The sequence below is a fragment of the Centrocercus urophasianus genome, unplaced genomic scaffold (assembly GCF_019232065.1).
Source record: "Centrocercus urophasianus isolate 14NV4802_14NV808 unplaced genomic scaffold, USGS_Curo_1.0 seq_13, whole genome shotgun sequence".
NCBI classification, from domain to species: domain Eukaryota; kingdom Metazoa; phylum Chordata; class Aves; order Galliformes; family Phasianidae; genus Centrocercus; species Centrocercus urophasianus.
In genome coordinates this window covers 28,227,550-28,299,638 of record NW_024884475.1, presented here as the reverse complement: position 1 = coordinate 28,299,638, position 72,089 = coordinate 28,227,550, and positions in this window count along the sequence as shown.

The window sequence follows — 72,089 nt, the reverse complement described above, 5'->3', positions numbered from 1 at the left end:
GTATCTTAAGTCTCAAAAGACATAAAGGCATGCTTATTCCTTGAGTTCTTGAGCTATTTAAGTGAAAGAAAGGTAACTCTTACACTGGGGCTAGGCTTAGTTGCTTAGCCCAAACAGAGGTATTTCTCAGTAATGACTATGATCTTAAAGGCTATAAGATAAAATCAGTGATGAAGTGGATACTACAGTTACTTTCTTAACACAAAAGTAGTGGTTATTCCCACTAGATTGGTGAAAACTCTCAGCTTTCATTTTATGCTCTCAAACTGTTCTACCTCTTCCTTTAAACCATACCATATGTTGCCATGCAATGAATAGCACATTTTTACACTCTGACATTCCTTCTAGAATGGACACTGACCTGGCATCCAAATCATCGTGTAATGAAAAATGTAGATTACACTAGATTATACTACATGATACTCTGAAAGCATAACCACAGTAAAGAAGAAAATATTCATTTGTTACTCTTCTCCTCATAAAGAAAAAAAAAAAAAAAAAGAATTTGCAGGGGGAATATAGTTAGAAACACTTTGAAATAGCTGTCTTTGATGTTATGGGTTTTTCTGAGGTCAAAAGACAGTCTTTCCTAATTTATCTGGAACTTGGGTGAAGAATAGGAAGCAACTGAGCAAGTTTGAAAACAAATGACTGATTAAAAGTATAATTTGCTTAACTGGCACATGCACTTCTGCACTTTCTTGATTTTCCCCTAAATGAAGTTTTAACATATATGGTGTATGATAACGTAGAGACATTGTATAGTCTCCTCCTTACAGATCTTAAAAAGATGTCTGGACACAATCCTGGACAATCTGCTTTAGGTGACCCTGTTTTGAGTAGGATACTTGAAGCCAGATGCAGTCTACTGTTCTGTGGTTCTGAAAAAGAAGTTCTTTGTTTCTTCAAGGAAAATTTACTGTGCCCTATGGAATCTAAGGGTTGAATCCACTTTTGTGAGTGATGTCTTTTTCTTCATGTCATGCTGTATTTTACTTGTATCTGTAGCCCTTTCAGAAAGAAACAGGCCTGCTTTTCTGTGTTTTCATTTACGAAAGTCAGTATAAAGAATAATAGATAAAATTTGCTCTTACAGTTTATACTTGTACTGTGTATAGCTTTAACTATAGGGAACTAGTTTATTATAAATTATTTACAGTCCTTGAGTGCATATGATCATATTTGCTAAAACAACTTTCAGAATACATAAATGCAGACAAAAAAAAATAAAAGCTTCAAAAATAACTCAAGAAACATTTTTTAAAGTGGATCTATGGGTGGGTCTGAGGGCATAAGGAGTATTTTACTAGGTTTTAAAAATGACACACTCAATCCAAAATTAAATTTTCAGAACCCTAAAATCAAGCCAATTTAGGAAGAAATAAATGTAGTTTAAATGATTGGAAAATAACATTAAAAAAGACAAAATCTAGAAACTAGAAAATTTGAAAATTTTAACTGGCACATTCAGTCATGAACTTGATCCAAGATAAATGAGGATTCATATAGATCAATAGAGATTCTATTAATCTTAAAAGACCAGAGAATGGGAGTAAAGCTAATGCGTGATTGCACTAAAAATACTTGCTTGTCAGCCATATTCTCTGTAGATTATGAACATTCATTACTCACTTAATTAAGAATATACTGTTCATTCTTTCGTCTTCTCATCATTAAGTAAAGCATGGAGTTTGGAATATCTCGCTTTGTTTGGCTTTGTTTGTCTGGAGGAACTTTTTGGAGACATACTTTTTCCATTTGTTTCACAAATGTGGAAGAGTGTGTTACGTAGAAAATTTTCCCATGTCAAATCCTGAGCATGTCATAGTATTTAGAAAATTCTGCTTTCTAGAGGTATATTGAAAATGAGTATTATCACAGATTATGTTTGTCTGATATCCATTCTAAACAATGTAACAGACTGGTGAGAGTGGGCTTGAGGCATGAATATCAAAGCAAGTTGGCATGGGTTTATCAGAAAAGGAACGCATAAAAGTAAATTTGAACTTCAGGTTTGATTGATAAACATAATAGTGTTTTAGTGTACTTGGAGTTTTGTACTGCTTCATGCAATATGATATTTTAATTTAATGTAATTAATTTAACATGACATTTTGAAGGTGAGGGAATGACTGCCTGTTAGGGAGCATTACAAAGAAGGATCTAGGTGACCCTGGAGGCCAACAGATTAACTATGTGTCAATGGTGTGCCCTTGTGGCCAAGATGCCAATGCCATCCAGACTGCATTAAAAGTATATAGACAGCAGGCCAAGCAGGAAACTTCCAGAGAGAGTCCAGCAAGGGACTACAAAGTTGTTGAGGGTCTGGATCATCTGCTTGTGAGCTATCATACAAAAACTCCTTTTGTCTCAAAGATTGCTGTAAGATTCAAGGACATAGGGGTGTAAGAAAGAATGAAGTTAAGAGGAATGTCTCAACACCTGTTGCATTCCAGACTACTCCTGAAATGGGACAGCTCAGCCTTCTGTGGGGATCCTGGCTTCTCTGTTGTTCATAGGCCTGCACTGGACTGCCTTACCCATGCTGGATGTGTGATCACTATAGACAACCCGTCCGAAAAGAATCAGACACTTTATATAAAGACTTTGCAAAAACATTAGTAGTTTTTTTTTTGTTTTTTTTTTTCCCCTTTCTTCATGATGTATGGTTTTCTCCTGCCCAAAGAAACTTCCCTGCAATTTTCCAGCCAAGAGAATCTGGACCCCACAATGCAGGTGCTGACTGGACTCATGGAACATTATGGCATTGCTTTGGTGACCATTTCTGCATTACTACAATGAATTCTAGCTTTTATTTTCTACCTTTCTACTATTTTTTTTTGTCTCTCTCTCCAAAATCCCCAAGTCTAACTAACCAAGAATTTTATAACAAACTGGTTAGGCAAATATTTGACTCCATTTCTTAATCACATTGAGTGTACAATATTATGAATCATCTTGCCTCAATTAACTGGAGTGAGACACTCCCTTACGAAGAAAGGTGGAGAGACATGGAACTGTTCAGCCTTGGAGAAGAGAAGATTGAGAGAAAATCTTATCAGTGCTTATAAATGTGTAATGGGCCAGAGTCTGGAAACAGCGGCCTAGAGTGTTTGTGGAGTCTTTCTCTGAGATAGTCAAAACCCACCTAGATACTTTCCTATGTAATGTTGTGGGGAACCTGCCTTAGTAGGGTGGTTGGACCACATGAGATCTCAAGGTCCCCTCCATCCCCTACAATTCTGTGATTCTGTGTGATTCTGTGTGACTCTGTGATTTTGCATAATTTTGTGAATCTGTGATTAGTTAAGAAATGGAGTGCATATTAAATAAACTTAAAATTTGAAATGGGAAATCATAATCAAATGAAATTTGTGCACTTATAGGAGGGCACTGAGATTAGATCTTGACTATTAATTATTCAAAACTTCCACTAAAAAAGTAGTCCCAAGAAAAAAAATAGTACAATATTATAATGAGAAGTCATTATTGATTGCCAGAAGATTGCAAAAAAGTATAAAATAAGGAAGCAGATGGCCATTTATATAAAATAAACAACTTTGTGGGGATACGAGAAGACAGAGCATTTTTCAAAAGGCAGATGTGAAGCCTTGTGCATGAGAACAAAATTCTTAATTGAAGGGTGCGTCCAGTATTTTTGAGAGCAGTGACTTCAGAAGAAACTTAGTGACTAATCAGCTATTCATGATTTTTTACTTTGATATGCTGATAAATTAATTATTGCATTAATTCAGATGATAATATCTTATAGCAGATGGTATGTACTTGGCATTGACATTTACTGCTGGATCTTGGTGTTCAGTTCAGATTTCTGCGTTTAAGGATACGGAAATACTTTTGGAATTCAAAGAAGAAGAGTGAAACTGATCAAAGGATTGTGAATTTTGCCTGATTTAATATGCCTTTATTGAACAACACAGGAAACACAGTTTCTTTTTCTGATTGGGGAAAAAAAGGTAGTGGATGATTTTTTTTTTTACAGATTGGGAATACTGACATAGAAAACAGAGCCAAGGATCTTAGTGTAACAAATTATAGCAAGGTCAACAGGCTCAAAATTGTCTGATTTAAAGTGAGGCATTTTCACTCTTTCCTCCTCTAGCAAATGGAGAATATTTTATCTCTGAAAAAATTTAAAGAGAAGTTTCAATTTTTTTTTGTAAATCTCTAGCACAAGACAGGGTAGGTTTTTTATTTTTCAGAAAGTTATGCATTAGTTGGATTGAATTTGTTTCAGAAATGTCTCCTGACATGTGTTCTCTGTGACTACAAGCTGGATGGTAACAGTGATCATTTCTTTCAATGAATAAAAGCACTGATCCAAATGTGACAGCAAAATGCTGCTGTAATATAGTCAAATCATCATTTGAGCCTGATCTGAAGGGAAAAAAAGCAGATCAAATGAACAAAGAAATCAACAGCCAAGTAGTAGATTCGTCTTCAAGAAGAGACGACCATAATAGTCTTGGTCACATTTGCATATGATAAGTCATATTTTATAATTATTGCAGTAAAATTTGATTTCATGTAGATGGCAGTCAAAAAGCACCAGCAGTAACTTAGTAATATGCAGAGATGTCTGAGAGTTGAAGGAAACGATGTAAAAGAACATTAAATAGTTTACATAGCTGGTCTGTAATGAAGACAACTGAAAAAAAAAAACAAACAAAAAACCTCAGAAAAACTAAAAATTAAAAATTAAGCTACATATCCTATCTATATTCTATTTCATTCAAAAACTGAATATATACCTCCTCCAATAAAACAGACAATTGCATATATTATTGATAAAGAATTTCTATTCCCACAGTGCTTTAATGAACAATTTCTGCCAGTATTTCTACTCATGAATTATTAGGACAATGTCTCAGAAACATCTCACTTTAATAAGACTAGTACGGAAGGAAGAATGCAGAAAATATGATGAGAAAAACATTTCTTCTTAATCTGTAGAAATAATTGTTAAGTCTGAGAGTTTTTTGATCCTAGAATAAAGGATTTCTTTACTAATATCATTAATGCTATAACTATGCTAATGCACTGGCATGCTATCCCATCTCGCACTTAATTTTTTCTTGATGTCAAATAAATCTTGTCTATACAATTTTTTAAATATCTAGAATTATGATAACAATAATCTTACATAGGTGCACTCAATAAATTTGCATGAGTCACTGAATCAAAAATAATTATATTAATGTAGTATTAGCTAATTAGAAACAAATTTAAACTAGAAACTAAATTATAAGGCTAAATTTTACTAAGTAATATATTAACAAATATATTGTCTGCTTTTCTGACCTTACAATTCACTGAATCAAGTGTATCCATAAACTAAAATTTAGAATTTTACTCTCAGAATGGAGATAAAAGTAAGATTCTAATATTATAGCATATTTGCGGACATAAAGCTTTACATCAAGTAGTGACCAGAAGCCATAATATTCCATGGTTAAAGTCTGCAGACAAGATTGGGTTCCACTATCACTTAGTAAGAAAATCTAAATGCCCAAATAAAGTCCCCAACAACTGAAATAAATAAATAAATAAATAAATAAACAAACAAATTAAAGCAAGCAAGCAAACAAACAATAAAAAGCAAACAAGCAAAAAAAAAAAAAAAATCCAGCATGAATAAGACAACAGAGTTATCAGAATTCACATTCCTGAAAATATGAATCACTCAAACCTTTACTACTGTTTGAATCTGGTCCTGTGATGTAGATATTGAAGCTGTATATGAATACAATAATTCTGATAGTATGTCATACGATTTGCAATAGCTGTCATTAATGAATTAATTGCAGTGATGTACAAAGTTATGAATTCCAATTTCATTCTAAAAATAATCATTTGAAAAAAGTCCTTCCGAATATAAGTAACTTTTCCATTTTGTTTTTAAATGCTTTGTGTACTGTTGCAAATTTGTAATGATCTAAAATACTAAAATGTCCTGACTATATTTATTCCTTGTTCATCATTCCAAAGAAAAATATCTATCAGTTTAAAATGTGTGCTAATTTATGGTACTTTAGGTTGAAAATCATGCTACATGCAAGGATATCAACTTAATAGTACTACCCTCCATTTACTTCATCAATAGAACACAGATGAAAGATTTTTTTTCCCCCCTTAATTAGAAATCTTTTCTATCACTGAAACTTAGTGGCTGAAATAATGTTGACTGTTCTTAGGCAAAATAATTCTCTATAAATATGTGTGTACATACTTCTGTAATTTAGTTCATTCTGGTTTCTATGTCTGCTACTTCTTCTTTAGTCCCTGATTCTGTAGAACAGCAATTCTACAACCTCTCTTGTCCTGAAAGAAAATTTATCTAAAAGAAAAGGAAAGAAAGACAATTTTAAAAGGTCAAATAAATAATGCCTTTCAAAACAATCAGTTTTGAGCTCTGAAGATATTTATCCACCATGATATGAATGTTCCATATAGAGTGTTACACTCTGTTTTATATATAAGAATAACTAAATAAACTTACTACAAACCAAATGTGTACTTGTGTGAATATATAATTCAGGTGGTCAGGAATTCTGTATTCACATGATAAAATAAACTCTTCTGAGGACCAAAGAGAGAGAGACTCAGTACTTACCAACAAGTTCAGCAAACATTATTGGCATTTTTTTCTAATAAGTGTCAATTTGCAATCAGGGAAGTATTTGCCTTGCTAATTTTTCATCTTTGCATTTCTGAACAGTTACAGATTTCAAGTATTTTTCTCTTTTCTGTTGGCACACAGAATAGAATTCTTTTCCTTCTGTGTGAAAGGGAAAGTTGGTAAGCAAAGGATTGTTTGGTCTTGCTGTCAAGATGTGAAGAACTTGACATGACTAAATGACAGAAACAAAATAGCAGTTCTGAGACACATATTAAAGACTTAAAACACTTATTTTCAGTTGCAAGAAAAGCAATTAAATCAGACCACAGCTTTTGTAGCTGGAGAGCTTGAAGAAAGGAAAGAATGAGAACACTTGCAAGAAAAGTACATTTTATCTGCTGCATACAAGACAGACACAAACCCTTACTGAGCCTTATCCTTTATACTTCATTGCACTGACTCTGGGAATGTCATTTTTGCTATCGAATAATGTTCAACATATGCACATTTTAAATCACGTTATTAAATGTTAAACTTAAAAGTGGCTCTTCAGGTAAGGAAACTTGATGTTGGTCTTTCTGTTTAAGCCAAAAGAAAAGAACTACAGTGATGACTATAGGACTATTTTTCCTGGCTGTTTTCTGCAATGTTTAATGGCTTAGGGAACAAATTCTGCTGCATTCCTTTTGGGTCAGAAAGACCTTTTTCTGTGTAAGTAGCCCAGATGGTGTTCAAATGTGATTTCCCCTGCTGAACACATTTACAGGAGGTAAAAACACAGGTCCCCACAGAGGACACCTCAGCAAGATAGCCTTTCTATCTTTTCTAAGAATTCTATGAATTCTAGGAGTTTTTTTTTCTGCTGAATGTAGATTTTGATATGTTCTTTCTTATATATACTTCAAGGTATCGGATTCTACTGAAGGAGTAAGGAAGACTCAGGCACACAGTACAATAATATCTAGCTCCTCTAAAAGGAGCAAAAATCTTTGGCAATTTTTAAGTGGGATTGGGGCCCATATAATTAAAATTGCAGGCATTAGAACATTCCTTACACTTAGCCCATGAAATACCTAAACTCCATGTACACCTCAGTTTTTAAGTCTTTATTGCAGCACCCAAGTAAAAGAGGATGCTGGACTAAATTTTTCTGAAACAAGGGAAGGAGTTAAACTTCAGTTTTCAAATCCTGAGTTGTGGCCTATAGCAAACTGTACACCAAGAAAAAATTTTCCTGGTAGTTTCAGCATGACAAGTCATTTTCAGACAGTTATATGGCACTGCTACAGTCATGCAGCTGAGAAATTCCATTCACAATATGAATGGATTTTTCTGATTTCCCAGAATTCCAAAATTTTCTCATTTCCAAAGTCTTTGCTACTCAAATATTTGTACAAATATGAAATAGTGAGTTTCTTTCTTTTCAGTGTATTAAAGGCACTCTACTGGCTAAATGTACCTGTTTGTACACTCACTCTCTCAGGAACAGATGAAAAGTAAGCTTTCTAATTTTGTTTGTATATTTTTCATTTCTATAAAACAATCAGGATAAGTCGATGTTAAAGTATGTAGTAGGTGCTACTGTTGTGTGCCGTATGGTGCAGGAAAGATGAAACCTCTGAAAAATTTCAAGTTGCATTTTTGCAAAGTAATTGAGTGATTTATACTACAACAAAATGAAATCATGTGTAAACCAAATGTAAAATAAGCAGGAAAATACCAAGACATTATTTTCTATTTCTGCTTTAAAATGCTAAGCACAAAAAAAATGTACTGTATTAGCAGTTACAAATATTCCCTGTTCTGCAATTTCATACTTGATGCACTTTTGCTCACCTTGTTATATATACTGTTATTAGCATTCCATCTTTGTTGCAGGTATATAATCATATTAATTCAACCAGGACTAGTGTACAGGTATGTGAGTATATGAGGTAATGGGGTAATGCATATATCAAACTCTACATTGAGAAATGTAATTGCAATACATATACATAGAAGGCTTTTTTTTTTTTTTTTTTTTTTTTTTTCCATTTGTGAATTAAGAAAAACACTGTGGAATGTCAAAATGTACTGATTTACCCCTCATTTTAAGAATATAGAGTTTAGAGTTTAGGGTACACTCATAACTATCTCTATGGTCAAAAGAGGACAGTACAGAAAGCCAAATATGCCCTTCAGATTATAGTCATTACAACAAATAAACGTCAAGTTTGCAGACAACAGTACGTGTGTGTGTGTGTACATGCAAACACGTGTGTGTATGTGCCTACATGTGTGCATGCATATGTGCTAGTTCAAAAGGCAGTGGAAGGAAAATTATTGAACTTTGGCACGACATGCAGTCAGGATTGAACACAAACCTGGAATTTTGAGAGTACTCCCACATTTCAGAGTTCCATAGAACTCTGGATTCTGCCTATTTTAATCTCATATTTTCTCACTTTCTATCCCCTTCCCAGTAGGGTATTCTGAAATTATATTTCTTTTAAGAGAACCACCCTGGGACTTCTTGTTGAGACACTGTGGAATGCTGTTTAGAAGAAACTAATAGTGAGAGCAGCAGAAACATTTCTTTACTAACTGTCTTAATACTGGGAGTACTAAACACAAAACATTGGCATACATACAATTATTTTGTTCAGTAAGTTCTTACATATGTCTCAGTACAGATTTTCAGTCCAATGCAAACAGACTGCAATGTTCTTCCTGTCAAAATAAAATGTTAAACACTTTCTTTGTGTGTCTTAGGGTGAATGTATAGTTCTTATGTGAGTTTGGAAATATCTTATAGTAATAACAACAGAGATCTTAAAAGAATATTAATGCCATCTTATATTTAGTTCAAAATTTTTCATCAGCATTTTGCAATTCTTTCTCTGACTTTGTGCACAATATAAAGAAAATACTAGTTTAAGAAGCTGAGTAATGGCTGTGATTGTCTTTGTTTAAACTAATTTTTTTAGAAATTATTTTTAAAGTATGTTTTTAGATGCTTTGCCTAGTGTTCAGAAATATTAAACAGCATGTACATTCTTGTAAGTTTCTATAAAATTCATGTTTGCTTTCAGAGAAAATAAAACTTAGAATATCTGTGTGCAAAACTGTGCTGTTTTAGTCTTACATATATATAGCAAAAATTGCTACTCTTTAGCATGTTTCTTTTTTAAATTTTTCTTCTAGGCTCTATGTTTTCTTATGTTCAAAGAGAAGCAGTCAAGAAAATACCATCCAAAACCAAGCTAGTTTGCCACAGGCTAGCTTTTCACAGTTTTTTCACACAATGTAAAAATGACCTTCCTCTGCAGAGTCATACAATGGTGAAGTTTTACTCAAAAATAGTTGAATAAAAAATGAAAGAACAAAAATTACATGTTCTAAAGAAAGAGAAAATTATATGCATTGTTTCTTGCAAGCACAAAATTAGTCCTGTAGGAAGGCCACCTGCGCTGGTAAACTATTTCAGCTTCATAGCTTCTTTTGTTTGACAATATTCATTATTTGTGAATCTCTATTGGGTATCAATAAACTCTATCCATAAAATAAGTAATTTGCACATATCTATTATCTCAATACCGAACTGCTTTTCTATGCTTCTCTGTATCATCTCAGTAACAGAGACTGACTATAAAGCAAAATAGGTTATTTCAGCAAAATATATAAATTTATGAGCATTCGGAGATTGCTGATGTTTTCGTAAATGTCCAAACACCTGTTAACATGGATAATTTAGATATGGATAAATATCCAAATGCTACTAATTCATATCAGAATGATGAAGCATAGACTACAGTCCAAATTAAGTCCCACTGAAGTTTTTGGGTTCATAATTGAATTTGCAAGCAATGCATGTGCATGTCAGTTTGATAGGAGGGATCAGGTTTAAAATATCATAGTTGTTACAGATGTAGCTACGATACCCAGAAACTTACTAATAATTAGGTAGAATTTCCCTGATGGAAAATAATATAATGTGAATATTAAAAATAATTTTTATCAACAACATTAATAGAGAGAGAAGCCTGGAAGCCAAAGTTTTTCATTCATATTAGTCACACTTTTCTGATTTTCACCAGTAAAATATTAGTTTCATTAAATAATTTTATTTGTTGTCAAGTGCTTAACTTATAAACATACACTCTTGTGATTAAAGTTATGTATTTAAGTGCTTTACTTGACCACATTTTTAACGCTAGCCTAATGTTCCCCTGTGAGTCTTCAGGCCCAAAATATTTTCTACAACTTTTGCAGTACCACTTTGTGTTCTACTGCTACAAACTGGACTGAGTCTCATTCCATAGAACTGCATATATCTTTCAAAGTGCAGAGTTTTATATATTTTTAAAGAGTGAGAGTTGTTTTAATTTAAACAAGACATAGTAAGAAATGATGAACTATGGAAAGATCTGATGAAAAGCCTTACCCTCATTCTAGTCTCCCTGGCATACTACAAAAAGTTATTTTTTAACAGCTTTCTTTGTTTGGTTTGCTTTGCTTTGCGGATGTGGCTGATTTCAGAATGACTGAAATTCAAACAGCAGGCAAATGTAAATTTCTTATGCTGATGATGTTTCCTTTTACTTGAGTGTTTCATTTAGGTTGAGAAAATTATATATTAGTTACTTTTGAGATCTTGTGAATCATAATCTAAATGAAATGTGTAGTGTAAATAGTATATATATTTGTAGACAGCTTACAGAAAGTTTGGATTTATTTTACAATCTGGATCAAATTTCAGAACAGTATTAGTTCTGTCTTAAATGTGAATTTCTCACATTCTTTGCTATTCTTGACGTGATTGCATAGCAAGATGAGAAGTTAGGCTCAAAATCAAATGTTCTCTCCCTCTTTTTTTTAGTGGTTCATTTACGCACAGGAAAATTTGAGAGTAGGAACAATGACTTCTAATGTATTCTTTTGTCAATGAATTCAGGATGATTTATGAAAGACTTTGTACCATTCGTCTACATGTCATGTTAAACCACCATATTCTCTTAGTGAGTACAAAATTGAGAATTATGGAGCATAATTCACATCAGAAGTTTTAAAACAAACAAATAAATAAATAAAAATCCAGCATTTTGTCTAATAGATGGAACTTATAAAAGTGATTGTGTGGAGTATAAATCCCTAAGCAATTAATATTTTAATCACTGCATTAGAGATTTAAGAATTTCTAGTGTCTTGCCAGGAAGTTGTAAATGTGAAAATTTGTGTCACAAATTTTATATATATCTCTGCTACCTAACCTACAACTGTGTGGTTCTTTCTTGGCTTTAATCTTTTTTTTTCTTCCATGTCAATCTGACATGATATTATATGTATTTTTGGTTGCATACTATCCACTGATTTTTTATGTAGAAAAAAGTATTTTACTGCTTCCTCTGCTATAGCTATGAACAGAGGCATATCACCAAGTCTACACTTTCTTTAAATTTCAATATTTTTTTTTCTCCTTGCCTGTTTAGCTCATTAATCAGACTGGATTATTTGATATTCTAAATAAATTGTGAACATAACTCCCTCCTGCTTAAGAATTTTCCATGTTTCATATTCATAATGCTGCAATACAGAACTGTTCATTTTGACAGCTATAATACAGCCTTTGATGTATTTATACTGTAGTGGCTAGTTACATCTATATTTACCAAATCACTATAACGAATTACATAGAAGCTACAAAGGTAATGTTAATTTTGCATGCAAGCGGATACTCCTATGAGAAGTGACATTTTCTTCTCATGACGAGCAAAATGTTAATACATGATGAATATGCAAAAGATTTTGAGTAATAAGAAGACATATGTATACAGTCAAACTCTCAGATAGTGATAAAACAAATATATTTCACAAGCAATTTGATTACAGGAGAAGGATCTTTGCACTTGGTGTCACTCAATCAGCATATCCAATTTAAATGTAGTCATAACTGTGATCATTAAGAAATTTTTTCTCCTTCCTGGTCATTGACAAACTTTAGACTATACCTCAAAATCCATGTAGATGCTTTATAGAACCTGAAAAATTAGTCAAAAATAAATTAACTGACCATGTACTGCATGACTGAAGTGTATAATGCAAAGGCAGAAATAATTTTCACATATAAAATACAATACTGTCAAATATAAGGTAGTACTGCAAGTAAAGAAATGACTGAAAATACTGTGATGCACTATCCATGTTGTGGTAAGTATTATTGCTTTGGACAGAAAAAGGTGTGGAAGAGAGACATGGGTAGTCAGAGCTATTTACACTTTTCTCAATTGTTTGATGACTTTTTTTCCTCAGTCCTTAGCATGAGTCTTCAGCAAGAATTTGGAAGTGAAGGGAAAAGTGATCTTAAGAATCAGTTGTATAACAAAAACTGTACCATAGACAACTAGGAATTATTTATAGTGATACATGCCAAGAATGAGACTTAAGACAACTTATTTGGTTAACTGGAGATCACAGCAGTATTAACAACAGTGAATCAGCAGAAAAGATTTTTAATTGCCCTCAGACATTAAAAAGAATAAATATGTAGCATCAGATCTATCTGTAACTTGACGTACTTCATTTATTTACTGTCTGAGGGAAACTGTATAGATGCATCCTCAAGCATACTAGTAAGTAGATTCTACAGTTTAACCTCCTGCTGCTTATCCCTATGTAGAGATATATGTCAGAAGAAAATTGCATATTGTCATGTCTATTTGCTTATGTTAAATGAAGAGACATACAGATATAGATAACAGGAAGTAAAATAGAAATTAGAGAATTGAATTACAGGAAAATGACCTCAGACATTTAGGAGTAACAGGGAACTGGGAACTAAACTGCTCACAAATTCAAGTGTTGCTTGCCCAAAGTGTGACTGAAAACTGATTTCCCTCTAACAGCAGAAGTTATTCATCTCCATTTGTATGGCAGCATTATAGATAAGGAAGTAAAGACAGAGGAGAGAGAAGCACATAAAAACTGCATTATTACTAAGGAGTAATACGTCAGTATTACATCACTAGGAGAACACACTGGGAAAGTCAGAAAAATAAGTTGTTGGGCAGTATAGCAATCTTACCTCTGAATTAAAAATGGAATTCATAAGGACCTACTAGAAATACTTTCCTTTGAGATTCTCAGCAAGAAGTAATTTCTTTTTTACCAGCTAGTATCTTTTGATTAGTAACAACTTACCACTGAGACATTCCAAACATGCCATGATAACATTAGGGATTCTGCCTGATAAGAGTTTACGCAATATTTATTTCTCTCCATTGACCCCCCAGATTATGAAAATTAAATAGATATCCATTGGTAAAATTTGTTCATTGAGCATAATAAATTTGTGTTGCAATTATAATCAGACAGCATGGGGAAAATAGCCGTTATTGCATCAGTAATCTCTGTTCAATTTTTTAGTCTATCATGACAAAAAGACAAAAAACATTCAAGAAAAGATTGAACTAATAAAACCAACTCCCAAACTCTTGAAAAGTAACTCAGTAATGATAATGAAGAAAGTAGGCTAGGAACTTTACAGTTGGCAACACTCAATATTTAATAAAAGTTTCAGTTACACAGTGTCAACCTGGGAACATGTTATTATAAAACTTATATTAATATTTGAATATTTGACTGATATTATTATAGCATATTCAGTAAATAGAAAAGTTAGCTAGTGGTGACAAAAGCTGTACTTGAGGGAAGATTTAAAAATGAAATATAGAAGCACGGTACTGTAATCATTTGTCTTTACGCGTGAAAAACTAATTTTAGAGTTTCAAGTGCTCCGAGGCTACATGAAACTCAAACTATATACTTTATGATAAACCATCAAATCTTTGAGTAGCAAAACCCAAGTAGAAAACTAAAATGGCTCAAATAAGAGATATAGTTATTCAAGAAGTATGCTGAAGTTCATGGCAGCAAGAGTCAATTTTCAGAACTTTATTGTTACCATAAGCCAGAGAAATTTAGAAGAGCTGTCAAGTTATTCAAGCTCTATGCGTGATGGAAGACTTGTACATTGCAGTGCTGTGATGATGGCAGAGCAGATGAGGATTTTATGGCAATTCAGAGCTTTCTCCTGAGATGTCTTAGGCTTGATTGTAGCAGTAGTTTTGACAGAATTGCTCACAGAAGGTTGATTTCTGCTCACTGAATATTGGTCAAATCGCTACGATAGCTTGCATGCTGTCAGAAGAATGCAAGCAGTGATGGAAGTCTAAAGACAATAATAAGCTGGTACTGTTAAACAAAACTGAGCTTTAATTGCTATTAAACTATTAAGTTACTGTTAGACAAAACTGAACTTCAGTTTCATGCAAAGTATAGTGTTGCATTGAATCACTTCTAGAGTATTTCTTCTGAAAAAATTTCACTAAGTATTGGAACCAATGTTACTAATTGGAAGATAAATTTCTTTTCAGATGGAAAAGGACATAAAATGAAACATTGTAAGTCACATACAGTTAACATTCTTATCCTATAAAATAGGAAGAGAACAAACTGAAAACAACGAGAAGTCATGCATGGTCTCTTATTACTGATATTTTGAACAGTAAGGAAGCACAGGAGCTACAAGCCTCACAAACACATTTCTCATATTCAGATTCAGCTAATCTTGTTAATTTTCCCCACTGAATTTGGAGATAATTTTTAAAAAAATCTACTAGTTTTTATAGCAAAGTGTAATATAAAAAGAAAATTGTGCAAATTTATCAGCACATTTAATCAAGATTTCAATCACTTTTCGCCAAGTAAATACATTTTATGCAAACTTTGAAGAGTTTTTAATAAGGTGAAATAAATTCTGTGATGGATAAAGTTCACCTAAATTACTTTCTTACTAGAGACTTTTAAAAGCTTCCAGAAGTAAAAATCAACAATGTAGATAAATTAGCAAAGTAATCTACATGTTCTGTTATAAATTTGACTATCAAAAATGAAGTTATGTAAATTGACTATCAGACAAAGGAAAAGAACAGCAAACTCACTGTTTAAACTTCTGTTTTCCAAAAAATATGTCTGGTGCAAGAGAAGAGCAGAAGTGCCCTGCCCCTCTTTCTGCAGAGCATAGGCCAGGAGTGGTTTACAAACCCTATTCACACAGAATGTGGTTATGAAGATAGTGCCTTGGAAGTAGATACCAGATCAACATCCAGAACTCCACTTTTACGGAAGTTCACAGACCTATACCTTACCCTGTCTTCTAGTCTACCCAGTATTAAGGGTTTTGACTGAAAGAGCAAATACCAGAGAGAAAGCTTGTGACACGCATCTCTGTAGTATAAATACTCCTGAATTAAGAATATTCAGGCTGAGATGTATGTATGGAAAAAGATCAATGCTGCAGTCTTATTTAAGCAAAATACATACAACATCTGAAGAAATATTAAATGCAAACTGCCAATTTCTCTGTTGTTCTCAAAGACTGCATGATTAATAGAAACCAACACCTCTTTTAACCTTGCACCATAGACACACACACATATATATAATCATAAAATCATAGAAACATTGAGGTTGGAAAAGACCACCTAGAGATGGTCTAGCCCAGTCATTGACCTATCACCACCATACCCTCTAATATATGTCCTATGTGCCATACTTACCCTTTCCTCAAACACCTTCAGGGTGCTTCAGCTCCCTCACCATACTGGAAAATTAGAGGTCAATATTTCAAGATATTTGCTTAAATAAGCAATGTCTCTATAACTACAGTGTATTCTATTCAGATACAGAAGCTTATTTCTAAAATCTGTGATAAGAGATAAACGCATCATCAATAGAAAAACATGCCATAGAAGAAAAAATAAAGCATTTTATACGTCTAAATAAGGTGCAAAAATGAGTGATGAACACTAAATATAATAAATTAGAATGAGTATTAAATACGATTAATAACAATAAGATTTACCATTAAATATATTATACACATTAAATGAGCTTGTAAAATCACTGATAAAAGAAGCATATAGTTTAGACAAAATTACAAATCGCTGGAAATCTAACTATACTTGTAATATGATCAGTTGAAGAAGTAATGCAAAGAGAACTTTTTTGTCTATATGCCTAGAAAGTTTTTCTGAGACTTACCTATTTAGGGTATTGTTTGCATAGGAAAAAAACCTGCTTTTATTACAGCATAAAATGTGAGACTAATATTTTTACAGGGGCACTTGCGTTGTCTTGTTTTCTGGCTTTGGTTACAAAAAGGGCATAAAAAAATTCTTGACTCTTGAACTACAAAAGAATTTCATTGTTCCCATACTGAATTCCAGAGAATTAAAACATGTATCAAAGGTAGGTGGAAGGAAATCTAGATTAAGGTTTGATTTTATCAAGCAACATTTTTCCTTTTGTCTTGTTTAGTATATGCTACATTTAGTCAAAATATTCCCTTGAAAATACTCATTCAAGTAACATTTCAGAATATTTCTTGTTAAATATGTTAAATGGGAAATTGAAATGCAGAATGTGAAAAAACTGCAGGCTTAATTCTGAAATCAAACTTCAAGGAAATTAAGAGATGTTATGAAAATTAAGGAGAACTTGACAGACAACTCAAATTTCATGTCACAGTAATAGCACAAAAGACTAGGTACATCATTTACCAAGCTGTTAGAAGTTTAATGCGGTGCATCCTGCCATCCCATCATAATATTTATGACATCCAGGTAGACTAGGATCTATGTAATGCAAATAAATGACTTCTACACCTATCTGTTAGGAAGTCAAGTGTAAAAGGACATTTAAAAAGTCTGCAGCACCAGCATATGTATGCATACTTCTGTCAAACCTAGAATTATTAATCTCACTGAAAAAGCATTGATTTTGAGATAAATCAATAAGGTAAAATCTCATTGATTTTAATTGGAGAAATAGAAAACACTTTGCTTACACATTTGGTGATGTATTACAGTAAATTAATTCATCATGAATGAAACTTACAAGTATGATTTGCAAGCTACTGAATACATACTGAAACTTTTCTGTCATCTAAATTAAAAACATTTTGTTATAAAATAGTAAATGAATATCCTAATAGTTTATGTTATTTTATAAACAACATATATGTATATGAGATGATTATACATGTAGATACATGACTGATTACGAAAATCTTTCCTTGACTCTCATACTGATCAAAGTGACTGGTATAATGTGTATCTGATCTACCAAATCTAAAATATTTCTAGCCATCATATGGAAAAAAGTAAAGATTAATCAGTGGATAAACAGGAAATTCTAGAATTATTTATTACAGTATGGGTTTGAGTCTAGAGAAATTTCATCTCCTATATATTTTTTAAATGAGATTTTAATAACTGGTTTGGAAAATTACATTCCAGGGTGTTGTATACTGGTTTATTATTTTTAATTCTTGTTTATATAGCACATAAAATGCTCCAGAAGTTTAAAATTGATCACAACTATAGCTGGGAACAAACAATGGAGTTTAGCTATTACATAGATTCTTAGCTTAATGTAAATAGTGTGAAAAAGAAAATTTATGGGGGGAACATGCTAAACCTCCTTGTGCCTTTTCTAAATACTTCATGTGATGAAAAATAACCCTGAAAAAAAAACCTAAAAAGCAGGAATTTGATGAATGTTCTTGAAAGGAGTTTTACTTACTGTTAGTGAAGTTGCACTGCTTTTGTATTACAGATTCCACAACTCCATATGCAAGATTATTTCTCTAGGAAAAAGGGCAAAAGCTGTGATACAGTGCTGCTTCCCTCTACACTTAAATTATTTAAAGAAAAAAAGTGAAATAAATTTTTCTGTTTTTCAAAGCCAACTATGGTTTGTCTTTGATACCATCCGGTAAACTCTTGTCTCAGAAAATGCGTAGACACTCCCGATTATCCATGGTATTTTGTCTCATATGAGCCTTTTCTTTGCCGATTGCTTTGCTGAGGAAAAAGTACTTTTTATAGGCATGTGTAACATGATTACAAGGAAAAAATAAACTGAATTGAATATCAGAGTAAGACACTACAAAAACAAGTTGATTTTATTCAAAAGATCCATTTTCTTGAAACTGACTAGGTTTACAAGGGGAAAATGTCAAAAGAAAACTTTAAAGTGGCCTTTATATAATTTAGAAAATCATTCCAACAGTACCACAGTGAGCAGAGTTAAATGTCTTCCATTATAAACTCCCATTTTCAAGATTTTATAACTTAGCTGCAAAATTCATTCTGGACTGGAACTTGAAATAAAAGTTCTCACAATGCAAAAGTTCTCACATTTTTGATATGCTTATGCAGGAAATACTGTTCAAAGTGAACTTCCAATGTACTAAAATTATTCTAAGTCTTCCTTTTTATAAAATGATCTGAAGACCAATTCACAGGTAAATAAGAAAAATAACTGAAAATTAAAAATTATGTTTTCAGGAAGAGATACATAAAAACTCAGAACTTTCAATTTATGCATTAATTTTCAGATAGTACAAGAAGGATCAGAATTTTGTTACTGTTATTGATGTCCTATAACTCAAATATAGTATTGTCTCATATTTTCTCTAGAACAAATTATTGGTTAGGACTGTGAATCTGAGATTGAAAATAAAAAGAAGGTAAGAGAGGAAAAATAACAAAATATGTAATCCACACTGAAAAGATTCGTTAAGTATTTCTTCAAGGAACTCCTTATTCACTGTTTCACTGTAATTGTCCTACTCATTAGGCTTGCTAACAGCACAAGTTGAATCTGTTTCCTTCTTTCAATAATTGCAATTTGGCTGATGAAATGTGACACTGAGTGACATGGTTAATGGACATGGTGGTGATGAGTTGATGGTTGGACTAGGTATTCTTAATGTTCTTTTCCAGCCTTGATGATTCTATGACTCTTATCTCTGCTTTATGCTGAGTGGCAATTGCAACCTGCCCTTTAGGTCTTGGATTCCATTGTGTCTCGACTGCAATGACTACCATGTATGTAGATTCAACAAGCCAAGTGTTATGAAATTCAACAAGGCCAAGTGCCAGGTCCTGCACTTTGCCCACAACCCCATGCAGCGCTATAGGCTTGGGGCTAAATGGCTGGATAACTGTGAAGAGGAAAGGGACCTGGGGGTGTTGGTTGATGCTCGGCTGAACATGAGCCAACAGTGTGCCCAAGTAGCCAAGAGGGCCAACGGCATCCTGACCTGCATTAGAAATAGTGTGGCCAGCAGGAGCAGGCAGGTGATCATCCCCCTCTACTCAGCACTGGTGAGGCTGCACCTCGAGTATTGTGTTCAGTTTTGGGCCCTACACTACAAGAAAGACATTGAGGCCCTAGAACATGTCCAGAGAAGGACAACGAAACTGGTGAGGGGTCTGGAGCACAAGTCTTATGAGGAGTGGCTGAGGGACCTGGGATTGTTCAGTCTGGAGAAGAGGAGGCTCAGGGGAGACCTCACTGCACTCTACAATGTCCTGAAGGGAGGTTGTGGTGAAGAGGGATTTGGCCTCTTCTCCCAGGCAATGAGCAGGACACAGGGTAATGGCCGCAAGTTGTGCCAGAGGAAATTTAGATTAGACATAAGGAAAATCTTTTTTCTCTCTGAGAGTGGTCAGGCACTGGAATGACCTGCCCAGGGAGGTGGTGGAGTTGCCGTCCCTGGAGGTTTTCAAGGCATCTGGATGAGGAGCTATGAGATGGGGTTTAATGCTTGTGGTAGCAATGGAAATGGGAGGATGGTTGGGCTAGATGATCTTGTAGGTCCTTTCCAACCTTGTGATTCTATTATTCTATGATTCTATGTGAATCCTGTTATCACCTAGCAAGTCTTGCTGTATCTGGACATCTGCAGTTTTCTCATGTAAAAATGCTGATCCTAAAGATCTATAAAAATCAGACACCCATCTTAAAAAATATGGAGAGAGAAATTAAAAAAAAAAAAATTGGAAAAAGTTATTCAAATGCAACCTGCAGTCAATCTAACCTAGAAGTGAAATTACTTAATCTTATTCTCCCATATTACTACATTGTCTCTTTCTCAATGAACACGTGTTTCAGAATTTTTGTTCTGTGTTTGATGAGTCTTACATTCTCCCTCTAGGAATCTGTTTTTATTGGAAGTGAAATGAGTAACTAGGAACTCTGACATGGTCCTTTACGTTTGGAATTTGGATTGATAAAAAGCTGTTTGAAAACACTGAAAAGCCAGTGTTACCTTGAGCTTGCAGAAAATTTGATGATTCTAGAAACTGTCTGGAATAGGATACGATGGGATAGGATGGGATAGGATGGGATAGGATGGGGTAGAAAAGAACAAAAAATCAGTTGAAAGGGATTTTTGGAGATCATCTAACTGCCTGACCCTTTCAGAACTAACAAAATGTTAAGATATTTAAATATCTTTTGAACATTGACAGACATGAGGCAACAACCATCTCTCCAGGAAGCCTGTTCCATCGTTTGACTACACTCATGGTACAGAAATTATTCCTAATGTCCATTCTGAACCTCCTCTTTTGTTGATCCATCTTTTTGCCATCAATCCTTAGGACCTGAGCTTGGCACCTCCTTGTGGCCCTAGAATCAAGTCCTGGGTACTACACTAGTGACTGACTGCCAGCCAGACTACTGCCAGTCTTGTTCTCAAATCAAAGAAGGTCATGCCCTAATAACACTTTCCAGGAAACAACCAGAAAGATTTCAAGAACAGCAGATAGAATTTGCCACCTACCCATGTGGGTGAGATAGATTTAGATTGTTACCCTGTCTAATGGTTGATACAGCAAACAGGATAATTGCCTGCTTACAGGACTCTTAGTTGCAGAATGGGGTAGAAATGTCCTTTAATATTCAAAATATTGAGACGTCATTACGTTTAACCAGAAGCTTCAAAATATAATTTAAGAAAACTCATTACTGCATTGTTTACATTGTAAGGACACGTGAGAAACTTGTTCATATAAAATTAATTCAAATTAAAGATGTCTAACCAAAACCTAGAAAATCTTAGAATCATAAAATCCTTAGAGTTGGAATGGAACCTTGAAGGTCTAGTCCAACTCTCCTGCAATGACCAGGGACATCCAAAGACAGATCAGGTTGCTCAGAGCCTGGTTCAGCCTGGCCTTGAAAGTTTCCAGAGATGGGGCATCCATCACATCTCTGAAAGACCTGTTCCAGTGTCTCACCACTCTCACTATAAATACTTTTTGCCTTATATCTAACAATCTTAATTAAGAATTATAGTTCATAGTCTACATATATTTCTAATCATAATTACTATTTCATGTCTTTTACATTTTATAGCTATTCTGTGTCTTTGTAACTCAAAAAAATGACATCACTTTACTGAATTGCAGCCTTTCAGTACCTAAAGGGAACCTATAAACAGGAGGGAAATCAACTCTTTGAAAGGGTAGACAACAGCAGGACAAGGAGGAATGTTTTTAAGTTGAGGGAGGGAAGATTTAGGTTGAAGCTAGGGGAAAGTTCTTTACTATGAGAGTGGTGAGGTGCTGGAACAGGCCTTCCAGAGAAGTTGTGGATGTCCCATCCCTAGAGGTGCTCAAAGCCAGGTTGGGTGGGGCCCTGGGCAGTATGGTCTAGTATTAAATTTGGAGGTTGGTGGCCCTGCCTGTAAAAGGGGGGTTGGAGCTTGATGATCCTTCCAACCTTGATGGTCCCTTCCAACCTGGGCCATTCTGTGATTCTGTGAATTAAGAAGCTTCACTTCAAAAGCACAAGCACATTTTGAGTTCTGTTTGTAGACTTGCCATAGCCCTACTATTGAGGATAAGTAATCAGATTGTGATATTAGATGGATATATATTGATCAATGTACATTATGAGTTAGGAATTTTCTTAAGTTAACTTTGTTGTATAAATCTTTCATGCTTAAGAACACAAAAAATGACATAATAAAAACACTTATTTTCAATAAATGATGCATTTAAAGTTTGAAGTGAAGTTTTAATTTTTTCCTTTAGTAACAAATAAAATTTAATATATATAATAAAATCTGTTGGATCATAAATTTCCACCCAGACTAGTGATTTTATACTAAAATCGCACTAGTGTCTTCAGTTAATGTGAATCATAGATTGAAAGAAAACACTAATGTAAAAATTAGAATATTTTGCAGATTTTTAACTGGGAGCATGAGTAGCAAAAGTGTTGCTGCAGTAAGACTAATATAAAATATCTCTATCATTAAAAAAGTACAAACAAAGAAAAAGAACATTAATCATAAATAAAATATAGTTCAGTGTAATTACTCTATTTTCTGCTGGATTTGCTTGTAAAAAAACAGAATGTGCTCACATAGAACGAGACATGAAAGCAAGGCAAAAGAAACCAAATCATACTTGAAGAGTTTGCTGGTAGCTTGTTGTGATAGAGATTGCAACTTAGTGTAGCAGGGCTTTCTAAAAGAAATTAAGGTTTTGTTTATTTTTTTTTTTAGTAATTTTGCTCCAAAGCAATGACAAGAAACAATAACAAGGCAGAACTCAGAAAAATAAACATTCTCAGATTCTGTATTTATGCACTGTATTTTAAACAAACGGAAGCTAGAGTATGAAACAAGCACAGCAGAGATTCTCTGCCTGCTTATTTGCTCTTCTCCTGTTTTAATAATCTCTCAGGAGACAAAAGCAATAAATACTGTCCGTGATGAGAACATTTTATCACACCATTGAACAAAAGTTATTTCCTCCTGGGACACTCCTTGCCTTGTGGGTATTTATGAGTATGGTGATAATGTCACTTCTTCTAGCAAAATTGCAATTAATTATGTACAGTTGTTTCTTATTCTAAAAAGAACAGGAAGACTAAGATTTACATGATAATATATTTGCATATCTGCTTTCTCTGCCTCCTCTACCACTAATATTCAGGGAATATTATAATGTCACAACCATAAAGACAATAAAATTCACAGGTCAGAAAAAGAATAGCAACAACGACAAAGAAAAAACAGTTCACAATTTATGCTTTAATACTAAAGTATAACGGTTGCCTGAAGGTTTCTATTCAGAAATTCATCCTTGCTCAGAATAGCCAGTTCATTTTGTTTTGCTGAATGGTGGGGCTCATAAACTTGCCTGAGACGGTGAAAGCAGTCAAGTCTTCAGCATAACAGGCCAGGTGGTTCGTTTCATGTTGACTTACCCTTTTTAAAATAGATTTACTACAAGGTTTAATAGAATTGGATGGAAGTTTTTGTTCGAAATTTTCCTCCTTTTTTTCTTCCTTTTGATGTGCTAACAGCATGATTTGAATCTTGGTGAAGCCAGTGGGAAGATACACTGGGTAAGTTATTAAGTTAAACATATTCAACATTTCCAAAACTTACTTGATAACTTACTCATTGTAAGCTCATAATCAGTATCTCTGAAAACTACTCAGATTACTACCAGCATGATCCTTAAATATTGTGAATGTCTTTAATACAAGCACCTTTTAGCAACCTTACGTTTTTGTGCAAACATCCACCACACATCAAATGCATGCCTGGTAACGTGCAATGCAAACACTCAAGGAATATCTCCTCTAACCATGAGCTGTAACAACCTTGACTGGGGGCTGGCCAAGTCGTGAGCTTTCCTCGCAGAATAGGAGCATTCCCAGCGTGCCTCACAAGCCCCTACACTTCCCAAACCACTTTCATCTTTCTTTACCTCAGGCTCCAGATGTGGGAGGCAGGATTGTGATGTGAGTTCAAAGCAGCAGCCCACAAAATAGCCTCTTCCAGGATTCTCGGTGGGGAAGCCTGGCTGGCAGATCTCCTTCCCCTTTGCTATGCAGTACAGTGGCATCTCCACCACATGTTGTCTCAGTGTGCCAAGTGCACCTGGCGGGCAGATTGCGAGCCCTACCAACAAGCTGCATCTGGCTGAGGAGACCATGGAAAGCTGGGAAGATCAAAGGATGTGAGGTGTGGCCTCAGATCCTGGCTTTGAGCCTTGCCTGCTGCAGCTGCTTGCTGCCAGAAGGCAAACCAAGCTGTGCAGATTACAGGACCAAGTGTGCTTGGTAGCAGGGAATGAGGAGACTCTGTGCTCAGTATCCTGTTCATGCAAGGGGCAAAAGGCTAGAAGTAGTAGAACAATGCAATATCAGGGTGTGGGCTGTGGTCAGGAAGATGATCCTCTCATGGGAAGACTTCAGAGCCTGCAGCTTTTCCCTGCATGGAGAGGTTGGAAGTACAGAGCACAGCGGCTGAAGATGTCTGTATTTGGACATCTACCCGATTCAGATACTAAAGATGGGAAACATTCAAAAGAGGCTTAGAGATCTGAGCCAAAGGCCTGATCTCTACTTTAAGGATGTTTTACAGTATCACATGGAACATCTATATTACTCTCGCTGTTTCTTTGCCAGAGCATTTTGCTTTATATTATTTAGACTAAGTTTTCAGTAAACATGATATACTCTTGTATTAGAAGTAAGAAAAATCTCAGAAAAATTTATCTCTTTTAGGTAAGAAAGTTCAATATTTTTTGGCAACATCGTAAGAAATGTATTTTGCAATCCATTGACAGTCTAGTTCCTCCAAAACCAATTTTGAAAAACACAATGAATAAAGTGTGTTTTATACAGATGACTTTTATGGAATTTTTTTTCTCTCTTTTTTCTTTCCCAGATGACTAAGTTTTGCAAATCTGGTCATGTGACTTCGTATACAAGAGTGAACATTTCAAAGAAGAATTAACTTCTGGAGAAAGCGTAACAAAGAGAACATTGAAACATGAAAAAAATATATTTAAACATTGAAAAAATTTCCATGAAAAATCACGTCAGATGAAATACATGGAGAGGCATGTCTGCTGGATATGAAAAGTGAAAGCAATTTAAAAAAACAAAAGCAACTAAAACTAACTAACTTTTCACATAACTTTCAAAAGCTCAAAAAACACCCCAGGTTTTGGAAGTAAATAAATACATACACACGTTTTGTAGAGGTAAAGCATTCAGAAGGCTCATGGGTCATGATGGAAAGTGTGGACTTTATTTGACCTTTTCTGAGAGAATCCATTTATTTTATTTTATTTATTAATTTTTTGAAAAAATGCTATTACTTTGAAACTCTCCTGTTATTTTGTGAGCAATAAAATAGGGAAACAGTCTTTTCTGTAAATTGTTTCTGTCTAGTCCTCTGTATGCTTGCTTAGCAGGAATATGTATCTACTTCTAGTTTGATAATTGTTACATTTGTAGGCAAATACAGTCTCAGAAATTGCCATGAATGCACAGGACTACAGTACACAAAACAAGCCTCAGACTTTTGATTTCATATTTTATCCCTTTTCCTTGAGGAGAAACACTAGATTCATTGTCAGCATTAGCACAAAGCTAAAATGAACTCTCAGACTTTGATAAGAATAATAATGTATTTTTGCTTAATTAATCACAGCAATAGGTAAATAGTTTGACTACTGATCTTGTCATTTTATGTTATCACAGATAATCCTGAACTGTTTACAAATTAGTATTTATGTTAGGTACCAATTCTATTGTTAATAACTTTCTATCTTTCAACACAAAAAAAGTAGAGAGATCTAAAGCCAACCATATTCATTCTTTTCCAAGCAGTATTTGAAAATGCTTTCTGTGATATGAGCCACTAAGTACAAAAGTTTTCCTTTCTGCAGAAAACATGATTTTCCAGAGTTAGTTTTCTAAAGGAGACAGGACAAATTATTCAGTTCCTGGCATCACACGTTTCTCAGATAGGTAACTCCAATATCACTACCTTACTCTCCTTCTATCTAATTGTCTCTCTAGCTGTCTTGCTCCATGATCAAACAGAATTCTAGGCTAATCACTTGCCCTTTTCATCAGGCACCTTATCACTGACTGCTGTGTTACTGGAGTCTGACCAGCTTTTTGGCACTTCTATTGCCCAATCTTGAAATGCATATAATTTTCCATTTTATTCCCCTGAAATAAATGCCATTAAAAATTTTATATCCCATGAAACTTTCTATGTTTTCAAACTTTGCTTTTCTGCAAACACCAGTCACAACCAAAGGAAGAAATAAAAAGTACTCTGCAGTATTTCTAGTTCTTCTAGAGTTCTAGTAAATATGCTGCTGTCACCTAGCAACTCTGTTTTCTCTCTTTTTCATATTGGAATGTCAATATGTGGGAAATGGTAAATTATCTGCCAACTCTGCTTGAAATGAATCTTCAGGAAATCCAACACAAAAGCAACTTAATACTGTATCCAGGAAAATGACTTTGAAAAAAAAGATTGTTCTAATGTTTTTCAGCTGATGTTTCAGGTGATCTTTGGAGCCTGAATGCTATACTCCTAAAAGGATTTTCTACAGCATGGATTCATTCAGACCCAGATTCAGAAAAGCGTTTAAGGATGTAGGCAAGTACATATGTAACTCGTGAGTATCTAAACACAATTTTAAATGTGATTGTGTTAAGAATTATTTTTTAAATAAATTTAATTGTACTTATTTAGGAGGGATTTTATGATTAGTACTGTAAAGATATTAGAGAGTTTTGTTAGTCATTTTCTAACTTGCTTCTGAATCCTTAATTAGTTTCTATGTCAAATTGCTATGTCAAAAACTCCAGACTTCATCAAATAAAAAGAATCTACGCTTACAACTATACTGTGTCAAAGAATCAGACCAGTAAATTAATCTTGTAAAGATTCTGAACAGCCGTTGCTACCCGCCCTAACAATGCCTTGCTCAAACAAGAGATGTTATTTCTAAAAAAGGTATCATTCTATAAACAAGCTTCATGACTTTATTTACTTATTTATTTCAATCAAATACTACAAAAAATAAAAAAGGAAACAAAAACAATAATGCAACAATACTATTTTAACATAGAGATGCAAATGCTCAGCATATAAGCGATCATAGTATACAATTGTAAGAAAGATAAATCAGTTATTTCAAGTTAAGTATAATACAGACAAGTAAAGACATAAGGGTCTGAAAGGATTTAGAGCCATGTGGAAAAAAGAAGAGGAAAGAAAAAGAGGTAGATGAGACAAATACAACTAGTATCATTTCTCAGCTTTTTGAGCAAACAATTTAAAATCTCTCATAGCTATATAATGTGTGATAATGCTAGTCTATATTGAGACTTTCTATAAACCAGAGTAACAAATGCACACACATATGCAATTATGTTCAAAATATAATTTGAGTAAACCTACCAACTCACAATGCTTCCTAAATGAAGATCTCCAGTACTGTTATTCCTTTTTAAATCAAGTACTTGTATTCTGCCAGGATCTACTTTTGGAAATGAACCTCCATTGTGATTGAATGATTGTTAGATAAATGCTTCCTTTCTGAGCACAATCTATTATTTTAACAGTGTAAGCACAACTCAAATGACATAAGCTGCCATTAATTTTGTAGGATGAGTTATTTCTACTGAGTTTAAATTTTAGCTGCTACAGAAGACATTTTATATTCAAGTGTCTATTGTTTTGTACTTCTCAGTGTCAATGCTGCTGATAGAGTTGGCCTTTAAGTTTTCAGGATATTTATAACTTTCTTCAAGAAATAGTAATTCTGAGAAGTTTCCCTTATGTTAAAATTCAAACCACCTACTTTTGCTGCTCAGACCTGGTTTGATCAGAATAGAATATTTGTAGTTTACAGTGGTTGTGGCATAGTCTGTTGTTTCTTCAGCATTTACTGGTCCTTGTGTGAGAGGAAAAACTAAAAGTATGGTTTATATTGTTAATAGAAGGTTAAAAACAGCTGTCAAATTTGTTAAAACATGTCATATCTGGGGGACTTAGCAGTAGGAAAGGATGTAAAGGTTTGGATATAGTTAAATATTTTATCTCTGCATGGGGGATCAGCATGGGAAAGCACAAACTGTTTTTGAAAATCTTAGGAGTGGCTGAAGTCTCAAATCAATCAGAAACAAAAGCGAGCCTTTCCAAATGGAATAAGAGGAAATGGGATAACTGTGAGAATCATTGAGAATGAAAGTAAATAGTTTTAAGTTTGTCAGGAGTAAAAGTCAGAGAAGTGTCCATACTAATAAAATGGTCCAAGTAATAAGTTATGAAAACAATCTTCACAGCAGCTTTCTGGAAACAGCAGAGCCCTGTTGTATATGAAAGAGTACAAACAGGGTGAGAGAGACTGTATTATATTCTACCATTTTAATTAATCTAGCTTTAAGAACTGATTAATATGTCAGCCCTAGAAGGATGGCAATACTTTGCTGATTGCATCATAACTTACTAAACGGTAAGTGTGAGAAAGGCTCTTCTGTGTTCCTACTGTTGAAAGTTAATTTCTGCCCCTGTTGCTTCTTTCAGGTATCACTTAAGAAGACATGAGTTTCTTGGCATAATACACATACAATTTATGAATGTGTAAAGTTGGAGAGCTCTTAACCACATTGTCATACAGTGTTATTCAGAAAGCATTGTCGTACAGAAAGTACATCTTTCAAATTCAGTTGGTTAACTTTACTAGAAGTGAGTGATCAGGTGTCCCTAATTGGCTGAAAAATTAAGGCTAACTTCTAATATAGAAAATAAAAACTTTCTCTATTTCTTTTGTAAGCAAAAAATAGCAGCTTTACCCCGGCATGTTATGGAATCTGAAGAATGCCATGGGTACACAGAGGACAATTAATATGCATCTTACAAATTCAGAATGCCTGACCTGTCTCTTTAGTTTTGTAGATTCTGTTAGTAGGATGAAGTTAGCAAAACATGTGGCTGCATGTTCTTAAAGTAAAATATCACACTTATCTGAAAAATATCACTACATTTTTCAATAGCATTTTTAGAGCTTCTTGGATTCTAAAAGCCTGTTTCTGTTAGGCACATTTACAAAACAGAGACACATACCTGTTAAGATGCTTGCAGGCTTTTCTGAACTACAGACACCTGGCTTCCTCCATTTGGGATCCTGCTAACAATCTGAAAACTTTTAAAGAGTGAAGATGACTTGAAAGTAGAAAAAAAAAAGGTCTGAAATATGATCATAGAGCTGATAGTAATTTAGTCGTGCGATATAAAAGTCATACAATTATGTGCTAAGTATATCCTTTGGCTGATGATAAAGTATTTCTTTGCAATCATTTTTCACCCCTACTTTGCATATCTGTAGATGAATGACTCAGTCTTACGATATATGGTGGGGTTATTATTGTTAGTTTACATTTCAGGAAACAGTAACAATCAGCTCTTCAACGTGTTCATTTATGGTTGGTTTTTTTTTTCATTTAATTGTTAATTATTTTTAAAAGTCCATGGGACAACTTCCTTAGTGTTTCACGGTTTCACAGACTATCTTTCTGTGCAAATTATCTGTGATTGATGCTCATTTTCTAACTTTCATAGAAAAGGAAATACTAAATTACTGCAGTACTGTGCTGATTTTTATATCATATTTTCTTAGGTAATTTTCTTCAAGATTCCAGATGCAATTAGTATTTGCACTGTCTCGCAATATTCCGTACGTGGCATTTAGCTTGAATATATGCTTCATTCTTTCTCAGGAACTAATCTGTGCAACTTGTGATACCATAAACTGAACTTCTGAAAGCTTCATTACAGACATTCTCAAAGATATGCTGTAGTCATATTAGAAAAATGTGTCTCTCTTTCAAGTTTTTACTAACTTTTCCACTTTATTTTTGCACGTGTTATTTTGTTTCTTCTGCAGCTTTATGGTATTGAATAGTACACAGACATAAATCTGTTTTGAAGGACACCTACTATTCCTCAGAGACTGAAGATACTGTTGAAAAATTAGAGGAGCACATTTGGTGTTCTAAGAAATAGCAAAGAATTGCTTTATTTCAAAGTTCTCTCTAAAATACAGTAGGACTGTTGAACATCTAACTCACTACTTATTTAAGCGTGTAATTGGCAACTGTCAAAACTGTTTCATTACATCCTCATTGATCAGAGGGGAAACACTCTCCTAGGTCTGTCTCCTCCTGCCTATGTACCTGCAGAACCCCTTCTTGTTATTTTTTGCATCCCTTGCCAAGTTCAGCTCCATTTGTGCCTTGTTTTCATGATCTTATCTCTAAACATGTGAACAATATCCCTGTATTCATCCTAGGCTACACAACCCTGCTTCCACTTCCTACACATTTCCCTCTTTTCCCTCAGTTAAGCTGCAGATCCTTGCTCAGCCATGCCAGTTGCCCAACTCCTCTGCTCAATTTCTTCTGCTGGGGGATGGAGAGCTCTTGTGCTCACAGGGTGTCCTTAAAGAGCTGCCAGTTCTGTTCTGTGCCCATGCCCTTAAGCATGGTTTCCCAGAAGATCCCGTCCAGCAGTTCCTTGAGCATCTGGAATTTTGCTCACCTGAAGTTCAGGGTCCTGAGTCTACTTTTTGCCAGGCTTGCTTTCCTCCAGATCACAAATTCCACCTGGGCAGAATCACTTCTACCCAAGCTTCTTCCAATCTTAACCTCTCTAGGTTACCTATCAATAGATACATACACGAAGCATAACACCAACTATCTGAATAGTCAGCTAAGAATGATGATATACCTGCATTTTAATCTGCTACTTGCTCTTTAAATATTATTTTAAAGAATTATGAGACAGTTTCATTGACATGTGATAGTAATTTCAAGTAAATGGTATAACTTTAAAACTTTAAAACCTTTGGAAACTTGTTCACTAAAACAGATTCAATGGTTTCATGACAAACTAAACATAAGGCTGTAGGGCAGCCTTACATTAAACAGTAATTACTATTTTTTCCAAACAAGTCTGTTAATAGAAAAGACCATATAAGTGAAGTACAAGGAAGATACATTAGGACCAGGAAAAAGAATTGGAATTTGATGTTATTTGCAGATATCTTCTGAAAAATCTATGATGGGACTCTGAAACTCTGAAGAAATCTGAAAGTTTTGAATCCAATGGACAAACAGAAAATAAAGAAGTGCACTTCAGGAAACTTGTTAACGAAGGACCATGGTAGTATCAGACTGCAAATACTCCCATGCACCAATGTTAACAATGTTAAGTCATAAAATAATATTTCTGAAGGTGTTCAAGTATTTTAGGTAATATGATCAGCACAAAGTAGGCAAACTATATTTATGTTACAAGATTGAAACATACCAATGTGAAAGCCCTTAGGAAAGAAATACGCTTGTTTTTCAGGAAGATATACAGCACTTGCTGTACCAAAGTCTACATGTCTACTATCTTCAGTTTCTACACGGACTGCATAAAAAAAATGTGATTATGTTTAATCGCCATGCTTTGGCTCTTACTAATTCTTAATCTTGATAGTTCCTGACAGAAATTGAAATTCTGGGAGAGGCAAATTGATTCCACTTCACCCAAGTACACTACTTCTGGAAATAAACTTAAAAAAAAATGCTGTCTGCTATTAAATCCACTGGGTGAGAAAATATAAGTACAACGATTTTTTTTTGCTTGTACACTGTGATTTTTATTTTTTTATTCTATAAGTAAGGTTCATTAAATCTTAATAGCTTCAAAAAATAAATGATTTTTTCTTTTGCATGAAGAATGCTCATACTATCAGAGCAGGCGTACAATTTCAAGTACTAGTTATTTTATCTTCTTCTTTTGCATTCCCCAACTTCCTGTACTTTTTTTTTTCAGTTTTCCTATCTGATAGTGCTTCTTCCTTATATTCCTACAGTGAAATCTGACTCCTTACCATTAACTATTTTTCCGTCAAGAGTACAGTGAAATATCTATTCATACTTATGTTTTTTCCCCTTGATATCCAACTCATTGACACTTTTCCTTGTCACTTTCCTCTCTCATTCTATTCACGCTTATTGCTCTGTTTTATTCTTCTGAACAATTTTTTCTCATCTCCTACACTTGCTCTGCCTGTCATTCACCATTCAACAAGAATATAAGAACGGCTGTAATAGATGATGCTGAGCTTAAGTTAGTGCTGAACAGAGGACAGCTCAAATATATAGTGTTGTTTCCCATGATACTCTCTGAAATTCAGTACCTTTTAAGCTGAAAGGCTTGAGCTATGGGTTAGTCTCTGTAAACTAGAAGCTGTGTCCTTTTACAGAAATATTTCAGCACTTATCAAAGATTGTCCAAAATTAAATGGGGGAATTAAACTCTGGCCTATACTTCTTTGGAAAGAAGTCCGGGTGTGTTGGTTGATGGCAAGATGAATATGAGTCAATAGTGTGTTCTGGCAGCCAAAAGGGCCAAATGCACCCTGGGTTGCATCAAGCCCAGCACTTTCAGGTGGGTAAGGGAACAGGTTGTTTTGTTCTCCTCTTGCTGGTACAGCCTCACCTCAAGCACTGTTTACGATTCTGGGCAACATAATCTAAGAAGGAAATAGAAGTATTAGAGAGCATCTGAAGGTGGGCTATGAATACAGTGAAGGGTCTAGAGGACAAGATGTATGGGAAGAAGATGAAATCCCTTGGCTTGTGCAGCCCAGAGAAGAGGATGCTGAGGGGAGGCCTCATGGCAGCCTATAGCTCCTGTCAAGAAGAGTGAGGGGGAAGATATGATCTCCTCTCTGTGACGACAGTGGCAGGACCTGAGGAAATGGCTTGGAGCTGCATCAGGAGAGAAACAGGTCAGATGAGGAAGCTGTAGACTGCGATGAGTTCTCACTTCAGCCTCCTCTTCACTCAACTTCTTTTAGGTAGGATTCTTCAGTTTTGTATCATAGCAACAGTAAGTAAAATTTGTAGTTTTAATAAAGCCAACCCAACAGTTAGTTAAACTTCTAATGAACTGTCGAATGGTGCTACTGAAATTATTTTGTTTGTGATTGCTAAATGCTGGGAGTGAAATTGTGAACAAGCCTCTGAAAGACAAGCTTCACTGTGAACTTAACCTGTACGATATACATGAGAATTCCAACTCTGTGTTGTTACCTGGGAGCATTTATTGTTCAACACCAGACAAGAGCATGTATACAGAAATAATAACAGCTGGCACGAGTTCATGTTAATACTACTGTACTAGAGTGTAACTTGTTAGTCTTACCATTTCTAGATTGTATTAGAAAATTGTACCTGCACTCTTGAGGATAAACGAACCAAGGCTATCTTTCAGTACTTCTTTTGGTTTCATACTTGAGTGATACCTGCCAAAGTGCTGAAGAATTATCTTTTAAAAAAATAGAAAATATTTTTACTCCTTGTCATCAGCACCCCTCAGATTCCAGACTCTCACCTCTTTTCATCAGCATCTTTGTGAGACTACTTGAGAAAGGCAGTCAACTACAATTAGCAATCCAAGATGTTTTGGTGGCTGAATTATTGAGGATATAGGATTGCTCTTGTGATCATTTTGTTTATTAAACGTCAGCTGCTACTGGTGTAATGAGATGAGCTTGTCTCAACTGGTTAGCTGTGGATGTTCATGAGTCTCAGGTAATGGAAGTCTGTCTGTGAACACGTAAGCAAATAGAGTTGCAGAGTCACAGAACAAACCCATTTCACAGTGTTGTGTTGCTTGGAGTGAGGCCATTTTTCCTTTAACAGGATGGTGATGAAAATGTTCACTCTTGCATAAGCCGGTAGAGAACAGGAAACATCTCAGAGCTAGCTCTGCTGATGTGGAGATTGTTTTTTCAGTGTTAGAGAGTGCCAAAACTTGGCAAAAACTTGAGTGTTGGGAAGAGCTGGCTATTTACAGTCCTTGTCCAGGTGTATTTTGAGTTTCTGGCAAAGTATGTGGTTTCTGTGTGTTTTCACCATTTACAGTAAAAGCAAAACTGATTTTGCTTGATACTAGATAGCACTTCCACAAGTTTACTTGCAGAATTTTTCAGTAGCTGAAATTAACACCATTTCTTACTCTAGAATACTTCCTACCTTAGAAGGATGGTTTGTGCTTCTGAAAGCAACACAAACAGTATAGAGCTGTCACAAAGAGCAGTACAAGCAGCACTCAATTCATTTGTTGAAGAACTGGGCATCCATCCAGTAAATTTGGGGCAAACAAATCTATTTAGAAGTACTTTCTGCTCAAAAGACATGAATGATTTAAGTGAAAGAGCACCTATAATATTTAAAAAGCTAAAATCACTAATAATGAGTTAATATCAGAAGACTGTCTACATAAATAGAAGTATTATTTTGACTTTCCAGTGTACAACAGTCTATAGAAATTTAAACCTGAAAAAGCAAATGTCCTCAAACACCACAAACCTCCAATGTGTTCGTTTCCATGTTTTTCACATGGTATTATATTTTTTCAGTTCTTGTTCTATTTCATTGCTGACAACATTTGTTAGATGTTACCTTTAAGAAAACAAAAAGTAACTGAAATGCTTTTAATACAGTAGTTTGAATCTTAGGCATTATTTCTATATTTTTAACCAGCCATTGTCCTTTATTATAGGAATAAGGCTAAGGGGAAGAACTGAAGAAGAAATTGCACTATTTCTACTCAGTTGCAAAGTAATGACCTATGCAGTTATATTAGTCCTCATCTAAGCTGAAAGAGCAACATTAATCAGTAACAAAAAATAAATTTGTTGTCCCCTGCCTTCTTTTTTGTGCACAGTGGTCTGTTCTCAGCCAAGTGTGTCAATTTATAGTACAGGGTTACTGTGTTGCTGCTGCCAGCAGTCGTGGCAGGAGAATTGGAAGCGTATCAGGGAGTGGATTTGAGCTGGAGGGCTCTGCCAGCCCAGCCCGGACCATTGCCACAATCAAGCTAGTGACAAGTATTTCTAAATCCTGGCATTGGCTTCAGTTTATGCCCACCATGAAATCAAGAAAGAGAGACTACTTGCTGCTTCTTTCAAAACCAAAGAGAAAGGAGAAACAGAAGCAGGAGCATTAGCACTGATACAAAGACTCCAAAAGGCAGAGCTCTTCTTTTTTAAGACTGAAGGGATCACTGAAGTGTGCTTTTTCTTTGTGCTTGTTTTCTCCTTTAAATGAGATTTCTAAGGTATTTGTTTATGTAATCCTAGCTCAATTCTCTGTTACAGTGGCTTTCTGACATGTTAAGCAAAAGAATCAGATAATCTTTTAACAGAACCATCACACTTATCTGGGAATATTTTACCGCCGAAGGGCAGCTGCATTATTTACCTGTACTTCAAAAATCATTCCGATGTATGTACTGCTCTAAAACACTGATTTAAATAGCAATATTGCCCTTTAAAGAACATTCACTAGTTTAACATTATGAACATGCAAATGGCTACATATACTTTTTGTAAAATACATCTATTGGCAGCAAAACACTTTTCTTACACTTAAACTCTATTTGTTTTATTGCTTGTTAGTTTAGTTTATAGAAGCTTATATGACATTTTTATTGCTTCATGGTTTTTTTGCAGTTTTTAATTGTGATATTATGTGCCAGATCCCTTGGCAAGAAGTACCTATATTATTTTACAATACAAGTTCTTGTGGAGCAAAATCTCTGAGGGAAAAAATAGTCCTAAATAAAAACAAACAAACAAAAAAATGGTATCCTACTTTGGACTAAAAATATAAAGTTGAAGGATCTGAGCTCACATTTCCAATCTAACTTCTCACTTGTCTTCTGAAGTGAGAGAGTCTTGCAGTTAAAACTTGTAGCAACTAAAGATTGATTTCTATATACAAGAATCCCCTGAAATGTACATTGAAGAGAAAGTCTCTTCTGAATCAGAAGTTGTTCTTATTTACTGAAGGCTGTATTGTTATATACAGACATTTTGTATTATTCCTGCAGATAGCTCAAATGTGCTTTTTTGGTATATTTTTTTCCCTTATTGTACTTCTAACATTAAGAGACACAATACAGTAAGACTTTGAGAACTAGATAAAATCTTGAATTTTTAGAACGATCATATTATTTGTCCATGTTGGAAGTAAAGGAATATACTCAAATCCAGCCACTGCAATTAAATTCATTCCATTACCTTCAAATACTGATAAATTTAAAGGAGACTACTCTTAGCTCTCAATTAGTGGATTAAATCTGCATTTGTGTAACAGCACCATTATTCCCAAACTTCTTTCAAATCACCTAGTAATTTTGCCTGAATCACAAATTGCCAGCAGAGGAAAGAATTTACTTTACAGAGGCTTCTTGTGACTTATCTACTCAAAATCTTCAGGGTTTAACCTCAATGACCATTAAAACAATCAGTAAGTCTTCTCTTGCTGTGTGACAAGGCTTTGGGTCAGAAGAAGTAGGTTAAATCCCATAGCCAAATAATGACATCCCATAGTTTTATTTTTGTTACTGTTCCTGGAACCTTTCTCCTTATTTCTCCCTCTCCTTGACTACTTCTTCATATTTTTTTACTTTTCATAGGACTGTATTTAGCCAGCATATCAAAATGTGTAATGTATTTGCCATAATTTAAGCTTCCAATAACTTGTTTCATTTTGAATACTTGTTACAGTTTGAAACATAGCATAGATATGTTGATTTTCACCTCAAATACACATGTTTAACTCATTTAAATGAGTGGTCTAATCTATCACAAATTTTAAATCCATGAGCCTTTTTAATATTTAAGTTCTGGCACAAATTTTCTTTTTGATTCTACAATTGACTTGATTTCATTTTGCAAATCATAACATCTTTTTAGTACTTTACCCTGAACTAGCCACATTTCATCACAAAAAGTAAATTAGCATTCATACATTTCAGGAACTTTTGGAATTGGCAGTGATTCAATCCATTGGAGTTCATGAAATTCATAGCTTTGATGATGATTTGTACATTATCTGTTTTTAATTTTGTTGTATGATGTAGTAATATTTCAAAAAACATGAGTTACTAGTGGAAACTGGATTGCATTCTATTTATTTATAAGTCCCACTTTTTTCTTTTACCAACCATTGTTGCATCATCAGTAGCTATACTAGATAAGCTGACAAAAGTTAAAGAAATCTGATTTAAAATAGTTTTTACTACTTTGTAAAAACAAAGAGACTTAGTTGTGTCTTTTAACAGCACCAAAGAAGACATTTCTTGAAATGCATCATATTTGTTATCAATACCTCTATTAAAAATGGTAAGCATAGCCATATCTTTAGCATTAGTAAATTATCTGTTGCGAAAGCATTCAGTTTGAAATTAGCAGCTTTACTCTCCAAATTTCCTTTGATGAATTTTCCTGTTTATTCAATTTGATTGGTTACAGTCTAGTGATAATACTAATTAAAAAAATGTATCTTTATCAGCACATACTTTTCAAATGAGCTTAATAAGCTCACCTTCAGTAAATGGTTTTATTTTTTTTTTACAATCAGATTTGTTACCACATAATTAGCTTTTATAGTAGAGTCCATTTGAATTGCAAGTTAACTTTTTTTTAAATGACAAATTTTCTTCATTTCTACTATTTTGTTTTTACAAAGTATTCCTTGATGTATATTGAATTTGGCAGCATGTTTTTGCATGTAACGTCTTTTCAAATCGTATTTTTGAAAACTGACACATTTTCCTTACATACTAAGTACCATGTCATATCATTTGTCTCTACAAAAAAATACTCATCCATCCATTTTTTGTTGAATACTCCTCCTTCTTTTATGACTATTCTCTTTCTTGGGTTCCATTTTCTTTTGAGATGACATTAGGCAAATTGAAGCATTCTTATCAGTAACCACTGCACTTCACTCACCAAGCAGCACAAGTTCATTGCAACATATAATGTACGTGGAGTTCAGTTTGACTAAATGCATACGGCAAAACTGAATGCATGTGCCTTCCTCCTTGTCCTGATTTCAACTGAGACAATGTTAATAGCACAGTGATATTTGGTTGTTGCTGAATGATGGGTGCACACATGGCTAGGTCAAGCTGCTCAGCAGGGAAAGAGCCATTGCCTTTATAGCTTGGGGCAGGGAGTGGCCAGAGGACGCACCATTCCAGAACATGTGAGGCTAGGTGGCCATGGCTGAATGTGTTGCTTTATAAGGAATGTGGAGGACAATTAAGAATAGCAAGAGAAACCAAGTCATAAATAAAATATTTTACAACCAAACACCTTCTTGAGGCTACCTCCCACGTGCACGACAGAATCCTAACATTCACTGCCACACAACACATCAATACTGAAAAGAGAAAGTGACATTAAACACTAAACATGCAGGTTCCATAGGGTTTTATAAATATATTCTTATATTTATAGATGTGTGTCCTGAACAACTGTTTTCTTGTTCAAATTTACCTTATGCCATATGGTGCCTAAGTAATTTGTGGCTTTTCCTAATCAGTGATCAATGGATCACATCAATTCATTATTCTTTTGGACAATACTATAATTTGATCTTTATCATCCAGAACAGATTTGGCATAGCTATTTTAAGAAGAAATAAGTCACTTGGTTCCTACTATTTTTGGAAGTACTACAGCCTTCAACAGACATAAATGTCTGTTTTTCATCCAGAAGACAAAAGTAGGTCAAGTAGCCTTTTTTAATGCAGGCAGCATCAAGTAGTTCAGCCTTGGGTGAGGGTTTGGCTGACACTCGTCTCTCTCAAGGCTTTACACAAAACCCAGTTTAGTTTTGTTGACACTTTTTCTCACAGTCTTGTAATACCTTCTCATTAATGAATGCACTTATTCTTCCTGTAGAAAAATACATGATGCTAGAAAAGCTCTCTTTATCTGGGATGTGTTGCTGACATAACTATGATAATGTTCCAAGGGATTTGCATACTTAAGGGACATAACAGTTTAACATTTCATTTCAGGCTGCGATTTTGCACTGAGGTCAGAGTCAATACACTCCAGATCTGTGGTTTGCTTGCTGATTGCTTAAAAGGCTTCATTGCATCTGACTCTCTGGGTAGCTGCATTTGGCCAGGCACAGACTTAGGAGACCTCTACTCATGCATTCAGCTGTTCATAGAGCTGCACTATAAAGGTCCATCAGCAGTGATTTTTCCATTCTTAGACAGTTTTTGTCAAAATTCTGTGGGGAAAAAAAAAAAAAAATGTCCTTCACGGTGTTGGTAAAAGCCAGAAAATATTTCTCTCCTCTTTTTATTTTGAGTTTCATTTGTCTATTCTTGTAATGTTTTTCTAAGGTAGCAGTTAAAAGTCTGACAATTTTCATTATACCTCATGGAGAAACTTGGAAACTCTTACATTCTGCCCAAAATAAACTTATTCTAAAGACAATATGTTTTTACTTTAAAAGCCCAATTGTGGTGGAAATATTGTGAAATTCTGCTCAGTTGTCAAGATGTCAATCTCACATCACAAATATGAGATCACAGTTAGGCAGTATCCAGAATAAACAACTAGTTCGGGCTAATGTGTTCCAAACCAAGCTAATCTTGAACTTTAATACTGTAACTTTTTTTGGAAGAGTGAGATAAAATAAGGAATAAATGGTTGTATTACATTGCCAATACTGTATACTGTAATCCATAGCTACTGTAAGCACTCCCATATGACAGTGTACTATAAATACACTAGAACTATTTTTTTTGTTGTTGTTTGAAAGTATCTTTTGAAAAAGGGGAATGAAAAATCAGGAGATTCTTCTCCCCTTAAGTTTATTTTTATATTACAAAATATCCTAAAAGAAAAAAAACAAAAATTTGTTTTGAACTTATTTTATGCACATGGCAATTAAAAAAATCCTCAATCCATTTGCTGTTGGGATATTTCCAGCCTTTGTGATATTGCTGGAAATAGGAAAGTATGAAATAGAAGCTTCTGTACTAGCTACTCTACCACTTGACACAGAAATAAAAGCCTTTTACAGAGAATCCATTTGTATTCACTTTGGATTTCAAAATTATTTCCATCCACTGACAGCTTTGGAATCTGTGTACTTGTAAATGCAAGATGTGCAGATGTGAGGAGAGACTGCCAAGAGTCTGGAAAAGCAGCAGAAGCTAGTGTTGTCTGGTTTGATCAGGAAGGGGTTGACAGTCAAACAGTGAAAAGATCCATTTTGTGTGACAAGAAATATTTCCATATATAGTGCATTGACATGTGTGATCTTATTCTTCTTGAAACTTGAACACAAGTATGCCCATGAGAATTTGTCTATTTAGAATGGAAAGACACACTGGGCTAAAAGATCAGCAAAGAAGATGTCAAGAGAACTGGAATAATAATTTCGTTGATGTTGGAATTATTGCTTTGTTTCTTCATTCATATTCCATTTGGTAAAAATACAACGACTTTTTAACTATGGAAAGTAGAGAACTCATCTCTTCTGTTTGGAAAGTATTTAGCATAGTGGGGAGACATGTCTCAGTTAAGATCCAGTGAAAAACTGGAATTCTTAGTTGCGTACATAGTTCAGCAGAAAAGCATAAATATAGGAAATATTTGCCAATAAGTAGTTCAGCATACTTTTGTTAAATAAGAAGTCTGAAAATAGATAAGCTCAGTGTTTTTTTTTTTTTTTTTTTTTGTTGGTGTTGTTGTTGTTGTTGTTTTGTAGTCTTACAGGTGGGGACAAAACTGATCATGAAAATCTGAAAGAATTCAAATTTTTAATAGTTGTTTGTTTAATTTTGTGAACTGAAGCTTTCTTCAGTGTTTTTTAGTTCTCTGTGTGTAAATGAGCCTAGCTATAACATGGGAGAGTTTAAAAATGTACCTGTTGTCTTTTTATTTTCAGTGGTACTAGCATGCATTAATCAATGGAGTAGTGAGAATGAGAACAATACGGTTTATTGCCATAATACCTAAAGTAAGTTAGATATGTACAGTGACTCATCAGCCAGTAGTGGTAGGCCACACTGCTATTTGTATGCAAAATATTTGAGGAGACCTATGCACGATAGAACATTATGCATCTGATACCCCACAGCATTTCTTCAGAGAGCTGAGCTACCAATCCTAAAAGGCAAATCTGTCCCTAGTAGAACAGCAAGTGGACAATCTGGAGAAAGAAAAGGATGGAATCTGTTACGTCCTGACACCAAGGAGGTGGCTTCTGCTCCACCTCAGAAGGAAAGCAGTTTGCTTTAGAGGACAGCATTTGAGCCAACTGATCCCGAGCCAAGCAGAAGCACCAGAAAGAAATGGTGACTGAGAGTAATGGGCAACTCCCTTTTGTGTGGGAGTGGGGTAGAAGAATGGAGGGACTTAATCTGACCTGTCATCTAGAGAAGATTAATACTTTCCAGGGGATTAGATTCAGGATGCTTGGAAAGAGTGATGAAGATTGACTTACTGTCTGACAATGCCAGCTTCAGTATCCAGAATATGAAGAAAAATGCTAAGATGGGTTTTATAAACAAGAAATGTACAACAACAACAAAAAAAACAAAAAATAGTGGGCTGAAGGAGAATGTATGTACAGAAAAAAATTAAATTCTCATAGTTCTATATTAATAGTACACTCTTAAAACAGTGACATTGTATAGATATAATATACCATAACACTGGTCAGAACTGTTGTGAAGATTAACCGTGTAGCTTATAAGATTTTTAAGCAAAGGAGTGTACAGTATAGGAGCAATTTCTTTGATATTTTGAGGATATGTGTACATACCAAATGGAGGAAATGAACATATTTAATTCTTGTGTGAGTGTAAAAGTGATGTTAAATAATACAAGCAACATTAATAATATAGGGGTACAGAATAAACATCGTATTGTGAAAACACTCCTGCACACTCTTAAATAGCTAAATGGAAACTAATGAAACAGCTCAATTTTTGCCTGCGGTGATTTACTTGATAGATGTACATAAATTTCATTCATATTGATAGAAAGGTCTGTTCTTGTTAGTTCTTGACCATATCATCTAAAAAATGAAGCATTTATTTTATGATGGTTATTTAGATTTCTTCTCAGTCATGAGCGCAGAAAGAGAATGATTCATCTATTAGAAAGTCTGTCTCTCATTTGAAAGCAGGAGTAGGAAGTGCTGGAATTAACAAACGTTATAGGTGGATCCCAGTGTAATACACAATTATAAAAGGAGCATGAGAGAAGATTCAGGAAATTACAGACCTGCTACTCCAACCTCAATACCTGAAAATGATATAGAGAAGATTCCTGGGGAATATGCCCAGAATATGCCTTGCAGAGGGAACTAAATACATTGAAGCTTTGAGTAATCATCAGGAGCATGATGTTCAACAGAGGAAATGCCAGATTCTGCCCCTGGGATAGAGTAATGATGACCACAGTTTCAGGTGAAGACAAGTGGCTTGAGAGCAGCTCAGCAGAAAGGGACCTGAGAGTGCTGGCTGACAACAGGTTCTGCATGAGCCAGCAGCGTGCCTGGCAGCAGAAAGGGAAATTGTCCTGTGAGGAGAGGCTGAACACACTTTGGTTGTCCAGTCCAGAAAAAAGGATGCTGAGGGGTAACCTCATTTCTCCCTGCAGCCCCCTGAGGAAAGAATGCAGAGGGAAATGCCAGGCTTAACTCCTGGGAATTGATGGCAGGATGGGAATGGCAGAAAAATGGATCGACCAAAGAGAGGGTCAGAATGAACATTAGGAATAACTTCTGTACCCTGAGTAGTCAAAAACTGAACAGGCTTCCTGAAGAAGTGATTGATAGCCCATGCCTCCTCAAGAGACCTCCAGACATTGTCTCGCTCCAATTTATAGGAGGGAGAGGAGGTTCTTTTATTATCTGTATACCCGGCGTGAGATTAAGAAGCAACGGTTCAAATGTTGGTCTGACCAGTTTATTACAAATCCTAATCAGGGAAATGGGGAAGGGGAGGATGGACACTATTATGATTAGGGTAATGGGGAAGGGAAGGAGGGTGATAGAAAAGATAGAAGAGAAGAAGCAAGGAGTCTTTATAGGCAGCAAGAGGGACATAGTCACCACAATGGATCCAGCGAGTTCGTAGTTCCGTCTTTGATCCTCAGTAGTGGTGGGTCGTCAGGCAGAGTTGTTCTATTGACGACAACGGCAAAGCACAACGACGAACATGGTGATGATGGCCCCTTTTCAATAGTTTCAGAGTGGTCGAGTCAGCTGTCTTTGGAGTGACAGCTCAAATCCAAAGTGGTTGAGTCAGCTCTCCTTTGAGTGGCAGCTTCTGGCTCTGGGATCTCAGCAGAAACTCCTTTGTTCCCATCTTCCGGGCCTTGCCAGCAGATAAGAGGGAGCAGGGATGCCCATCTGCATCCTGTTTCTCACAGAACACGATGGTATCATTCCCCAGTTTTCCAACACCTAGCTGGAGCTGTTTAGTGGCAGGCCAGATCTTCCGCCAGTAAACACTCCTGAGCACTCTCATCTGCTATTAAGCAGCTCTGGAGGAAGGGGCTTTCAAATGTTTCCGAAGCGATATCGATTGTCACACAGTTAGCACCCATCAGTTGTCTCCTCAACAAATCACTCAGAGTCTTATCACAAGAAATACCTCAGGAAGCAAGCTTTGAGCTAAAAAACAAAGAAGGATTCTCACAGACATTGTCCTTATTAATATGCTTCAAATTTTGCTTATCACTGAAATGTTTGAGTAGTTAGATGATCTTTAAAGGATCCTTCCAAATGACTTATGCAATGGTAGTATGTTCTGTTCTAAAGGAGAAAGGAAAGACAAAGTATTGGTAATGTCATTGTATTCACTGAACAACCTGAAGTTTTTTTTTCTCCTATTATTTCAGAATGAGGTTTATAAGATATATTTTTGAAGTAGCATTTAAACTGAATACTGAATTTGAACTTGGGGTATTCTATGATCCTATGATATGTAAATACATACAGGTTTATACTTATATACACAGATTCAAATACATCAATAATTATGTGTATATATATGTAATATTAAATCTATATAAATAGTGGTTTAATCATGCTTGGTTGCTGACATCTTTTTATATTTGTTTATTCAATTACATGAACATTTCATACAGAGTTTGTGCATTAAAAGTGTCTGTTCCATTTGCTTTACTATAAGGATAAACGAATACATAAGCCAAGTTTCCAAACGGTAATGCCAAGTCAGCCTTTAGCTGCTTATCAGCTGATACTGATGATACAAACCTGAGTTAGGTATTTTCCTCCTTAACTTCCCAAAGTTCTGTGTATGTGCATACAAACATGTAAGTAAACTTACAAGTCAGCAGAGATTGTATTTTTAATTTATTTAAGATTAAATTTTTAAGTACAAGTAAAAATTCATATAGAAAAAATCACTTGGACCTATATCCTCAAATTCAGGTGTCTTAATATCTGGGTATTTGATCAAGAAAAGTTATTCCCTTTGACTTCATCTCTTCCTGTGCTAAGGGGCATGAAACTTTTAGGCAGGGGACATGGACAATCTTATCTTCATTTCATCATTAATAAGAGAAAATACATGAAGGTTTTATGACAACAATTGTGTTAAATAACCCTGATTAAACTGTATCAGAGCAACAGGTCAAAATGCAGTAAGTGAAATAAGTTTATATATGTGAACAGATGCTGCAGCTAATATAAAACACATAATACACAATTATTACTATTTTCTTTGAAATATCTTTTTATCCTATATTTTGACCCCGTACAGTTACTACACTTGGTTTATTATTAGGAATTTCCTTGGCAGGCATTACACATGCTTTAAATACACATCTGTGAATGACACAATTATTCCCTATGGACAAATTTGCTGTGCCTGTGTCATTGATTCATATGTCTCATGGTCTACTTGTGTGGTTGAGTTTAAAGTGGAAGGTATTGAATTGTAAACTGTTCAAGGTAAAATCTTAGTATTCATACAAACTGATATACATGATGGTGGAAATGGCTGTCTGGATCTGCTGATCCTGTCTCTTGTTGATATAGATAAGTAAGTCATCTATGTATCTGATATAGACATGAAGTACTGTGTAGAATAACTGTCTCAGTGAATTTAATTGGAGATGTAGGAACAATCTTAGCTAATATTTTAACTTTGATCAAAAATGGAAGGAGTGAGTGACATACATATTGTTCAGACTGTTAAAGATCCTATCAATATGAAATTAAGTGCCTCCAAAACAAACCCTTAGAACAAACCCCAAGTCCCTAAATTCACAAATGTAGAGAAAACATTGCCTTTTGAGATGGTGTAAGATAACTTTTCTATGTATTACAATACAACTTTTGGTGAGGACTTTCCTCATATTCAAGGAAGCAGATCTGTTCTATCTGAATTGCCTATGTGTATAACTTTCCATTTTTAGAGCAGAACAACATAATTTATCTGGTATTATTTTGTAATAATACTGTTTCAGTACATATTTTTATCATCCATTACCATTTTAATCCTTTCAAATGTAAAATGTCCATATACACTGAGCACAGTCTAAATAAACACTAGATTGAGGGACTTTTTCTTGGCAGCTGAAAAACAGAGAGATTAAAGGAGTAGCCATACTTCTGGCAAGCCACTCGCATTTGTCATCATTCTGGGCTGACACTGTGGAGAGAGTCAATACATACTTAATTAAGCTTCTTGTTCTTCCTCAAATGTAAGCAAAAGCATAGGGAATAGAAAGATGACATGTACGCTGCCACTGAGTTTAGCGTAATGCATCCATGACTCTCACCCTTGGAACAACTTGAGTTTTAAATAACTGACAACTAAAAAGAAGGGGAAGGAAGTGGAGGAGGAGTTTGTTCTGTTTTCCAAGAGGCTCCTTCATTTTGGAGAGATTTGGAATTATCACCTATCAGAGATGATTATCATCTATGGAGAACTTTTTTATGAGTATTCCACCTATCACAATCTCACACAATCTAGAACTGAATCAAACAATACATTAAGATAAATAAATTTCTGTTCCTTTTAGTGTAAATGCAAATATATTGTATTCTATTCTGAATTACCACCAAAAAGCAACATAATTAAACTGAGTTTATGAACTAAATAGGGCAAATACTATGTTTTTGTGAGAGTAGATACGTTGCCTATAGAATTTTTTCAATTCAACATCTTGAATTCAAGGTTTTTAAGAAATTTCTGAGCTTTAAATTAATGTTTTGGCGTATTTCTAATAGATTTTCAAAAGTATTTTTTTAAAAATGGGACTTATGAGTCTCCTCTTCACCAGTATATATCCCGCCACACTGAATAAACACAAACTTTTCCTCAACATGCTATCATCTGCTCTAGCATTAATGTGGAATCTTGACCTTCATTTTTCACTTTGAAAAATAACATTTTCATATATCCCAAAATGAATGACCTATCATAGTTAGTGGACCTTGTGACATCTCCTGCCCATCTCTCAGAAGGTAAGAACAAAATCTTGGTTTCTAAAAAGCATTTGGATGCTCAAATTAGATTTACTAGTCTGAGCTTCTGATTGAGTTATGCATGTTTGAATGGAGCCTGTCTTCAATTTGAGTTATTCTGTTGTTGATGTTCCATTCTTTCACAATTTTGAGTCCTCTGGTACTAAGGAGTGCAATCGGTATTGGTGTCAGAATCTTTTTTTTTTTCTCCTGAACTTATTGAGTGATTCAATGAAAACCCAAAGCCTGTTCATGGTTTGTGCATGACTGCTGGCTTGTAGCTACCGTGAATATATATGTGATTTAGTCCTTTTCTGCTTGACTTCTGTATTATTATGAAGCTTTGCCAAATGCCAAATGCCTCATTACTCAGAAGAAATTCATGTGTATATACCCTTATTTAGGTAGATGTGGTACTTATAACTGAGAAGCCGAGTATATTTAGCTGTGATACTTTGTTGTCTAACAGCAGAAGCAGTAGTTAATTTGCGTGCTCCAAGGCTCACCATTAGTGAACAGGCATTTCATATCATTGACCAATGTTACACACAAGATCGTACTTTCAATATGCAAAACACATAAATGTACATTAAACAGCATGCTTATATAAAACATGCCTTGGTTTTCAGTTGTGTGAGAAAGATAGGATTAACATCTGGGGATATGTTTTGGGAAAAAAGTATACGTTTGCTTCGTGTATATATATGTATGTGTGCAAATGCATATACGATTTGGTTTCTTAAAATAGTTTCTTCAATCTGTCAAACATCATATTATACGTACTGTAAATAGCTTGGAAATAATGATACAACATTCACCCTCATACAAGGCTATGGAAATTCACTGAACAACACACAAACCTGTGAGAGTAAATTATGATTTAATGTTGAATTATTACTATTTTTAATTTTATTTATTTGTTTACTCTTGTGAGAGAATTTTATTTTGGATTTCTCTGACCTTTGAAGGAAATACATGTTCTATTGGAAAAGATTTCTCACATGTCTAGAATAGTATTGTCAGAAAAAGAAAAGCTGCAGAAAAGCCAACAGTTAATATGCTTAGTATGTGCATGCCAGATGCATTTGCTGTACACAGGAGCGTACTCAAAGATACCTAAACTTATGTCAAAACCTTCAAACAACTGAGCAGCAGAGTAGATTGTGCAATTTAACAAATCTTGATTCCCAACAAGAGTTTCTGATTTTTGTACTTTTCCCACAGAATAACAACTAAAATGCCCAAAATTTTGTTAAGTGCCCTACTGACATTTCTAGGAGAAGAAATACAGAATGAAACATTGTATTTCTTCTACAAATTTAGAGAGAGAGTTGAAATACTAAACACACATTTATAGTCTCTGCAGAGAGATAGTTTGTCTTGTGGTTGGCTATTGGCAATGGGAATAATACAGATAAGAAAGATAAATGAAAAAGGGGGGAAAAAAAAAGAAAAAAAAAAAGGCGAGAAAGTGCATTAATGCAGCAATCAGCCAGTATTCTAGCTGCCATTCATTGTTGTTTGACAGTATGTGAATAAACATGCTGTCATCTCCTTAGATCAAATCAAATAACCTTTCTGTGCTTCCTCTGAGAGGCATTCTGCAGTACTGTTATGGTAGTTACCAGAACAAAGCACCATCAATTTCCAGCTTACATGAGGCTAATCTACTTGTTTAGAAATTGGTAACATGAATTCTAATGTGTAAAAAAGTACTTGTTAAAGGGAAAGAAGGTAGTTAGAGGTCAAGAGAGAACACTGCAATTTTCATAGCCTTGCAACTGCTTTTTATAGCAAATAAATGTTTAGTTAATAATTTTGAATTCAACTAACGAAATTACCATGTATTTTAGCACAATCATAAATAAAATTCTATGATTTTTTTAAATTAATTCTTCTTTTCAAAAACTTCCAGTTAAATGAGCCACACATTTAAGATAGCTATTTGTTATAGCATAACCCTTCAGAGCGATCAGTTCAGACATCCCGTTTATCACAGTTTCATATATCAGTTTTTCGTAAGACTATAGGCTTAATATACTGATATGATTCCACACACTGCTGCACGCATACCCAGAGGTATGATGCCATCAGCAGAGGACAGCTGTTGGCACAAACAATCAGGCATGAATTTGAAACTGAAGGAAAGATCTGTCTTAGTTACCAGACTTTCCCTGATGTTATTGCCTCAACTTCTTGAGTTTTAATGAAAATGTACTTTGGACAAGTGCGAAAATATGAAATTTTATTTTTAAATTTCTAGTGCTATCTGAACTGAAAGTTGGATTTTAATTCCCTGCAAAATCCAAATGCTTTTTAATTATCTTCCTTTTCTCTGTCTTATGCTCATCTCCTAACGTGTATTAGTGTCAGCTTCAGAAGTGATCCTGCACACTTTGGGAAAATCAGATATATGATGAAAAAGTACTAGTCTTTTATTTTAGTAATGACATTTTATATGTGCTAGATTTTTTCATTTGATTATTTGTTTTTAATATATTGGTGTAGTTAAAATGAGTTAAGTGCTTTAAAATCAAGCCAGAAGTCTTTTTACTGAAACAGAAATTCTTAAAATCCCTTAAAGATTTCCTGTCAATACACAATTAGGATGATATACTCACTTTCTAGTGTTAGTGGGAAGCACAACTGTATACTGTTTTTATTTAATATTACTGCTGACTGCACTGAGTTCATTTACACTTAAGCATGCACTAACTAGTTTAGAAAGCATTGCTGAACTGGGTACTTACTGAGCATATGCATTTTCAAATAAGTTCTGTAGACTGGGAAGGAGAGAAAAAATTGTACCCTATTTTCTGTGTGTTGTTCAGCTGCTTGTAAACATCAGACTAACATTTAGATAATAAAGATTATAAAAGTGATGTATGGTAATAAATGAAACATATACAAAAAAGTGAAATGCATGTCATCCTATTATTTATGATGAATCCAAGTTTTGTTTCCTTAGTTTGTATAATCATTCTTCGTCTGGATAACAATAACATGAGATTGATCTATCTAATATTACAGGAGTGTTGATGTGGCCTGTAGGTACCTCTCCTGCTCAGGGTTCTTCCACAAACTATTTGCTAAATATTGTGGCAAAAATAAGGTTTAAATATTTTTTCCCATAAATATGAACCTCTGAGATTCACAGAAGGAAACTGGATGCATAATTAGTATTTGTAGGCATTTTTCAAATTATTTGTATTTAAAGAGAGAGGGACAATCACCTCCCTGTCCCTGCTGGGCACCCCTCCTCTGATCATAGAGGCACCAAAATAATTAGGATTCCAAGTGAGATATTAGCAAACATTTATAAAATGTACCAAGTGTCCACTTAAGCTCTGGTTTCTACCTGCATCTCTTTCACAGTGTGTTCACAGGTATAAAAAGTATACGGTTTTTGTTAGCCTAGTCAAACAATTCTAAGATTTTTACCACAACTTGCAAACCGGCAAGTGAAATTTCATATTTAGTCAATTTTAGTTCCAGACTGAACAAAATGTAATATAGTGTAACTGAACCATAGACATTGAATACATTTAAAACATTTAATTATTACATTATTATTATACAATATTAATATACAATATTAATTAATACATTAAAACATTTAATCTGTTCAAAATAATTTTATTAAGTTATAACTATTTTGATGCAGAATGTATCATAATGATATCTTTGTTCTACATGAACTGTCCCCTTTTCAGCATTTACAGTGTCAGCATCAATCACCAGCATATTTAGAGATCAATGTGTATACTAACAAACCATCACTTTGGGCACATTATAACTCACTGTCAAACACAGATTTCTCAGGTCTTGCACAAAAAAGCCCTTTAATGCCTGCAACAATTTTGTTTGGGTGATTTTGGGTAAGATGACGCTGAACATTTTTACTGGGCTGTTTCTTCTGGAAACAAATTTTCACTCTCCAGTACCTCAGACATCATAAGAAAACCTCAGAGTTACTCTAGGATTTGTGCTATATTTTGCTTTCTTGTTTTGAATTAAACTGCTTGTCAGTAGAATTCATGATAATTTTTAATGATATATTGAATTTCTACTAGATTAAATAGTTATTTGACCATTTTGAAACTACAACAAAATCTTCTGGAGTGTTCATCATCATTTCTTTTATAGTAATAAAACTGAGGTTCTTGGGAGAAGTCCTAGGGGCAGTTTGAAGGTTAAACATCAACAATTTTGTCTTCAACTCATTTTAAAATGATTTCAGTTGGAAAATGTACCAGTTTGCATTTTAAACTTAGGGCAAAACTGCATAATCTTGAAAAAAAAAAAAAAAAAAAAAAAAAAAAAAAGGTAGAATGCTTTCAATTAAATTTCTCTTGCTTCATTTACTAAAAAACAGATTAAAAGATCTTGCTGTAGTATTGAATATATTTGCAAATACTTTACAAAATTAATTTACAAACAATAAGTTAGAAATCTGACATTTATAATCTAAGAAAGTTTTATAATTTTCTTTTCTTGTTGCCATTGGGAAAGTTTGACAGGGAATCAAGCAGCATATCTTACTTGCAATATTTGCCACATAAAAAGCCTGATGGCATAGAGCTTTCTAGTTTCAACACTAAATGACTGAGAATAATATCTGTAAATATGTTTTTTATTACTCCAGAAATGTTCATTATTAGTAGTGTTCCAGAAAATAATCCTTAATTTCAGAGCCTACTATATAAGATAATTATGTTTGGGTTTTTTATATTTGTGCCTTAAAAAATACTGATGAATTCAGTAAAAAGAGATAGAAATCAAGGCTTTTCTGGTTAATTTCTTCAAATATTGGATTTATTATGACCAGACAATAGACTGATGTAACTTCATCCACCTCAAAATAGCAATAGGAGCTACACAAATGTTATAACAGTTTTTTCTTCAGCTGCTAAAATATTATGCATATTCAATTGAAAATAAAGAAAAGCAATTATAAACGAGCAATTATAATTGATTATTTTCTTCTCAGTTGAAAAGCAGATTTATAGTAAATGATTTAAAGGTAGATTACAGAATTTAGATTTTACAGTCTTAGTTTCCTGTTAACTTTACGTATAGAAGGAGGCCAGCTCCTTGTAGGCAAAAACATTGTTTGGAAAATACACAACAGTCTGTTTTAAGGAAAGAATTTGATGATATAATCTAACATGTATTTTAAGGAATTACTGTTTGTTTTTTTTTTTTTAAAGTACAGCCCAATTACATCAAAAGAAAGCATTATGGTATATTCTACCAGTGAGTTGAATCTACATACACATTTTAATGCACACACACATATATAACATCTATGTATGCACAGCTGGGACATTAAGTTTTAGTTGGATCGAAATCATTCTTAGTGGTTCTAGCACAAGAGCAGGTAACTGACATCAAAATATTTGTAGTTGTACAAATAGTTCGTTCAAGAACCTGCCAAGTTTTCCATACTGGATCTATATCTAAATCAAAAATATTTTCTATATATTTAGATCTTTATCTCTATTTATATATGAGAGCTGCTCCAAAAGCTGTGCCTCCTATCTTATTATGTTGGCCCACAACATCAGAAGCAGATGTTGGTGGTAAGACAGCTGAACCTTCCTGACAATATTTTGTTTCATTCTGTTGCTGTGTCACAGATGACAGCAGAGGGGCAGTCTGACAAAACAGCATCTGAAGTGGAAATGCGGATGAAACAAAGGTGTGTCAGTGAATTTCTCCATGTGGAAAGAGTCGCATCCATTGACATTCATTGATGATTCTTGTATGCTTATGGAGATCAAACAGTAGATGTGAGCACAATGAGGTGGTAAGTGGTGTGTTTTAGGAGTCATAAAAATGATGTGAAATACAAGCTATGCTCCGGATGGCCATGAAGATTTTTACAAGCATGGCATGCAGGTTCTTGTTCATTGCTGGAAAAAAAGTTCAAAAATCTCAAAAAACTGTAGTTGGGTTGAAAAGTAGAGGGGCGTGGAGCATCTCTTTTATGAGAAAAGGCTGAGACCTGAGGGTGTTCAGCATGGAGAAGACTGAGGGAATCTTATCAATGCTTATAAATATCTAATGGTCAGGAGTCAAGCAGATGGTACAAGGCTCTTTTCAGCAGTGTCTAGTAACAGGACAAGGGGCAATAGGCATGAACTGGAACATGGAAAGTTCCATACAAATATGAGAAAAATCTTCTTTATTTTGAGGGTTACAGAGCACTGGCCAGAGATGCTAGCTGTCCAGATGCTATAGAATCTCATTCTATGGAGATATTCAAAACCCATCTGGATGCTGTATTGTGCAAGATAATAGCTAACATAAGGAAACCTGCTTTAGAAGGAAAGTGGACTAGATGACTTCTGGGAGTCCCTCCCAACCCTTGTGGTATATACATGTGGTATATACATGGTGTATGCACATATATATATATATACATATATATATAAATAATATATATATATAAATAATATATATAAATAATATATATATATACATACATATATATATATTCATCTTGCATACTATTTTTCAGGTCCAGATTCTGCTGCAGTATTGCTAAACGATGTATAAGATATAGCTGTTCCTTACCTTTCTTCACAGCACCATCACATAGAATAGAGAGAGCTTTTGTTAGATGTGTTGAGAGGAATCCTGTACTAGCAATAGAAGCAGAGCAGATTAACTAATTCTTTCCTACTGTCTCGCTCCAATTTATAGGAGGGAGATGAGGTTCTTTTTGTATGCGTATACCTGGTGTGAGATTATGAAACAACGGTTCAAATGTTGGTCCAACCAGATTATTATAAATCCTGATCAGGGAGATGGGGAAGGAGAGGAAGGCAATAGAAAAGATAGGAAAGAAGCAAGAATCACGTAAAGCAGACATAGCCACGAGCAGGATCCAGCAGTGTCCTGTTGCACATCGTTTTGAAGGTCCAAGGCAAAAGCAGCAGAGGGGAGAGCAGCAGCATGGCCAGCCTTGGGCAGCAAGCAGGTAGCAGGAAGAAGTCGCAAAGCCAATCCAGGAGGAAGAAGCAGGACTCAGGTAGCAGCCCAAGAGAGTCCGTCAGCATGCAGGAATTCCATAGTGAGGAACCTGATGGCAGACACCTTTGTTCTTCAGAATTGTGGTGGAGCGCAGAGCAAGTCCAGGAGGGAGAGAGGCAGGTCGTGAGGCTTCTCATGGCAGAAACCTCTTCTTCTTCATGAGGAATCTGTTGCTGGAAAACCTAAATCTCATGATTGTAGGTCCTCTTTTATCCTTCTTCTGCCACAGTGGCATTCCTGGGCACTTGGGTAAGAGTCTTGTGCAGCACCTCCTGAGATAGCCATCTTCCTCGAGATAAGCCCACACAAAGGACTACTTCGTGGCCATTAAGCTGCGGCTTATCTCTCTCTCTCGTTGCCCCTGGCTTTGTCCATCTATGTCCCTCAGACAAAGGATTTCACAATCCTTGCCCAGGACTTGTCCATCAGTGTTCTCCAGACAAAGGATTTCTCAATCCTTGCTCAGGACTTGCTTGGACTTGTTCATCTGTGTCCCGAGCAAGCTTTGAGACAATGATGTAAAAGAATAATATCTTACACCTACTTTTTATGCTTGTTAGTCTTACGATGAAGAATGATATCTTGAAAGTTACATGCATTTTCCCCTTTGTAAAATGTGTTTTAGAGATTGCAGTTCCAGTGAGTCAAAAAGCATGACCAACATTAAAATGGCACTTTACAAGAATATCTCCAAGTCTGCATGCCTTTGGCAAAAAGCACCAGGGGAGACTCAAGGTTGACCTCTAGGGTTTTGGTGTTTAGCTGCTCATTGGGTTAAACCTCCATAATGTTCCATAAATGTAGGTTAAAAAGAGAATTCTCCTTGCTAGAAGATGGCTAAAAGGATTCCTTTGAACTAAGCCACCACCTTCACATATGGAAAACAGGAAAGCCATCATTTTTTGGAGAAAGTAATAGGGCACCACCTCTGATTCTTGAATAAAACAAGCATTAGTAAATAGATATCTCCCTGTGGCACTCTTTATTCTATTTTTTTTCCACAGAATTACTTTAAAATTAAATGTTAATAAATAATAAACGTGTTTAAAAGTTTCCACCTATACTTCAGCGTCTGCTAATTCTAGTTCTGAAATTGTGTTAACCTGACCCTGTATTAATAAAAATATACCTTTGTAAAACGTGCCTCAGAACTATTTTATAGTGATGAATGTCCTAGGCACTGTTTGTTTTTTGTTCATCATTTGCTGCCAGGCATCTCAGCATGGAAAATAGCAATAGTCATTTCTAGAGGTGTGCCAAGTGACCACAGCTGATTTGAGAAATGTGTCATTTTCAGATCTGTGAACACAACAATGGTTCAGCTCCTATAAGTCAGTTAAAAAGATTCTGCCCCAATAATGATACAAAGTTTTGTTCATAATTGTCACAATTAGACAGTATCAGTATTAGTATAACCACAGTGCGTGTATTTAATAAGCTAATCCTTACAGAAAAAACTGAAATCGATCTAGTCTTCTGATGAAGAATGGTAGTTCAGTGCACAGCAAACTCTCAAATAGTTTGTACTCAATTTATTTTCAGGTAAAAAAGTATGCAAAGCACATGAACAGTCTTAGTGATGTGCTGACAAGCTTAAAAATATTTTATGTTAATTAATGTGCAATGTTTTCATTCTTTAATAGTTGGAGTGGTATTGTCAATAAATGATCACAAAAAGCACAGCTGTCTTTCTTTACATGCTTATGGGGTTTTAAGTCATACACTCTACAGACCTGAGATGCTATTTCAGTATTTACAACCTGAGCTATGAGTTATGTGTATTATGTAGAAATGTTGTGTAAAATCCACATTTGCTTAACATATGAATAACAAAAAAAGTGACAGCAGAATTGACATTTAAAAGAAGTGCTACTTTTAAAAATTAAAAATAGATTATGAGAGCTCAAGAAACAAGATATCAAGCTTTTCAATAATTATTTTCTTCCCTACAGACCTGAGATATAATTTTAGCTTCACTTCTTACCACTTTACTACTTATCTTGAGAAGATCATAACATAGATGGCAGAAATAATTTAGATTTTATCTGAGAAGAGTAGTACTTTTTCACAGAAATAATGTCTCAGACTAACTGGGACTCTCCTATGTCTCTGTTACAAGCAACAAACTAGTTATTTCACTGCTTCTCCAATTGTAGGAAAACATTATTCTGAGCCAGAGAAAATAGTACAAATTTGCCTTTTCTATGGCTTATGTTTGCCATATAAAATATCACTTTAAAAATATGCCTGCTTTAAAAGATTTTTTAATATACACTACATGATGTCTTAAAACATGTATTTGTCGTTATAGAGTTCCTGCTTTTGAAAGTGTGCTAAATATGAAAATCAGGACAATAATTTTGAATCCATAAAATTATATTACTTTTTCTTAACCAATCAGATGACTATGTTTCGAATGCTAATACACTGTTTTTGTTACATTCATCTTACTAAATGCTCCAACTTCTGCTTAGTCATTTACTCTATGTTTCATTTACAAATACATTGATAAGAGAATTTCAGATTTACAACAAAATTACACAAAAACTCTTAAGATAGAATCTGAGTAACTATTTTGCCACAGTCTGCAGAAATGTGTTACCACTATAAAGAGGTCCAAAGGTGTAATGGAAAGCACACAACCTCTTACTCCCCTACATGAGGTCATCTGATGGTTAATTATGAATGAATGAACATTAACTTACCAGCACAACTGAGCTCATTTCTGTTTGTAGTAACAGCTTAAAAAATTTCTTCATACATCTTTATTCAAGTAAGCTTTTATTACGTTTCCCCTCTTTCATTCTTATCTAATTTGTAAAGGAAGTACTTCTGTACGAGCTCTTTAAGAAAACAAACAGTTCCACAGAATAAAAGAACTGAAGTGGCCTAGGCCAAGTGAATGACCCTGCAGTACATTCTTTCAAAAGGAAGCACTTTAAAGAAGAGTTAAATGAAGAAACCCATATGGCTTGCATTGAGTTTGTCTGGCTCAACACTGGTATGAGCTCAGCTTCACTTGAAATGAAGTGGATCATGATTTCCTCCTTATCTTGAACCTCTGTATCAAAGGAAAGTGGGAGAAGGAACCTCTTGTAATGCTAGGGCTCAGTGGCTTCCTCAGAATCACACTGCGAATCCTTCTACCCTTCAAAAAAGCGAAACAATTACAAAACAAACAAAACCAAACATGTCCTACTAATTCATTAACTGCAACAAAAAGAAACCTCCACAGTTTTCTTAGGAAATAGACAAAATTGAAATTTTTCATTCAAAGCTTTGTCTTCAAATATCGTTTATTCATGAATAGCCCTCCCATTCCTGATACTGTAAGTGTCAAAAACCAGCCTCACACTCAAAAGTCAGCCCCAATATCTATATCATTTTCCAGTCACAGTATTATATTATTATATTACAGCAATATTCCCTATTGCTTTGTCTTCCCTTCTACCTGAATGTGGGGGAAGCAGAAAGGAAGAAAGAGAAAGACCTGAAGCCCAAAGTAATCTAACAGGGCACCTGCCTGTGTTTGAGGCATGCAACTCTTAAAATTTGAAACTTGCTTTGGAGGTCATTGCAAGCAGAGTTGGTCTGGTAGTCTCAAGACTTTCTTGGGTTTGTGCAGGGTTTTGACAGATTATATGAAAGTATGTGCTACAGTAGAGAGAGACTTTATTTGCAGACTTTAGTCCAAGTTCAAGGAGAACACTAAATACCATTGCTGATTTTGCCTCTTTCACATGCCTTAGGAGGAACCAAGGGAGAGAATAGTGTCATAGGTAAGCAAATATTCTACTTAAACTCTTCACTGTAGAAAAGTCTGTATGCCTTTTCAAAGACAACCTCACTTTTTTCTTGTGGTTGCACAGCCTTATCAATTTGAATTATGGGAGGGCTGGCACATCTGAAGTTTTAAAATTTCCAGGTCAGCTAGGGATAAAAGCAGTAAGAAATATAAATAAAGAGGTGCTAAATGCCAGGGTAAAGTTCTTTATGATAACAAAGTATCACTAAACCAGATATTTGTCATCAAGGCAGCTATAATAACATAAAACATACTTCCAGATTCATCTATGATGGCAGTGTTGAAAAGTAAAAAATATTCAAGAAAAACATGAAATGGGATACTAGGGCTTTCAATGGGAGGAAAATGGTAAAAGACCAGCTGTGATACATATTTTCATGAGACAGAGTTCACTGAGTATGCTTTTGCTTGCTAAGAAATTCTTGTTTCTTTTTCTATTTTTAAAGTGAATAAGTTAACAAACGTAGTACTGATTAATTCCTAATTCACTGCTGTGAGGGAAAAAAAAAAAAAAAAAAATAATAATAAAAAAAATTGTAGCCCTGAGGAAGACACTTTGAAGAAAACAAAAAAAAAAGCTGTACAATTTGAAAGAATGCACACCTGTTTGTTGTTGACATAACATATATGCAAGGTAAATAATGATTGGCCTTTCTTTTCTAAACAAAAAATTAAATCTCTAGGAGCTATCCTGAATAGAGCTTATTTTAGGGGTTAGTATTTATGAATTTCAGTTCTGTGACAGAGAGTTCTACTAAGATATTACACTGATCAAATGGAGTTAAAGTAGACCTTTCCAGCAGAACACAAAATCTGTTCTTCAGTATTTTCTCTCTTTCCCAGAATCTTCTTTTATTAAAAAGATAAAATTTGAGAGAAAGACTAAATTTAGGAGATGGGACAACTTGATAAAGGAAAGGAGAAGAAAAAACTTTAAATATCATATTAAGATTCAAATGGTCAAAGAGTGGATATTAAGAAGCAATTCCAGCATCATCTCTTTCTCTTTATTAGTCAAATGAATAGTCAATACCTGCTAAAATAAACCTTAACCTTACCCTGGCATTTTTACATACTTTGCAGTGCCTTTTAGTGGAGGTTGTCCCACTAGCCCCTAGTTTTCCACCACACTGAAAGATATCAAAAGATATTTAACTTACTGCTAAATTTATGAGACCTTATTACTTATATAAGCATGAGTAATGTATACCCAAAAAATTTAAATCATACAGTGGCAAAAATCTATAGCATTTATTCGATTGTGATTCCTGTGTTCTTTGCGCACATTAAAATTCAGTCTACAAATGCCAGGTTTCAATTAATTAGAAACAGTTTATCTTAATTAGTATGAATTATCATCCTAAAAAGAAATAAATTATGTCAACACAGAAGATGAGTTTTTGAAATGTTAATGGCCATCTAAAGCCTTTTTTGAAAATAAGGGACAACTGGCATTTGAATGTAGAAGAAACCACTTTTTGTTGCTTATTTATTCCAACTTTTTCTTGCACTGTGCAAAAAAAGGAATACTGCATTATATTCTTAGATTATCTCAATACCTTTAAAAATTAGTATCAGTTTAATTCCCATTAATATGCATTGCATTTTTAATAAAATAATTTGTAAGGTCAAAACTTCCTTTGCATGAGCTACTCTCAGTCAAAAATGAATGCTTCTTGTAAGTAATCTAGCTAGTAAGCAAAAAATCTGCTGTCCTCCTCTCTGTCTATTTCAATCCATTAAGAGGGCTCAACTGACAAGACTGAAACAAATTTTCTTCCTTTCAGGTTATAGATGAGCTAGATTTTTCTTTACTCTGCTCTTCTCACAACTTCCTCTCCCAAAAGAGAGTTTGAAGATATTTCTGTAAGATGAAGGAGAGAAGTCGCTTTTAATGTCAGCCAAAGCCATCTAAAATGTACCTTTTCATTTGCGTGAACAGAAAGATTAATCAACTTCAGTTTATTAAAGTCTGTGAAAAAAAAAATCTTCAGCTTATTCATCATGTTTCTCTCTTTTTGAGGTCTTGGCAGAATTCCAGATCCTGTATCAGTTCCACAGATGAAACTGGTAGTCAAAGGTACCTGTGTAGCACACTCTGATGATGAAGGTCAGACACAGATTTACACTTCTTAGCTTTCTATTTAGAGAAGGCTCAACTCATCTTCTTATAAAATGCTATTTGAAGAATCAAGAAAAGACAGAAAACCTTACTCTGGTGAAACAAAATAAACACTAATGTAACAAACATTTATGCCTGTGAAAGAATGGAAATTGTGTTAGACATACAGGTATCAAAACAGAGGCATCTATTCCATTCCATTGCTATTTGATACTACAGTGCTGCAGTATTTGACACAGGACCTGCAGAGAACTGGTACCTTTCTGGGGACATATCTGGATACTTTATGTATACCTCCTCCTCCATCTGGACTGTCGCAAGTCCATGGGACTGGATGGGCTGCACCCTCGGGTGCTGAGGGAGCTGGCAGGGGTGATTGCTGAGCCCCTCTCAGCCATCTATCAACACTCCTGGTTAACTGGTGAGGTTCCAGAGGATTGGAGGCTTGCTGATGTGACTCCCATCTTCAAGAAGGGCCGTAAGGAGGATCTGGGAAACTATAGGCCTGTTAGCCTGACCTCAGTATCAGGGAAGGTTATGGAGCAAATCATCTTGGATGAGATTGCACAGCACGTACGCAGTGTCCAGGACATCAGGCCCAGCCAGCACGGGTTCGTGAAAGGCAGGTTGTGCTTGACCAACCTCATCTCCTTCTATGACTGGGTGACTAGTCTGGTAGATGAGGGAAGGGCTGTTGATGTAGTCTTCCTAGACTTCAGCAAAGCCTTTGACACTGTCCCTCACAGGCTTCTTCTGGGGAAACTGGCTGCCTGTGGTTTGAGCAGATACACTTCTTTGGGTAAGGAACTGGCTACAGGGCCGTGCCCAGCAGGTTGTGGTGAATGGAGTGAAGTCCAGCTGTCAACCCATTTCAAGTGGTGTCCCCCAGGGGTCAGTACTGGGGCCTATCCTATTTAATATCTTTATTGGTGACCTAGATGAGGGGATTGAGTGCACCTTCAGCAACTGTTTGCAGATGACACCAAGCTGGGAGGTGGTGTCGATCTGCCTGAGGATAGGGCAGCCCTTCAGAGGGATTTAGACAGACTGGACTGCTGGGCTGAGGTGAATGGGATGACAAGGCCAAGTGTTGGGTCCTGCACTTTGGGTACAACAACCCCATGCAGCGTTATAGGCTTGGGGATGAGTGGCTGGATGAGTGTGAAGAAGAGAAGGACCTGGGGGTGTTGGTTGATGCTCAGCTGAACATGAGCCAACAGTGTGCCCAGCTGGCCAAGAGGGCCAACGGCATCCTGGCCTGCATTAGAAATAGTGTGGCCAGCAGGAGCAGAAGGTGATCATCCCCCTCTACTCAGCACTGGTGAGGCTGCACCTTGAGTACTGTGTTCAGTTTTGGGCTCCTCATTACAGGAAAGATGTTGAGGCCCTGGAGCGTGTCCAGAGAAGGGCAATGAAACTGGTGAGGGGTCTGGAGCACAAACCTTATGAGGAATGGCTGAGGGACCTGGGATTGTTCAGTCTGGAGAAGAGGAGGCTCAGGGGAGACCTCACTGCACTCTACAACCTCCTCAAGGGAGGTTGTGGTGAAGAGGGATTTGGCCTCTTCTCCCAGGCAATGAGCAGGACACGGGGTAATGGCCGCAAGTTGTATCAGAGGAGGTTTAGACTAGACATACGGAAAAACTTTTTCTCTCAGAGAGTGGTCAGGTGCTGGAATGGCTGCCCAGAGAGGTGGTGGAGTCGCCATCCCTGGCAGTGTTCAAGAGGCACCTGGATGACGTGCTGCGTGATATGGTTTAGTGCTTGTGGTAGCAGTGGTGATGAGGAGACAGTTGCACTAGATGATCTTGTAGGTCGTTTCCAACTTTGTGATTCTATGATTCTATGATACTAAGTCATATGCCCTAGGTCCTGATGGTTAAGTGGCTACTAGATGCTGCAATAGCTACTATGTCCTCATAGTATGTGGGGCACTGATTTCCATTTGGCTCTAACTGAGCATTTAACATCCACTTTCTGCGAAGTGTTCTAAGCTGAATGGATGAGAAAGATCACTCCTCTGAGAAACAATTGTAGACAGTAATGCATAATGTGAAACTTCTTGCATTTCCTTCCCTATACTTGATTTTCCTTTCACTTTCATTCTTTTTTTTTTCTACCTTTACTTTCCCTGCCTTCTGTTAGAAATAACTTAGTAACAACTTATTTTTGTAGCTTCTCCTAAAGAGAGTAAAAATGTAGCTAAAAACAATACTTTAGGCAGTCTGACATTTGAACAAATGTGCCAGGCCTCCTAGCTGTTGATATTCTTTAACAATGTTTCGATTCTGGTTTGGTTTTGTTTTTTTTGTTTGTTTGTTTCTTTCTTTGTTTTCCAGCACCAAAACTATGAATATCAGCAAAAGAGGCAGAGCTTTAATATAAGCCATTCTAGTTTTTTCTTTTTCCTTTCTGTATTAGTTTTATTATGTTCTATCTTCAAGGAAATAATATTAACTTCAAACAGCAGCAAAGACAATAGCCTCAAACTCACTTCAAATAACTTTTTCTCTTTTCAAATAGAAAGTAATTAATACCTTATTAATGCCATCTAAATGCTCATCAAGCAATATGAAAAAATTCCTTGCCTTAAGAAAAATAAAGGAATAAAGTACATGGTTATTAATTTTTAATACATTTTTATATACCTTTTAATACAGACATAACAGTTTGAATGTTGGTTGCTTGCACTGGAATAAAGCTCAGTAAGCACACATTTGAAACTCAAAAATTTCTTTAAAATACATTATGTAGCGCTTAAGATGTACATCTTATGATAAATGATTTATAAGATAGCATAATAGTCAAGAAAACACAGAGAAACAGCAAAGAAATAGCATATCTGAAAAGAATACTGGTATTTAAAGAGGCTTTCATGGGTTCCTGGGGAAAAAAAAAAAAAATAAAATAAAATAAAATAAAAAGGGAGTCACCTCAAGTATTCAATAATCATTTATTTATTTATTTATTTATTTTATCCCATTTCCCCCAAAGAAACAAAAACTTCTGAAAGCTACTCAGGACCAGCCATCTCTCAGCAGGATAACTAGTAGCATCATCCTACAAATTCCTTTTCACTTCTTCCTAATGCCATTGTAAAGGATAGTATTAGTGCTAAGAATACTTTATTTCCTTCTTTGTGAACTGAAGTTCCATTTTTTAACTGATGGAGAAAGCAGATATTAAACTGGTATTAAAAAAAAAAAAAAAAAAAAAAATCCCTATGCAAATCTAGGCCCTCATGAATGCTTCACAAAGAGTGTAAAAAGGGCCTTAAGAGTAGATGGACGATCAGATTCATGTGATTGTCAAATATGAACTTAGAACAATAGAAGATACAGTTTAGAAGGTTTCTCTAGAGCATTGTATTATTCTTATGAGAAAAAAAAAACAAAACAAAACAAAACAAAAAACCTCTCCTTCAGCCTTCTGATTAAGTATAAAATCCCAGCCTTCATTAAAAGATTAAATTTCTTGTTGTAAAGAAAACACTGAAAATGAGTCCCATGAACAATGGGGTTAAAAAAATAGAGAACAGTGTACTTAATAAATATTTTCTACATGCTAATGATTTCTGAAGAATTAACTCCTGATTACAGCATTTGTGGTTCTCAGCACTGCTGCCATTCTTGGATAGTAATGCTATTATAATTTGTTGCAGAAAAGAAATAATCAGAGAAGCTATATAACAGCGTAGAACAAAATTTAACAAAATATACAACAGCATACAGACGACAACAACAACAAACAGATGACAGCATATAAATATATTCATGGCAACCACTCTTTCTTGATCCTCTGTGTAACTACATCCCTGGTGTCCCAGGCAGCTCCTTAAAACTAATATGAGGAAAATCCTTCCCAGTCCAGATAATTTATTTTTTGTGTCTCTCAGTCAGTTTTCCCAGAGTTTCTTTTACCCAAAAGTTTCTCAGTCATGAGGCAGGAGAACAAACACTTGGTCTCATACACTGGCTAATGTATATCCTGAAGAAGACTGTATTAAACACAAATCTGAATATGTACAGATAATGGCCAACACAAAACAGAGGAATAATAGAACTGGCAGAAAACTGCAGGGCTTGAGAAGAAGGAGGGCAAAAGTTTGTTTGGCCTAGAGAGAGTCACTGATCTCTTCTGTTTCCTGAAAGTCTCTTGTCTTAACTTCCGAAAACTTAAGACTTCATATGCTAATACAGATACAGTTTCATGGACAATTAAGTTAAAAGCTTGCTTTTTCTTAGAGTTTGTTTAGTACAGGTATGCTTTGGTTGGTTGTGAAGAGACAATGGAAACATGAAACAGTTTAAGGGAACTGTTACTCATTTACAGCTTCTTTCATTAAGTTAGGATTTAGTGCTGTCTTTTATTCCTTGTACTTTTCCTTGTCTTTTTTTTTTTTTTTTTTTTTTTTTTTTTTAGTAATTAATGTTTCCAAAATATAATTGGTCTAGATGTGCATACTGCAGTTTGGCATTGGCTCATTTGTTCTACAAGCTTTTAATTATTCTTGCCTTTAACTATACTTCACTTCTCTATTATTTATTTATTTATTTAGCATCTTCACTCCTAAAAATGGAACTAATGACTTTCCATTGACTCTTCCTATTTTCTGGATTAGCACTAGTCAGAGTAAGTTGGATTATAAATGCGAGAAGCCTCTTTATCTTCCTATGTTAATGCCTTAAAAATACGTATTTTGTCTTCTTCTCAAGATGTGGGGTATGCTGTTTTTTTAATAAAATACTAAAATAAAAATATCAGACAGTAAAATAAGATCAGTACCACTATTTCCAAAAGGCATTAATGTATTTTTCTGTAATAAAAATAGACAATGACATGACTGCCACAGAAAAGAGAAAAGAAGAAACACAAGAGGTATTTCAACAAACTGTTGTGGTTAGCATTCTTCCAAGAGGAAATACAAGGTAATGCAAATAATATGGCATGGAGTTACCACTGGGGCATGCTGACAGAAATAACAGATATGGTGAATCTGGTCTGCACACAATATTTGCATGCAGAGTATAAATAATCAGACTCCTTTGTGTTCTTTCCTAAGCTTGAATACCAGACTGTGTTCATCAAAAGAGGTATTTAACCTATGCCTAAGCTAGTGTTTTGAAATCACCTGACATTCACAACTTTGCAAGTTTTCAGTATATAAATCTGGTGAGAGACAGCTGCTTTGATCATTTTTCATGCAGGTATTGGTTGGAAAAACAACTAACCCCAGGAGAATGTACCTGCTTGGATGGAGGTTGCAAAGGTGATCCGTGGTACAGCAAGGAAGTAAAGCTCAATGATATCTGCAGCAGTTTTCTTCTTTGAAATGCACAGGTACTCATTTAGCCAAATAATTACTCCAAGATAATCTATTTTTACTGTTAACTGGATAGCTGCTCAAAGCACCTGACATATCACAGGAAAAAAAAAAAGTCAACTATCATTTTGTAATGACTTATAAGTGCTGCTTTTCATGGAATAAATAAATCAATCAACATGCAAACAAAACCCACCTGGCCTTCAGCTCCCAGACAGAACATGTCAAGAATCCCAGTCTCATCACACAGTGGAATTTTCTAATGTTATACTTGGCAATGCTAAGGGAGCTTAATGCAGTGGAGGTAATCTGCATGCTAGCCAAACTGTTCTTCAATGCATCAGCAGCTGACACAGTTCACTCTGCTGGAGTGTAGTTTTAAAATACCATCAATTAAAATCGGGAGGGGGACAGGATGACAGAACTTAATTACTCTCAAGTTTTGCTATGCTTCTGAGACACAGAATAAGGTTTTTTGAGCTGCAGGAGGCAAGACATTGTTTTTTTAATGACCTTTTGGAAGAAATTCAGTTTGCAAAGCAAGGAAACATTAATTTTTGAAAGATACGAGGGCCCTAGGGACTTTGAAACAAAGATAAGTGAAGTCTAAGCCATTAAAAAAGAAGTTTGGGGTCAACAGGTTTAGGTTCAGATATGTCTGGTGTTTTGGTACCACTTACTATTGCTTTGTGGCTTTTAGGGGAAAGGAAAAATTAAGCATATTTTATACTAATTTCAAATAAAAACCCCATGATAAATAATCTGAAGTTTTCTGCTAGCATTCTGCTCTGTCCAGTGACTAATTATTTCTGCATAGGTTTTGTGCAGTCACTAAATTTATTTCTAATGTTAACATTTCTATGAAAGAGTGCATTAAATGTTCTGGTGTTGTATATCACCAAGAGATAGTAGTTCTGCAATTTAAATGACTCTAGCTAGAATGCCTTTGCTTAAATAGATTGTGTTTCTGTGCCATTTTATTTCATTGACTGAAAAATCCACACTAATTTCTAAGCTGCTTGGGAACTAATTAATTTTAAATCTGTTTAACTGTTATACGAGTTAAAGTAATCATCTGTTGAAAGTAATTGCAGTAGAAAATTTTTAATTTACAGTTCCAGAGAGCAACACCTACACTTTTACCATCACCAAAATGTATTTCCTATTAACACACATAATCTCAGTTTCCATTAGCTGAAAAATGTATGAAAGTAGAAATGAAGCATGCAAAACCAAAAAGAGAGAAAAGTTGAATGCAGGAAAATTTAATTGACAGTACTTTAATGTATAACTTTGGTGTCACGGGAACTATAACACAATAAAGCAATAGTCCACTGAGCTGCTGTGCTGACAGAATTTTTTAAGAACTAGTTTTTACATCAGTGTATTCCTTTTGGTAGTGTTTTGTGAAATTGCATACTTTATTATGGCTTCTCTTCTGCAAAGCGATGAAAAATAGAACCTAAGAATAAATCTCCTTCAGCTGAAAAAAAAAAAAAAAAAAAAAAAAAGTAATTTTTCAAACTACAAACTACCAACCTCTAATGTCTTTTAGATATATGGGCACGGCAGACAGGGAAAAATACAATGATTGAGAGTTTTACAATGGTAACTTTGAACATTAACCTTGGGAATGAAAAGAATAGTCTCAGCTGCTTATGAAATATTAGGAGCAGAACCCGGGTGGCCATGCCAAAACATAGAGTTAAAAACCTGTTGTAAAGTTGTCTGTTTACAAATATCCTAAAGTTGGGGGCACAGTAAGGAGAATTGAATAGAGAATAGTTGAGATACCCCCTTACTTCTTCTAAATAGGTCTCAAGAAATGAAGCAATTCAGAAGCCTATTAACGAAAAACACTTGTGTCAGCTTGTGATGATGTGCTCCTCCCATCCTCTTCTTCTCCCAGCTTCCTCCTTTGGCCTGGTCTTGTACAGAAAGACAATGACCTAAGATACTTGCTAAAGCAAAAGAGTAAACACAGATTTGTCTCAGTCTATGAAGACTGATAGAACTGATAGCAGACTCCTGATTTAACAACTGAGGGCCAAGTGAGCACGTGCCTAAAACCTGTGAGTCAATCACCTTACCCCATAAACAGTGAGCCTTAGCTGGAGGGCCTCTTGAACTCTCCTATGGGATACTATGCTGTATGATATGATCTCCTTTAAAGTAGAAATGTGTCTTGAGATTATGTTTGTACAGAGATCTCTCACACCTTGACATCAAGATGCTTTCACAGCGCATGTAATTGGTGACCAATTGCCTCCTGTATGAGACCTTACCCTCCATGCAGTAAATTATCAAGTGTATCCTACAGTCTCAAAACTTGTTAGGTGTCTTTCTTAGTTACAATTAAGCTTTTTTTAATCCATTTTTGTACCAATAAATACTTAGTAGTATTTAGGATGAGTATTTATTTAGGAACTCTTACGAGTTCAGTGTAATGTAGTGTATTTGTCTGTGATGCAACTGAAACAAATTTAAAAGATCTTGTGAAATACTGTCATTAAAATTGATATTTATTCTTTTTTAATTAGAAAAAGAGAGTTTCATGCATAAGTCTATCTTTTTATGCTTGTAGAGAGACCTTTAAATAAATGGTTTAGCCCTGCAGAAGCTATTACAGTCAAGCTTTAGCACTGTTAGAAATGATTTTACAATGAAATTGCTGATGCTACCTGAGTTATAGTCAAACAAATTACTTCTGTCTTTCTGTAATGTATAAAACTCAGCATCAGGGAACTTTCCTTTCACACAGGTAGTAAAAAATCTTGAACTCCTATTTTTAATCATTTTTTCATCTATCTTTCTTCTTCTCTTTTTGCAAAACATTTGCATAACTCAATGTCCTGTTTCTCATAAGGTGTACGACAGTCCTGTGGCATTTCAGCTACATAGTAGTACATTGTCTAGGACATGTCTGGTTATTATCTCTGCCACCCGAGTACTCAAAGCATTACTCTCTTTCTGCATGTCAAGTGCATAGTCGCTATCTTAGGCTCACGCGCGCTAGTTATCTACATTCACAAAATATACTGAGTTCCAGTAGGATGAAAACAGCCTGAACAATGGGAAATTAGTCTGTATTCTTCTTAAATGCTTGATCAAATTCATTTTGGAAAGGCCTGAAGCAGTTTGTGTATCACATAACGAACAGATGGGGTTGACTGTGTTCTGTACGATTAAGATAGGGAAACAAAGCATCATTTTTTTCTGTTGTTTTAGATGAAAGATGAGAAGTTCAATTTGAAAAAAGCTCTTATGATCTGGTCATAACCTGGTCCTTGCCATATTGCAGCTTATTTACAAGGTCTTTGAGTTTAATAGGGAAAACTTATGTGACTGTCTCTTTAAAGAAGTTATTAAAAGTGGACCTTATAGGAGCAGTTCATATAGTAGCAAAGTTAATTGAAATAAAACTGAAGAGTCAGCATATAATAAAACTGTGTAGGGTAAATTGCAGTATTTTAACCATTTTGTCATGAAATTTTGAAAGCAAATGTTATGCTAGGAGTAAGCCACTTTCCGGGCAGTGATAAGGTCAATTAATTCCCAGCATCATTGGTGAAACTGCACTCATGCCAGTGAGAAGAATATTTTTAAGGACTAAAATATAATCTTCATTTGGAGTGTTTGTAATACCTTACCACCTATTTTCTTATGAATTTAGTACCAACATAATTTCTAATAGGCCCTCTGAGAGTACAGCCTAATGTGTGGAACTAATGTGATTACTTTGAATCATTTGTTCTGCAATACAATCACAGTTAAAAGGATTGTTGTGGTATTATCTTATCTTACCTTCCCAGAGGAAAGTAATGGCAAAGTATTTACATGTATTATGTATGTTATGTATATTATATATTATATGTATCAAAGTATTTACTTTGAGGGCAGAATGTTAATCTCACTGAAGCTCAGTGAAGTGAGATCCAAAGTAAGTTTTCAGTCTATTCCAAAATATGAGAATTAGAGGCACAAAATAAGTCTCTATCTGAAGGCATTAGGGGCTCACAAATGTTTCTATGTAAAGTTTTGGCCCAACCTGGATAAATTCAGCGTGACATTTCACCTGTCTAGGATCACGTGGGAGGAGGCACATTCCCTGACCTGGACAGTGATAGTCAATGATGATTGATTTTAGAAGTAAAAGCTCTTGGATACAAGACCTAATATAGTTGATCTTTTGGTTTGTTTGCTTGTTTGTGTTTGGCCCAGCTGAAGCAAACTTACCTCATCAACAGTCTGAGTATCACTGAACTTGGCAAAGGCAAAAACTAAAGAAGATAAAGGTGTTTTTCATGATTCAGCAATTTTTAATCTAAAATTCATATTCTGAGATTACCAGAAACCGAAAGAAATGGTTTGGGCACATTTTGTGTTCTTTCATTTTCAGCTGATGTAGAGTACTTCGTCGACACGTTGTTCCTTTTTAATATTTTTATTTTTTTGTCCTGCCTCTGATATGTGGAACTTCTCTTGAAATGTGACTCATCTTAAAAAAAAAAATTAAAAAAAAAAAAAAAAGTTTAGGTAGATAGGCATTCATGTTTTTTATAATAACTTTGTATTTTAGTCCAATGTCTTGCTTAGCTCTTCTTAATGTGCCACACTTGTGTGACTACCTAATACTGCTGAACTAAGACTGCAGCAGCATCTTGCGTGAAACCAGGTTTCCTTTATAACATTAGAGATGGTCCCAGAGGCAAATATCAGAAACCTGCAAAGATAAGAATCAAAACCGACAAACTCTCGTTGACAAACTTCCATTTGTTCATCTGCTTCATTAAATAGCGAATTTAATATCTACATCCTTGCATATGACAAACCACTGAAGTCTTTCACCATGAAAATTAATGCTGCTTAAAATTAAACTAGCCTTTGGGTTTCATTTAAAAATTAACAGTGTAATCTTTTTATGCTACATTGCAAAGCCTAAATGAATCCTAGATATTGCAAATCATGAGACACAGGAGTGTGTCTGAGGGGACAAATGTAGCTCATGCAGCAAAGTGTTAATTAATGTACTCAGTGTTCAGAAATCACAGATTTACTCTTTTTATTTCTGCTGCACAATGAATAAAAACTGTGGAAGAGTAATGCGATAGCAGAAATCAGTCTTTCCACATATTGCTTGTTTAGATTCTCTAAAACTAAATGTTAAGAAATAAGTTCCCCAGTGCAAACGTATAACTAATTTCTATAACTGACCACATTAAAGCGGGATAAGTAGTAAATCCAGTGAAATCTTATTTGAGCACCTGTAAGCAACTGCTTCAGGAAGCCAACGTGTGTTGATGAGGTTGAAAAGGTGTATCTACTGAAAGTACATTGTTGTCATCAAGTTGTTGGCAACCAGTTCTCTGAAGTCCACAGTACAAACACTTCAAAAACAGAATACAAAAAGAGTGGGATGTAGCTATCACTACAAAAATAAGTAAATAAATAAATAAATCAATCAATCAATAAATAAATGTGTGAAATTCTGTTACATTTCTAATTAAGCATTTCTAATTTCAGCATTTCTCACACATAGCAGCTAATCATATGTTTTTAACCAACTATTAATAGCCCACTTTACATTTTATTTCAGAAATATATATCGTTATGAAATAAACACAAAAATCCCTCACCACTACTTTAAATGTGTTTCATTTAAATTCTGTTCTTGAGGATTTTGCTTTGAAGCTACCTCTTTCTTCTCATTTCTTATGTGTAAGAGTGAGTAAAAGCAGTATTCCATGTTCTAGGTCACTGTCTTTATGCTTGCAAATATGAGCTGGAATTCACTGAGTTAAACTGTTAAATTGCTCCTCACGGACATCCAGGTAGGTGGAAGAAAATGTAACCAAGCATCAAAGAGGTTTTCTACCTGACTGCAGAATGACTAAGATTTAATAGCAGTAGTAATATAGAAACCTTGCCAAAATAATTTTTATCTGGATGGTATCTCATTCACAAGCTTAGTATAGACACTTGGTTAACATTTTCACATGGAAACAATGATTTCCCCTGTGAATTAGACCTGTTTACAGTGAAAACCCCATCTTTCTGGAATATATATATGTGCATTATGATTTGAAATCATTATCTATACTGCCTTAACAGACGCCTGGGGCTTCTGAGGAAGATGAATAACTAACATTCTTTAGCCACAGATGCAAGTGTGTAGTTGCTGCAATTCTAGATAGTAAATGGAGCCTTTGTTTAAATGAGTAGTATAAAAAGGAACCGGATTGAATTTATGTTAGATACCTGCCTTCCTACTGAAGCATCCCAGTGAGCATCTGTGTGGGAGGAGAATTTAACTTCTAAATGGCTCTAAAGCTCAAGTAGAAATTCAGATGCCACTTACAAGACCCAAATTTCACTACTGAAACTTCATACCTACATTTGGTAATATCACCTGAAACTATTTTTAGGGTTCCATTCTTGAGATATTTCTATTTCCAAAAGTAAAAAAAATAAAACACCAAAACACTAGTCTGATTGCAGCAGTATATTGGAAAGATACTGTCAAAGTGCATCCTTTCTTCTATGTTTTGATTATCCTGGAAAGAGACAATCAGTTCAAAGTACAGAGAGAATCAAAAAAAAAAAAAAAAAAAAAAAAAAAAAATCTAGTATGGAAGGGAGGGAAAATTCAAAACAATCCTAGTAAATTCGTGCACAATGTGTACACCTGAAGAAGGTGATCCATCAAGACTGTACAGAAGTGGAGAACATGAATGTTTGTCTGTAGGAAAAGATGGAGGGGTATAACTCATCTTCTATTTTTAGTGAGTTAGGAGCTCAGAGTAAATTTGGGGGTTACTAAATCCTGACTGCATTTTTTAGTATTTGAGTACAATAATTATAAGCTTTGAATGATGACTAGATAAACCATACTGAGAACAGGGTCTAGAAATTATTCTGTACACTGCTGGCCTGCCAAAAGCATGCTTTGATCAAAAGTGGTAAATGAAAATACTTGAACATTATCTCCATTTCTAAGGTCATTTACATGAAAATAAAACTGACAGGGTGATTTTTATTTTTATTTTATTTTATTTTCTGTGAGTACAGTCAGGACATCAAATCTGCAAATGCGT